Source organism: Manis pentadactyla, chromosome 13, assembly GCF_030020395.1.
Source record: "Manis pentadactyla isolate mManPen7 chromosome 13, mManPen7.hap1, whole genome shotgun sequence".
In the NCBI taxonomy this organism is placed as follows: Eukaryota; Metazoa; Chordata; class Mammalia; order Pholidota; family Manidae; genus Manis; species Manis pentadactyla.
The window spans coordinates 45,354,029-45,426,117 of record NC_080031.1 but is presented as its reverse complement, the minus strand read 5'-3'; the positions used below and the strand labels follow the sequence as shown (position 1 = coordinate 45,426,117).

The window sequence follows — 72,089 nt, the reverse complement described above, 5'->3', positions numbered from 1 at the left end:
CCAGTGTAAGAGCAGGAGCTGCTGCAGGAAAAAGTTTGTAATCTTGAAACATGTTCAGCTTCTTTGTAGGTATGCTCTAGTTTGATGAGCCTGGGACCTACAGTAAATCTATTCTTAGACCTTGGGCACTAGGATTTTAAGTTATCTGTGATGCAGTACAATTTCAGAGAGTGAGGATGCTATGAGGGGAGAAAGCAAATGGTACACAATCAGGGTGATGATCTTTTGCAGACTTTAAGAGCTTATCAGAGTCAGTTTAGCCTTGTTGTGCCCCATCCAGTTGGCAAAAATTTTGAGATGAAAAGGGTGGGTGTATAAATGGATAAAAATGTGAATAGAAAGGTTGGCTAGAGAGATGGGTAGACAAATGAAACTACATGTTGGTAATGTGATTGTTGGTGAATAGGTTTCTATGCTACAAAGAAAATATAAAAAATTGGACCAACAGACATTTCTGAGTGGGATCATGGTGCCAAATCCAGAATTTTAAAGATATATATAGAGTGACCAAAAATGAAAATTGTTAGCCAGAGAGCAATTTTTTGTTGTTTTTAAGGGCCTCATTTCAACAGTTAACCTTAATAGTACTAACTTAAGCCACTGGAAATAATACATCATTTAATGGAGTCTGGGGACTTCTCAGTTACCACCTCTGATTTGCGGGAAGTGAAAATATAATGCTTCCAAGACAACAGAGACAGGAGTCAGAGTGTAGGACACGGAGGCGGCAGTTCTGAAGAGGGAAGCACAACACCACTGGTTTGCAACTATGCTCCAGAGTGTGAAGGAGACAGAGGGCAAACGCCAAGAGAGGTGATGATGGTGGCCATATTGTCTGAAAATCAGAGGTGGAGGCAATACAAATATAGACAATTAAACAGGCCAGGAAATGTCAAGATGAACTTAAGCTTAGGAGCTTCTATTCTGAAAGAATCTCAAAGCAAATGGGAGGAATAGTATGTGTATGGTTGATTTTTACCTCTTCAACTTGGGCAGATGTTTTTTTTTTTTTAAGTTTTTTAAGGTATTATTGATATATACACTTATGAAGCTTTCACAATAAAAAACAATGTGGTAGGCGGAGCCAAGATAGCAGCATGAGTAGAGCAGCAGAAATCTCCTCCCCAAACCACATATATTGCTGAAAATACAACAAATACAACTCTCCCTAAAAGAGAGACCAGAAGACACAGGAGAACAGCCAGACTACATCCACACCTTTGAGAACCCAGTGCCTCGTGAAGGGGGTAAGATACAAGCCATGGCCCAGCGGGACCCAAGCGCCCCTCACCCCAGCTCCTGACAGGAGGAGAGGAGTCAGAGCGGGGAGGGAGAGGGAACCCAGGACTGCTAAACACCCATCCCTAGCCATCTGCACCAGAGCGCAGACACACAGTGCATGCATGGGGTGCTGGAAACTAGGGAAACAGGACAGTAAGACCTGTGAGCAGGTCCTGCAGCTGGTGCCCCTGGGACAAAGAAAAGAGAGTGCTTTTTGAAAGTCTTAAAGGGACAGGGATCCCACAGCTGGACGGAAGTGTCCCGGGACACTTAGCCCAGTAGCTGGGAATCCCAGGGAACTCTGGGCACCCTAACCCCCTGTGCAGCAGGGCGGCTTGGAAGCCCCTCATGGCGATAAACAACCTCCCGGCCGTTTCCCCTCAGATGTGGCTCTGCCATATCGGAGCAGCAGCCTGAGGCAGGCCACGCCCAAAGCAACTGTGGAGCTAAACTCCATATTGACCAGGCAGAAATCAGAGGCCCTGTCTGTGCGCAGCTGCCCTGCACAAGCCGCTAGAGGTCGCTGTTCTCCCAGGAGAGGAAGGCCACAAACCAACAAGAAGGGACGTTCTCCCAGCTATCACTTGCCCCAGCTCCACAAACTATCTCTATCACCATGAAAAGGCAGAATCTAAGACAGACAAAAATCACAGAAACAACACCTGAGAAGGAGATAGACTTAACCAGTCTTCCTGAAAAAGAATTCAAAATAAAAATTATAAACATGCTGACAGAGATGCAGAGAAATATACAAAAGCTAAGGGATGATGTCTGGAGGGAGTTTACAGAAGCGAAACAATCTCTGGAAGCATTTATAAGCAGAATGGATAAGATGCAAGAGGCCATTGATGGAATAGGAACCAGAGAAGAGGAACGCATAGAAGCTGATGCAGAGAGAGATAAAAGGATCTCCAGGAATGAAACAATATTAAGAGAACTGTGTGACCAATCAAAAAGGAACAATATCTGCATTATAGGGGTACCAGAAGAAGAAGAGAGAGAAAAAGGGATAGAAAATATCTTTGAAGAAATAATTGATGAGAACTTCCCCAAACTGGGGGAAGAAATAGTTTCTCAGACTACAGAGGCACACAGAACTCCCGAGAGATGGGACCCAAAGAGGACAACACCAAGACACATAATAATTAAAATGGCAAAGATCAAGGACAAGGACAGAGTATTAAAGGCAGCTAGAGAGAGAAAAAAGGTCAACTACAAAGGAAAACCCATCAGGCTATCATCAGACTTCTCAACAGAAACTTTACAGGCCAGAAGAGAATGGCATGATATATTTAATGCAATGAAACAGAAGGGCCTTGAACCAAGGATACTGTATCCAGCACGATTATCATTTAAATAAGAAGGAGGGATTAAACAATTCCCAGACAAGCAAAAGTTGAGGGAATTTACCTCCCACAAACCACCTCTACAGGGTATCTTAGAGGGACTGCTCTAGATGGGAGCACTCCTATAAAGAGCACAGAACAAAACACCCAACATAGGAAGAATGGAGGAGGAGGAAAAAGAAGGGAAATAAATAATCATCAGACTGTGTTTATAACAGCTCAATAAGCGAGTTAAATCAGACAGTAAGGTAGTAAACAAGCTAACCTTGAACCTTTGTTAACCACCAATATAAAGCCTGCAATGGCATTAAGTACACATCTTTCAATAATCACCCTAAATGTAAATGGACTGAATGCACCAATCAAAAGACACAGAGTAATAGAATGGATAAAAAAGCAAGACCCATCTATATGCTGCTTACAAGAGACTCACCTCAAACCCAAAGACATGCACAGATTAAAAGTCAAGGGATGGAGAAAGATATTTCATGCAAACAACAGAGAGAAAAAAGCAGGTGCTGCAATACTAGTTAGACAAAATAGACTCCAAAATAAAGAAAGTAACAAGAGATAAAGAAGGACATTACATAATGATAAAGGGCTCAGTCCAACAAGAGGATATAACTATTATAATATATGCACCAAATACAGGAGCACCAATATATGTGAAACAAATACTAACAGAATTAAAGGAGGAAATAGGATGCAATGCATTCATTTTGGGAGACTTTAACACACCACTCACTCCAAAGGAAAGATCCACCAGACAGAAAATAAGTAAAGACACAGAGGCACCGAACAACAGACTAGAACAGATGGACCTAATAGACATCTATAGAACTCTACATCCAAAAGCAACAGGATACACATTCTTCTCAAGTGCACATGGAACATTCTCTAGAATAGACTACATACTAGGCCACAAAAAGAGCCTCAGTAAATTCCAAAAGATTGAAATCCTACCAACCAACTATTCAGACCACAAAGGCATAAAACTAGAAATAAATTGTTCAAAGAAAGCACAAAGGCTCACAAACACATGGAGGCTTAACAACATGCTCCTAAATAATCAATGGATCAACGACCAAACTAAAATGGAGATCTAGCAATATATGGAAAGAAATGAGAAAGGAAACAACAACACAAAGCTCCAACTTCTGTGGGACGCAGCAAAAGCAGTCTTAAAAGGAAAGTATATAGTAATCCAGGAATAATATTTAAAGAAGGAAGAACAATCCCAAGTGAATAGTCTAATGACACAGTTATCGAAATTTGAAAAAGAACAAATGAGGCCTAAAGTCAGCAGAAGGATGGACATAATAAAGACAGAGAAGAAATAAATATAATTGAGAAGAATAAAACAACAGAAAAAAATAAATAAAACCAAGAGCTGATTCTTTGAGAAAATAAACAAACTAGATAAACCCCTAGCCAGACTTTTTAAGAGGAAAGAGAATTTACACACACAAACTGAATCAGAAATGAGGAAAGAAAAATCACGACGGACACCACCGAAATACAAAGAATTACTACAGAATACTATGAAAACCTATATGCTAACAAGCTGGAAAACGTAGAAGAAATGGACAACTTCCTAGAAAAAGACAAATTTCCTAGACTGACGAAGGAAGAAACACAAAATTTAAACAAACCAATTACGAGCAAAGAAACTGAAGCGGTAATCAAAAAACTACCCAAGAACAAAACCCCCAGGCCATATGGATTTACCTTGGAATTTTATCAGACTTATAGAGAAGACATAATACCCATTCTCCTTAAAGTGTTCCAAAAAATATAAGAGGACGGAATACTCCCAAACTCATTCTATGAAGCCAACATCATCACCCTTATACCAAAACTAGGCAAAGACCCCACCAAAAAAGAAAATTACAGACCAATATCCCTGATGAATGTACATGCAAAAATACTCAATAAAATATTAGCAAACCAAATTCAAAAATATAACAAAAGGATCATACACCATGACCAAGTGGGATTCATCCCAGGGATGCAAGGATGGTAGAACATTTGAAAATCCATCAACATCATCCACCACATCAACAAAAAGGACAAAAACCACATGATCATCTCCATAGATACTAAAAAAGCATTTGACAAAATTCAACATCCATTCATGATACAAACTCTCAGCAAAATGGGCATAGAGAGCAAGTACCACAACATAGTAAAGGCCACATATGATAAACCCACAGTTAACATCATACTGAACAGCGAGAGGCTGAAAGCTTTTCCTCTGAGATCAGCAACAAGACTGGGATGCCCACTCTCTCCACTATTATTCAACACAGTACAGGAGGTCCAAGCCATGTAAATTAGACAAAACAAAGAAATAACAAGGAATCCAAATTGGTAAAGAAAAAGTTAAACTGTCCCTATTTGCAGATGACATGATATTGTACATGAAAAACCCTAAACACTCTACTCCAAAACTACTAAAACGGGTATCGGAATACAGCAAAGTTGCATGATACAAAATTAACACACAGAAATCTGTGGCTTTCCTATACACTAACAATGAACCAATAGAAAGAGAAATCAGGAAAACAATTCCATTCACAATTGCATCACAAAGAATAAAATAAATAGGAATAAACCTAACCAAAGAAGTGAAAGATCTATACCCTGAAAACTATAAGACATTCTTAAGAGAAATTAAAGGGGACACTAACAAATGGAAACTCATCCCATGATCTTGGCTAGGAAGAATTAATATCATTAAAATGGCCATCTGCCTAAAGCAATCTACAGATTCAGTGCAATCCCAATCAAAATACCTACAGCATTCTTTCTTCAACGAACTGGAACAAATAGTTCTACAATTCATATGGAACCACAAAATACCCCGAATAGCCAAAGCAATCCTGAGATGGAAGAAAAAAGTGGGGGAGGGATCTCGCTCCCCAACTTCAAGCTCTACTACAAAGCCATAGTAATCAAGACAATTTGGTACTGGCACAAGAACAGAGCCACAGAAAAGGGGAACAGAATAGAGACTCCAGACATTAACCCAAACATATATGGTCAATTAATATATAATAAAGGAGCCATGGACATACAATGGGAAAACGACAGTCTCTTCAACAGAAGGTGCTGGCAAAACTGGACAGCTACATATAAGAGAATGAAACTGGATCACTGTCTAACCCCATACACAAAAGTAATTTCAAAATGTATCAGACACCTGAATGTAAGCCATGAAACCATAAACAAATTAGCAAAAAACATAGGGAAAAATATCTTGGATATAAACATGAGCGACTTCTTCATGAACATATCTCCCTGGGCAAGGGAAAGAAAAGCAAAAATGAACAAGTGGGACTACATCAAGAAAAGAACACCATCAATAGAAGAAAAAGGTAGCCTACAGTATTGGAGAATATATTCAACAATGATAGATCCAATAAAGGGTTGACGACCAAAATATATAAAGAGCTCACACACCTCAACAAACATAAAGCAAATAATCCAATTAAAAAATGGGCAGAGGAGCTGAACAATTCTCCAAAGAAGAAATTCAGATGGCCAACAGACACATGAAAAGATGTTCCACATTGCTAGTTATCAGAGAAATGCAAATTAAAACCACAATGAGACATCACCTCACACCAGTAAGGATGGCTGCCATCCAAAAGACAAACAACAAAAAACGTTGGCGAGGTTGTGGAGAAAGGGGAACACTCCTACACTGCTGGTGAGAATGTAAATTAGTTCAACCATTGTGGAAAGCAGTATGGAGGTTCCTCAAAATAGACATACCATTTGACCAAGCAATTTCACTTCTAGGAATTTACCCTAAGAATGCAGCAGCACAGATTGAAAAAGACAGATGCAGTCCTTTCTTTAACACAGCAGTATTTACAATCGCCAAGAAATGTAAGCAACCTAAGTGTCAATCAGGAGATGAATGGATAAAGATGATGTGGTACATATACACAATGGAATATTATTCTGCTATAAGAAGACAACAAATCCTACCATTTACAAAAGGATGGATGGAGAGAGAGGGCATTATACTCAGTGAAATAAGACAGGAGGAGAAAGACAAATATCAAATGATTTCACTCGTCTGTGCAGAAGGAGAACCAAGGGAAATCTGAAGAAGCAAAACAGCACCAGATTCACAGAGCCCAAGAATGGACTAACAGTTACCAAAGGGAAAGGGATTGAGGTGCATAGGTGTGAATGGAGGAATAAGTGGGGGTAGGGAGGAGAATGCGCACAATACGATTAGCATGAACAATGTGGAAGGGGAGAGAAGACAACTAGGGATTCTACAGTATCTTACTATACTCATGGACAGTGACAGCAAAGGGGTATCTGGGGGCATCTTGTTCATGGGGGGACTTTAGTAAACTACATGTTACTCATGTAGTTGCAGACTAATGATAAATAAACAAATAAATAACTAACTAAATACATACATCCACACATACAGAAATAAATGATAGAATACAGCAGTGCAGACTGAAAAAGAGATGTGCACCCCTATGTTTATCACAGCACTCTTCACAATAGCCAAGGAAAGGGTCCATCAGAAGATGAACAGTGAGTGGAATATTATTCAGCCATGTGAAGAAACAAATCCTACCATTTGCAACAACATGGACAGAGGTAGAGGGTATTATGCTCAGTGAAATAAGCCACACAGACAAAGAAAAGTGTCAAATGATTTCACTCACACCTGTGGAGTATCAGAAGAAAAGAAAAAGACTGAAGGAAGAAGACAGTAGCAGCCTCACCGAACCCAAGAATGGACTCACAGTTACCAAAGGGAAGTGACGGAGGAGCATGGGTTGGAAGGCAGGGAAGGGAGGGAAAATGGGGCATTACGACTAGCACACATAACGTGGGTGGGCGGAGGGCATGGTGAAGGCAGTATAACACGGCGAGGATCAGCAGCACTTCTACAGCATATTCCTGTGCTGATGGACAGTGACTTTTTTGGGCAAAGTAGTGGGGCTTGATAATGGGGGTAGTCAAGTAACCATCATGTCGCTCATGTAACTGTCTATTACTGACTCCAAAATAAAAAGAAACACACAGTACACCTTGGTTCTGGATTCCATTTTCCCTGATGTTGTCAACTGGGTCAGTGTCCACCTCACCGGAATGACAGCTGCTCCTCTTGGCATACACACTCTGTCTCTAGGAAAGAGGCACCACTGTGACATCATGGCATCTCCAGGCAACAGTGATGCTCTCGCAAACTCCACCCCCAGATGGCGGGCACTGCACAGCCGTGGGGAGCTGCATCATCTTAGCAAACATTAGTGGTTCTTGCCTACATATATACACATATATATGTATATATATATATATATAATGATTTCACTCATCATTGGAGTATCAGAACAAAGAAAACACTAAAGAAAAAAGAGCAGCAGTCTCACAAAACCTAAGAATGGACTAAAAGTTACCAAAGGGAAAGAGACTGGGGTAGAGGAGTGGGAATGGAGGGATCAGGGCGGGGGGAACAAAGGACACATTAGAATTAGCATACATAATGTGTGAGGGGGGGCACGGGGAGGGCTGTACAACACAGAAAAGACAAATAGTGATTCTACACTATCTTACTACGCTGACGGGCAGTGACGGCAATGGGGCATCTGGGGGGAGCTTGGTGATGGGGGGACTCGAGTAAACATAATGTTAACATGTAATTGTAGATTAGTTATAAATAAATAAATAGATACACACAGACAGATGATAGATAGATAGATATAGATGATGGTTAGATGATCAGACAGATAGATAGATACTAAATGAGTGAATGAATGAATAAGTATATACATCCATCCATACATAAAGAAATAAAGAAAGAATGCAGCAGCCCAGTTTAAAAAAGACACGTGCAACCCTATGGTTATCACAGCACTATTTACATTAGCCAAGCTGAGTGTCCATCAGAAGATGAGCAGTGGAAAATTATTCTGCCAGATGAAGAGACAAATCCTACCATTTACAACAACATGGATGGAGTTAGAAGGTATTATGCTTGGTGAAATAAATCAGGCGGAGAAAGACAAGTATCAAATGATTTCCCTAACCTGCGGAGTTGGACAACCAAGAGAAACTGAATGAGCAAAACAGCACCAGATTCACAGAACCCAAGCATTTACTAACAGTTACCAAAGGGAAAGGGACTGGAGTGGACAGTTGGGAATGGAGGTATCAGGGAAGAGGGAAAGAAAGTGTGCATTACGATTAGCATGTATAATGTGGGAGGGGGGTCACAGGGAGGGTTGCACAACACAGAGAAGACAAGTAGTGATTCTACAGTATCTTACTATGCTCATGGACAGTGACTGCAATGGGGTATCTGGGGGGCATCTTCGTGATGGGAGGAGTCTAGTAAACCTCATGTTACTCATCTAATTGCATGTTAGTGACAGAAAGATAGACAGATACATAGATTAGATAGATAGATAGATAGATATAGATAGATGATAGATGATTAGATAGATTAGATAGATATAGATGATTAGATAGATGATAGATTAGATAGACAGATGATAAGATGATAGATTGATAGATGATAGATAGATTATAGATTAGATAGATGAGATAGATAGATAGATAGATACAGATATAGATATAGATAGATAGATAGCTATAGATAGAGTTATGGACTGTAGTTTTGGGCTCTCACCTCACCTTCTCCTGCTCCTCCTAACCCCCGCCACCACACACACACAAATTCATATTTGAATGGAGTCAGGGTTGAAGCCCCAACCCCCACTGTCACGGTACTGGGAGGTGGGGCCTTCGGGAGGTAATTAGATTTGGAAGAAATCATGAGGGTGTGGGTGGAGCTGCCATTACACAATTCAGTGCCATTAAGAAAAAGAGAGGACAGAGCTTTCTCCCTCGACCCTGTGAGGGCACAGCAGGAATGTGGCCATCTGCAAGCCAGAAGAGGGGACCTCACCAGGAACTGAATCAGCCTTGCTCTTGGACTTCTGCCTCCAGAACAGCGAGAAATCAGTGTCTATGGATTAAGACCCCACTCAATGACACTCTGGTTATCAGTTTGAGTAGACTGACACAGATATGTAGGTAAACAGATACACACTTAGACGATGGACAGAGAAAGCCTACGCATAGATATTTGTGCTTATGTGTCTGCGTAGGTATCTGTGTCCATCCGTCTCTGCACTTTAAAGTCTGCTTCCTATGAGGGGAATGCCAGGAGCCCAAGTTGTGCACGTTTTTTTCTTAAAGTGTGGGCTGCAGTTTCCGATACCTGGGGTATCTGTTAAGTCTCAGCCTTGTTTGGGAAACAGGGCCCACAGGGACACACAGTCACTGACACCCGAGGAAGGAAGGCAACGAGCAGGGCACCCGGAGGGACCTGCACAGTGGGGAAGAGCCTGCCCAGGCAACCTCCTACAGGACCTCTCCCCCAGCCACCTCCTGCTGTTCCATGTCTTTGAACAAACCTCACCCAGGCCCCTTCACAAAGCACATCGGGTGCTCACGGAAGCTGAGGGATGAACTGAGCTTCAGCTGGATGTGTGTCTTTGTGGGGGTGGAGGTGGAGGGAGAGGGGTTTGGAGTGTGTTTGTGTGTGTGTGAGTGTGTACCACTGCCCCTATCGGTCTAAAAGTAACAAAGGGATGTGTGATAGAGCGAACAGGCTGCAAACAGTGACCAGAAAGGGTAAACTTTTCCACTAGCCTCTGGGGATTTCCTTGCCAAGTGTTTCTATGCAATTTTAGAAAGATTTTGCTGGAAATGTCGCTGGGACCACTCTGAACCATCACGTTAGTTAAGGTAATAAGCCAGGACAGGAGAGCAGCAAAGACCACCCACAGTGTGTCTCCTATGTATCAGGCCAAGGGATACTGACTTTACTTCTACCACCTCACTTCATCTCACCAAGACTGACGTGGGATGACCTTACGCACCACCTTCATACATGAGCGAAAAGTTACTTCAGAATCACTTCCCTTAACAGAAAATAAATAAATGCAAGGACATAAACATTCCTAGAATTCCAGCCACCACCACCCAACTCTTTATGCTCAGCAACCTTTTCAAAGCAACAGAAACATAGCTCTAAATGCTATACTATTCTATTTCAGATAGACCTCACTCCCATCTAAATGCCTAAATGCACTGAAACTCCACCTCTACCTTGACAGCAGAGGGGAGCAGTTTCCCCATGAGCTAGCTGGCCTGCCACCTCAGCAAGCCCACGGGCCACTAGCCCACACCAGCCCTGCGTGTCCCCAAAAGGTGGCTCACTTAACCTGTGACTGCACATGCTCTCTTGGAGATGGGCAGCCAAGCAGGGCCATCGAGGTGACATCGGCGCGCAGGCACAAAGACCTACTACTGGGCATGCACCTGCCTCAGCCATAGCAGGTCAGCCGGGGTGCCCCGTGTGGGGCCTCAGATCTGCCCCGCAGCTCATGCAGCCACCCCAGCAGGGCCAGCCCTAGGGCAGAGCAACCGGAGGGTCCCTGCCCACACCGGTTAGAGTCCAGGTGGCCATCTACACCCAGCGGACTCGTGCCACCTACCCAGATGTTCCAACCCACAGCAACTCCTCTCAAGACCCAAAGACACAGCAACTCACAGAAACAAAAACAAGGAATCAAGAATGAGGAGACAGAGGAATCACTGTGCGCCTACTGACAGTACATTGACAAAAATGGGCAAAATAAGTAAATAAGTAGATACATTAGGTAGATGGATAGATTAGATTAGACTGATATATTGATGGAGATGATAGATAAGATAGATACAATAGATACATATAGAGAGATTAGATAGATTAGACAGACAGATTAGATAGATGATAGATTAGGTGGACAGATTAGACAGACACCTATAGATAGATGATAGGTAGACAGATTGATAAGATGATAGACTAGATGATAGATACATTAGATTAGCTAGATGATATAGATTCATATAGATTAGCTAGACACATTGGTATAGATACATATAGATGAATGATAGATAATAGACGGATAGGTGATAGATTAGGTAGTTTGGATAGACACATAGATGACAGTACATAGATGATAGTAGAGAGATTAGATAGATAGATAGATAGATAGGGAAGCATAATACTAAACAAAGCTATAGCTCATAAACAGGAGAGCAACGATGAAAGCACAGAGAAGAACTATAAACAAAAATAACAAATCAAGTTTAAGAAGTGCAATAAGGACACAGCTATCAATTATCACACTAAAGGGAAAGACTTTAAATGCTCCAATCAAAAGACACAGGGTTGAATGAATGGATGAAAACTCAAGACCACCTACATGCTCCCTTACAGGAGGCTCACTTGAGATCCAAGCACACAGACAAACTACAAGTTGAAGGGGTGGGAAAATGTACCCTATAGAAGTGAAACTGAAAAAGAAAAAGAAAAAAACTTTAAAGATGGCTTGGTAGGATTAAAGACGGCAGGCAGCGTGAGAGGGGAGGCAGAAACCTCCTCCGAAAACCACATACATATATACATACATACATTCATACATACAGTATGGGAATATGACTTCACCAGATCCTGGAAGAGAAGCAGGAAAGAAGGCTGCCGTGGCAGGCCGTCACCTCAAGGGTAGAGGGTGATGTACCGAGGCCGTGATCCAGAGGGACCCCGCAAGCACTTCTTCCTGCACCCGAGCTCAGCGGAGGAAGAGAAATGGAGCCAGGAAGGTGGGTGGAGGCCCACGACTGCTGAACACCCAGCCCTGCAGATCTGCTCTGGGAGCACGAACCTACCTTACAGGATGCTCTGGAGGATCAGTGGGGTTGGAAAGCGAAGATGGGCAGAATACTTCGAGAGACTTGAGATTCCTGCCACTTGCGGAACACAGAGATCCACATCCGGCCGCTGTGGGACAAAAGAAAGGCGGGCAGTCTGAGAGGCTTCCTAACAGCAAGAGAGCTGCTAAAGGGGCAAGGGTTGGTCAGAAGAAAGCACAGGTGTGCAAAACTGTCCCAGTGCACTCTGCCCAGCAGGTGGGGGAACTTTTAGGAGCTCCGGGCGCTCCAGCCCCCTGGCTGGCTACGCAGCTCCAAGGCCCCCCCACCATGATGTGACTGATACACAACACGGCCTGCTGCACCTTCCTCCCCAACAGCACCGGCTCGCAAACCAGCTGCCCCCTCCATCATGCCAGGCCAGCGATAGGACGGCCCCACCTATGGCAGCTACAGGTGCAAAGCACAGAGGCTTCTCCCTGCGTGCTCTGCAAACTGGCCCCGGCAGTGGAGACAGGCACTGAGGCCGGGAAGCAGGAAAGACCTCTTTCCTCCTGCGGGCACCAGTGCCACTCCCCTGTGACCCCTGCCTGCCATCACCCCAAGGGCTGAGCAGCTCCAGACAGAAAAGCTTCTGGGCACTAGAGGGCGCCCCCAACAAATAGGAAACGTCAAAGTCAAAGGAACCTGGTAACTGCACTCGATCAATCTTCGTGAAAGGGATCTCAACATAAAAATCAGAAACATGCTCATGGAGCTACAGCATAATTCTCTCTCTCTCTCTCTCTCTCTCTCTCCACCCCGGCCGCTGTCAGAGACCGAACTGCAATGGGGGGATGCCGCACGTGTAACTCCGCAGGAGAGCAGGAGATAACAGTGCCTCATGCTAAGCCTTCCCATGAATGGCTAGTGGCTAGGTGGCTCCACCGATACCAGGTGATGTCCACATCCTGGGCCTTATCTCCGTGGCAACCTTTTCTCCCTATGAACCTTGAAAGCACCACATGGAAAGATACTATCAGTCTCCACCATCTCACTTCTCAGTTTAGGTTCGTTGTTCCTGCATCACATCTTCTCCTCTTCATTCCAGTTTTCTCGACAGGTTGGGGTCCTGAAAAAAAAAATTGACTAAGAATTGGAATGAAATGGGAGGGGGTATAACATTCTGTTTAAAACACCATCAGCAGAACAAAGACATCCTACAGTATGGGAGGATATATTCATAGATGACATATCCGATAAGGGGTTGACATCTAAAATACGTCTTATGTGCTCAGGTGCCTCCACACACAAAAAGCAAATAATCCAATCAAAAATGGGCAGAGGATCTGAGCAGACACTTCTCCAAAGAAGGAATTCAGGTGGCCAACAGGCACATGAAAAGATGTGCCACATCGCTAATCATCAGAGAAATACAAATTAAAACAACCATGAGATATCACCTCACACAAGTCAGGATGGCCACCATCCAGAAGACACTCCACAACAGACATTGGCGAGGATGTGGAGAAAGTGCAACCCTCCAACACTGCTGGTGGGAACGTAAGTCAGTTCGTCCGTTGTGGAAAGCAGTGTGGGGTTCCTCAAAAAGCTCAAAATAGAAATACCATTTGACCCAGAAATTTCACTTCTAGGAATTTACCCTAAGAATGCAGCAACCCGGTTTGAAAAAGACAGATGCACCCCTATGTTAATCGCAGCACTATTTACAATAGACAAGAAATGGAAATGTCCATCAGTAGATGAATGCATAAAGAAGAGGTGGTACATAAACAAAAAGAAGGACAAAAACCACATGATCATCTCCAAAGACGCTGAAAAAGCATCTGACAAAACTCAACATCCACTCATGGTAAAAACTCTCAACAAAATGGGTAAAGAGGGCAAGTACCTCAACATAATAAAGGCCATATATGATAAACCCACAGCCAACATCATACTGAACAGTGAGAAGCTGCAAGCTTTTCCTCTGAGATTGGGAACAAGACAGGGATGCCCACTCTCACCACTGTTCTTCAACATAGTACTGGAGGCCCCAGCCATGGCAAGTAGACAAAACAAAGAAATACAAGGAATCCGGATTGGTAAAGAAGAAGTCAAACTGTCACTATTTGCAGATGACATGATGTTGTACATAAAAAAAAAACCCTAAAGACTCTACTCCAAAACTACTAGAACTGATATCGGAATACAGCAGAGATGCAGGAGACAAAATGAACACACAGAAATCTGTGGCTTTCCTATACACTAACAGTGAACTTAATAGAAAGAGAAATCAGGAAAACCATTCCATTCACAACTGCATCAAAAAGAATAAAATACCTAGGAAGAAACCAAACCAAGGAAGTGAAAGACCTAAACCCTGAAAACTATAAGACACTCTTCACAGAAATTAAAGAGGACACTAACAAATGGAAACTCATCCCATGCTCTTGGCTAGGAACAATTAATATCATCAAAATGGCCATCCTGCCCAAAGCAATATACAGATTTGATGCAATCCTTATCAAATTATCAACTGCATTCTTCAACGAACTGGAACAAGTATTTCAAAAATTCACATGGAAACACCAAAGACCCCAAATGAATAGCCAAAGCAGTCCTGAGAAGTAAGAATAAAACGGGGGGCGGATCTCAGTCCCCACCTTTAACCTCTACTACAAAGCCACAGTAATCAAGACAGTTTGGCACTGGCACAAGAACAGAGCCACAGACCAGTGGAACAGAATAGAGACTCCAGACATTAACCCAAATATGTATGGTCAATTAATACACGATAAAGGAGCCATGGACATACAATGGGGAAATGACCATCTCTTCAACAGATGGTGCTGGCAAAACTGGACAGCTACATGTAAGAGAATGAAACTGGATCACTGTCTAACACCATACACAAAAGCAAGTCCAAAATGGATCAAAGATCTGAATGTCAGTCATGAAACCATAAAATGCTTAGAAGAAAACATAGGCAAAAATCTCTTGGACATAAACATGAGTGACTTCTTCACGAACATATCTCCCCGAGCAAGGGAAACAAAAGCAAAAATGAACAAGGGAAACAAAAGCAAAAAAATCAAGCTGAAAAGCTTCTGTACAGCAAAGAACACCATCAATAGAACAAAGAGTTATCCCTACAGTATGGGAGAATATATTCATAAATGACAGGTCTGATGAAGGGTTGACATCCAAAATACATAAAGAGCTCACACACCTCAACAGACAGAAAGCAAATACTCCAATCAAAAAATGGGCAGAGGAGCTCAACAGACACTTCTCCAAAGAAGAAATTCAAGTGGCCAACAGGCACATTAAAAGATGCTCCGCGTGGCTAGTCATCAGAGAAATGCAAATTAAAACCACAATGATTTATCACCTCATACCAGTAAGGACCGCCACCATCAAAGAAAAAACAAGAACAAATGTTGGCAAGGTTGTGGAGAAAGGGGAACCCTCCCACAAGGCTGGTGGGAATGTACATCAGTTCAACCATTGTGGAAAGCAGTGTGGAGGTTCCTCAAAAAGCTCAAAATAGAAATACCACTGACCCAGAAATTCCACTTCTAGGAATTTACCTTAAGAATGCAGGAGCCCAGTTTGAAAGAGACAGATGCACCCCTATGTTGATTGCAGCACTACTTACAATACCCAAGAAATGGAAGCAACCTAAGTGTCCATCAAGAGATGAATGGATAAAGAAGAGGTGGTACATACACACTATGTTATATAATTTAGCCATAAGAAGGAAACAAATCCTACCACCATTTGCAACAACACGGATGGAGCTAGAGGGTGTTATGCTCAGTGAAATAAGCCAGGTGGATAAAGACAAGTATTGAATGATTTCACTTCTCTGTGGAGTATAAGAACAAAGCAAAAATGGAAGGAACAAAACAGCAGCAGACTCACAGAACCCAAGAATGGACTAACAGTTACCAAAAGGAAAGGGACTGGGGAGAATGGGAGGGAAGGGAGGGATAAGCATGGGTAAAAGAAAGGGGGTATTACAGTTAGCATGTATAATATGGGGGGGCATGGGGAGAGCTGTGCAACAGAGAAGACAAGTAGTGATTCTACAATATCTTACTACGCTGATGGACACTGTAATGGTGGTTTGTGGGGGGGACTTGGTGAAGGGGGGACCCTAGTAAACATAATGTTCATGTAATTGTAGATTAATGATAACAAAATAAAAAATAATAATAATTAATTACTTCTGGCAAGTAAATTGTAAAGACAAAGCAATGTTTAAAAATAAACAACTAATATCAACTGTTCAAAACCTCCTAAATATAAAAAAAGCCTTTTAATTTCAACTGCTTGATGAAAGTAGAAGTTTCTAAGTTGTAATCAGAGACCAAAAATCAAAGCATAATAAGCCTATTTTTTTATTAAGACAAGCTCCTGAAAAATAAGATACTTTGATTTTATGTGGCAATCTTTAAGAAAAAAATCTCAATTACACGACTCAAAAAGTCACACAACGAGAAGCTATACCTGGGATCATTTTTAATTCATACTTCAGAAAAACAAAACTTAAAATATTTACCTGTGAGCAATAAAAATCAAATACTTAATCAGGTTTATATTTACTGTTTGCAAAATAAAATTCTAATGTACTGATACAGAAAAAAAAATGACAATTAAATCAGTAACAACAAAAAGAACACCCAAGTAGGTATGACTGTAGCAGGAGTACAGAATCTCAGAGCAGGTTTCATTACAAACTCTTAACTGTGTGTCATTTGAAAAGAGTATTTATTCAGTCTTGAATAACCTTGATGCAAGTTGCTAATGACCACCTTTACTACGATGATACATTAATAAATTTTCAGAAAACTATGACTAAGTTCCAGCTGAACAAATAAAATGAAATACTTCAAACATCCTATTGTTACCTGGAATGCAAACACAACCCTTATTTCCTTTATAGAAAATTCGATATAATTCTAACTAAATAGGTAGCTTTGATTATGTAATGCATGTAACAAAACAAAATTTTAAATAAGAAAATTATTATTTAAACCATTTCAAAGATCATGACTGTCTCAGTTCAACACAATGGGTCAAATTTAGAGGATATGGAATAGAAATATATGGGTGAAGAAAATAAATTTGAAATTTTGCTTCATTCAGGTAACTTTTATCATTAGTCATCAAATTTTAGTATTAGTTTATAACTCAATCAAAAAGGCAGGGACAAAAACCAAATACTATCACCCTGTGAGTTAGAAAAAGACCCCTTCTGAGCCAACAAATGAGAATAAGTCACCTTTTCCTTCTCTAAGATGTATTTTAGCCCTACTTGTTCTCTCAGTCAGGCACTTTTGTGTAGGGCACACTCAGCCTAACAAACTATACCTGGTAACTCTGTACAAGCAAAAAGCTTCAGAAAGGATTTCCCTGCCCCATTGCAAGTCTGAGAAAGTACAGAAGAGTTCAGTCCTCCATGACTTAAGAAATTCGTGCAAGATGAAGGAGGGAGGATGCCGGGAAGGGAACACAAGGAAGAAGAAAGGCTCCTCCTCTTATTTGCTTGCCTTCTCCTTGCAATAAATAAGCTTCACAATTATTTATATCCCATTTTACTCCAAAATTATTTAATGTGACTTACAGAAATATTAGTAGTAGAATAGAATGCTTTCAAAATACAAATTAGTATGAATAAAGGGAAAATAAGAGGATGCAAGAAAGATGAAACACAAGGTAAAGTTGGAACACAGGAAATACCCAACGCCTTGCACAACTCTAAAATGTGGGTGGTTCAGCTCTTAGCTTCTTAGCAATCAATCCATGAAGTGGGAAACAAGATCTAATTACAAAATTTTCATTCCATATACGAAGTTATTTACAAACAAGCACCTTTTCCTAGTGCTCAGAAGAGAAACAACTTCTTTACTTTTCAATAATGGGACACTGGACAGTACTGTAATTTTCTAAACAGCATCTTTATATAAACTGAGTAATAGGTTTCCTATGAAAGTTTCTTTTAACATTTCCTCAACACAGCTAGGGTCATAAGGAAAGTTATCCATAAAATGAACCATTTTGCTAGTAAACCTTCTACAATTTAATCTGGGGTTATATGTATTCATTTACTGGATTTGAAACATTTTTTATATAGGGTGTTGCTTTTAGTAGTTATACCAGAAGGTATTCATCTGGGACTTTAAACAAATACTAACAATCCTCAGGATATTTCTTAAATTCATAGTCCATTTTCATATTCCAAAGTCCTATTTCATTTTCTAAATTCAGGTTCTTCTGATGGATAAGTAAAATGGTCATGCAAGCGACAATTGTGGCTCCAGTTCAGATGAAGACAACACTAAAACAGGTCCAAACACTTCAAGGAGACCTCTTTTTAAAACTTAGAACAGTCCCTGTCTTACTTTTCCAGGGGGCCTTCTATTATCCTGCTTAATTCAGCAACCTGGGGGCCCAATCTGTGATGATTTTTATTCCTCCTAAATTTTGTATTTCTAACCAAGAAATGGTAAAGAAATCTAACTTAAGAGTTTCTAGATTGATTATCTTCCTATTCAGTTTACACCAATTTAGATTCATTTTAGAGTATGAATCTTTACACACTTTGGCAGGTTTTTTTACATTACTGGTGGGGGAGAAAGGAGTAAAATTCGTATCAAGAGAATTTCCAATCTCCCATTTTATCATACAAGAACAAATAAGGTCCACAATGGAAGCATCTCAATATACCCATATATCTGGACTTTATACTACTAAACTTTAGCAATGCTACAATCTGATATTTAATAAATAGGCAGTAGCAAATTGTATCTTCCATTACAGTTGGGTTTGCTCTTCTCTGTCTCCCAAAGAAGCCAAATTTATATTCTCCTACCGCCCACATTATGGTCATGTTGTATCCTGTTGCTTTCCTACCTCATTATCAGTTTGAATCTCATCACTTTCAGGATGCTCCTCTCTCAAAAGCCTGGCTATTTGGGCCCACATGACCTTCTCATCCTATTTGATTTAGCTCTATATTACTCTCCAATTATTTTAGTATTTCCCTTACTAGATATTGGAATGCCTAGTTCTTACGTTACCCACTATGAATAATGAAATGCAAATGCTCTAAGTATAAATTAACTTAATATGATGCATTAATCAACTACATACTTATAACAGTTTATGGTTGTTCAATGTAACTAAGATATTTATTAGGATTTCATCAAGTAAGCCAGAAGGCCAATTTTTTACCACAAAGGTAATTTCCAAATAGCATACAATCAACCCATATTACATCAAAACTTAGGCTCTTCTTTCAAGCTTGTCAGAAGAATTTTAGTTGTGAGGACTTTTGAGAACACTGCCAAAAAGCCAAACAGATTTTGTAACTTATTGTCAGACCTCAAAATGACTAAGTTAAATGACAGTGGTATCCAATACAGTTTGATCCATACTTGAACTCATATACATAACCCAGAGTCAGGCAACCTCTTCTATTATTAAATGAACTCTTCCAGTGTGTAGCCACTGAAATTTGTTATTTCTGAATTTCCTGTTTTATGAAAATTCAAACCTTAGTGATCTCAACATACAATCTTTAGTATTGCAAAAGGTAGCAGTATTTACATTTGGCATAATATGTACACTTGTTTAACATTTTTCTTGCAATTAAAAAAACACTCCTACATTAAAAAATATATTGGAAAGCATATGCTTAAGAAGCTCAGTATTAATTATAAGCTTAAATCAATCAATATTATATTCTATTAACTTAGAAAGTTATAGGATAATTAGAATGATTTTACATTAACAACTTAAAATTGTTTACTTCAGAGAATAAAAGTAGGAAACATATCTATAATATAAATTGAAAAGCTTTTACCAATTTAACAAGAGAAAGAATGTAATTCAATTTTTCTTTTTCTTAAAAGACAAACTGTAAAGAATAAAACAAAGAAAGCTACAAATATGTAAGTATTCATTTATTGCAACATAGTAGTAGATACACAGAGCCTGTGAGAATACAATATTCATTTTGCTGAAGAACAGATATTGCATAACAATGAGAGTTACTAATGAAATCAACCATCAACCTGGAATACATATGCATTAAACCAAGCCCTCAGTGTCATTTTCTTTTTCTTTTTTCCATTTTTTTTCTTGACCTTGTCAGTATTTTTGTCCTTTAGATTTTGGAACTTTGGTACAAAGTAAAATCAAGGCTATAATGTTGTACTGTAGTGCTTTTTATTCATCACATTTATTTTTAATGTAAATTCCAACTGTTCTGCTTCTATCAGCACTATTAAAGTATCTTTGAGAAAAAAAAATCAATGGATGATACCAGAAGAAACAAAGGAAGTGTATTTCTATTCAGAATTGCAACATCTGACATAAATTGCACATGAAAACTTTTATAGCAATGTTAGTACCTACTTGATAAGGAATAAGAATATATTTTTAAAAGTCACTTTTGTAATAAATGTAATTCCTGCAGCAATTTCTACTACTGACAATTATTAAGTGAAATAATGTAGGGCTGACATAACTATCAGTATGAAAATTATTCTAATGTGTTTGGATAAAAATTATAATTTTCCCCCAAAACTGTTCTGCTGTCCTGTTCTACAAAGTTAATTACTAATTTCCATTTATCATAAGTAATTCTGAGTTTTCTTAAAAAACTATTATTTAAATCTATGATTTAGTTATTATAATTTTCTATAAAAGCCCAAGACTATGAAAATAGTTATTTATATTTTAAATAAAATAATTAATGACCCTCAAAATTGATTCATTTCTTTTTGAGTATAAGCTATTTAGCTAAACAACTGTATGTCTCATTGGTTGTTTACACAAATTAGATTTTCAATTCACATGTGCTACAGATAAAATTAACAGCTTAACCTGCTGTGGCATATAATTGCTGTTAATTCATGATAATAACAATTGCTTTTAAAAAAAAAGTACTTATACCAATACCAACTAAAACAGCCTCAGCCAAACAAAATTAAGCACATGTGTGCAGTGGCCGAGAGGACACCTGGAGCTGTGAGCAGTAACAGTGGTTTCTCCCAACCTGCCCTTTCCCTTGACTTACCTTGGTTTCACTGGAATTTGTTTCTGGAGGGGAACCCCCCACCCCTTACTCCTGGAGCTACAGCCAAAAATTTCTATTAAAATGGAAAAATATAAATCAGACTGTAGAGAAACAGGCAGTTTAAGCAAACGTCTATAGTAATAATGAAAACCTGCTATCTAGGACCAAGACTGCAGTCCTAAAATGTGGTAATAGGCTTTGGAAAGTCGGCTAGCTCCTTGCTACTCAAAATGTGGCCCACAGTCCAGCAACGCTGAAACTGCTTTTTTTTAAGAAAATCAGAATTTCAAGCACCAGCCTACATGTACTGAATCAAAATTTTACACACATTAAAATTTACAAGCCATGATACAGAAAATTCTTCAGCCTACCTAACAATTTATATATCAATTCCAGTAATATCTGATATTCTAACAACTCCTCAAAAATTCAAATTCAGATACAGAATATTCAGAGAACAGCTTACCTGCTATACCCAAAGCCCATTTACATATCATTTGCTTTACTTTTTCAAGTCTCGTCTCATATTCATTATAAACTACTGATCTACAGTTTGTGCTCATAAAGAGGGATTATTATCTTTTTGTAAGATCTTGGAAAATCTTAAATATATGGATAAAGCTGAAGTATTTACACTCAGCGACTATTTTAAACAATTTCATCAGAAGAGTTTTTCCTAAATAAAATCTTGTTTAGGAAGGAGCCCAGTATAGTAAAATATAAATAAAGGACTCTGCTTTGGGGCAGGGAAGGCATCCAGCAGTAGCCAAAGCATCTCAACAGAACCTACTCATTGGATTCCTCAGAGTGCAGTTTGGAAAACTCTGCCTTAAAGGAACTCCTTAGAAGTCTAAAAACAAACTGAGTAACTGTTACACTAATCACAAGTAAAGTTCATTATTGATCAAAGTGAGTCCTAAAGATCTCTTTATAGAAACCTACTATTCAATTTAGTTTAATTTATTCTGTCGTGTTTTAAAGAGCACTAGATATAATTATATAATTAAGCATCTTTCCTAATTCAAATTGATCTCCTCCCAAAATAGTCTAATTGCTGAGGTTGGTTTTAATTAATATATTATTTTCAACTGAATTTTTACTTTAGTTAATAGTATGCCTACCATATATAAGACATTATGTTAAGTTTTACAAAGGCAATATAAATGGACAAAGTAGTCATGGAACATAGTAATTGCCAAAAACTCTATATAAATATAGTAGAGTGGGAGCAAAATTAACTGCAGGTGTTATAAAAGGCTTCATGGAAAGATGCCTCCTGAAGCAGGCCTTGAAAAGTATGTAGGATTTTGAAAGGCAAAGGCTAAGTGGAAGAACGAGGAAAAAGGGCATCACAAGTGGAGGTAAAACTTGTTTGAGGAACAGAAGCTGAAAACATTGGGTTTATTCACAGAAGAGCCTGAAGTCACTTGCAAGCTCCCAATTACAAGAATCTTGAGTTGTTCGCTTTATAGCAATAGTACCTACAAAAATCAAGGGTCAATATGCCTGTAGAGTATAGTACAAGCATTAAACATCAACTATTTGAATGATTTAATAAATGCAGGTAATCTAGTCTGGCTGTGTATAGGGCATATGCAGAAAATAATGGTTGAAAAGGTAGTTTAGGACCTTATAACAGATTCCCTGAATACCACATTAAGTGTTTAAATTTAACACTGCAAACAATGGTAAACTACTTACATGAGAAATACTGATCTAGCAGTTTTAAGCAGGATGGATTGGAGCAGGAAGAGATTTCCAATAGAGATTGCAATATTTAACTTTTTCTTTCCTCAAGTGGTTGTGTTTATATACTAAAGATATATATATCCATGTTAGTATGTGTAGCTCTAGTTCATTCATTTTAACTGGTTTATACTATTTTGTTTTATAAACATAGCACAACCTTTTAATTTATTTTTCCAATATTTCTCTATACAAATAGTGCTGCAATAGTTTAGGCAAGAATTAAGGGTCTCATCTAAGATTGTAGCAGTAGAGTCAAAAATATGGAGATGATTATGAATAAGATAAAATGAATCAAAAATTTTTCTTACTTCATGGCTGGGCAAAGAAGAGCTAGAAATAAAAAAAAATGTAGAAGTAAAATCTACTGGACTTCATACCAAGTTCTATACAGAGGAATTGGGAAGGCAAAAAACAAGGAAATCCCAAAGATTGGCAAAACTGTAGAGCAGGAAATCTCTTATGCACTGGTGGTGCCAACTGGTATAAACACTGTATAAAAATATTAAGCAATACATAGCAAAATCAAAGCTGTATGCCATTTCCATCACAGCAATTCCACTTCCAGATACAGAATCCAGAAAAGTTCTCATCCATGTGCACAAGAGGTCATATACAAAAATGTAAATTTCAGCACTATTTGTATAGTGAAATATTGGAAAAATAAAAGGTTGTGGTATGTTTATAAAACAAAATAGTATAAACCAGTTAAAATGAATGAACTAGAGCTACACATATTAACATGGATATATATCTTTAGTATATAAACACAACCACCTGAGGAAAGAAAAAGTTGTATTTACTTATCAATTTTAAGACAGAGCAATCCTAAATAAATCAGTGAAAAAAGGAAATGGGTATGTCTTATGAATGATCGATGTAACAAAGTCTCTGGAGGACAGAGACTGAAAATCAAAAAGCACGTCTTAGGTTTAGTGGGGGGGATGAAACAGTTTTTTGTTTGTTTTTACAAATATAAGACTTGAAACCATAAAACTCTGGAGAAAGAACAGGTAGTAAGCCTTGGATGTTGGTTTCAGCAAATTTTTTCTGCGTATGTGTCCCCAGGCAAGGGAAACAAAGCAGAAGTAAACAAGTGTGGCAACATCAAACTAAATGGCTTCTGGGCAGGAAATGAAACCCTCTAAAAGACAAAAAGGAAACCTATTTGTTAGGCAGGAAATTAGCTATGAGCGGGGTGGAAAGAGAAAAAGGCCAGAAAATCCACTAAAAAGACCCAAAATTAATCAATTAAAGCTCAAAAAGCCAAGAGCAACTTAATTACTTCTTGGCAAATAGTGAATCTGTGGCATCTTATTACACTGATGGACAGTGACTGCAGTGGGGTATGATGTGGGGGGGGATTCATGCGTGAATGTAGTAACCACATTGTTTTTTCATGCGAAACCTTCATAGGAGTGTATATCAGTAATCCCTTAATAAAAAAATTTAAGAAAGAATCCTATCTATTTAACTTCCAGGGTGTTAAAATGCAATCTTATCTTTAAGATGGGATGTTTCCTGCCTTTTACTATGTTGTCTGCAGCTGGGCTTGCCATATTACTTGCCCAGGTTATGTATCACTTTATTAGGGGCTGGAGGAGGAAAAGCAGCATCTGGACAAACTTAAAGATAAACTGGGGCTTTTATCTGGCTGAACTAAATGTTACAACATCCTCATTTGACACAATGAAGTCATGGGCTACACGGAGGCATTTTCTTATCCTGGGATGTTTACACAAACATTCCAGGCCGGGTTACCCCTGGCTTTTTAGTTTTAACCAATCTTCACTGAAGAATGCTTATACTCCTAATTTGGTATTTGACTCTGACTTTGCTTAATTGTTTAATACGGAGGTTTGGCGGGGGTCTTTTTCCAGAGGCCCTCACCCTACTCTGACTACACCCACGGTCCCTGTCTCAGAATCCCTGTGGCTGGTTCTAACTTACTCAGCTGCAGATTACAAACCGAAATTACAGAAAGATACGAATTTGTAAATACAATAAACTGCACTGTCAGTTCCCAGACCAAAGTAAAGAAACTTCACTCCCAAATAAAAGACACGAGAAGTACCTCGAGAAAAATTTTAATTTTAAAGGCGCTGCCTCTGGGTGGCCTCTCGCCCGCTGCCCCGCCGCGGGTCACACTTGAACGCAGCCCGCCCGGCCCTCGCCCTCGAGGCCTCCGCGGAGAAAATCCATACACGGCAAAACGCCCGCCGGCCTCCCCGTCTGCGCGGCCCAGCCCATCCCCTCCGCCTGCGGCCCCGGCCAGAGCGGCGGGGGCAGGTCGGCGGGGCGGCCCCGGGCCGGGCGGTCGCACGCCGCTGGGCGGAGAGCAGCCGCCCTCATCACCCTGGCCCGGACGGAGGAGCAGCGGCTCCGGCGGGCCCCTCCCCCCACCCCGGCAAACTTCACCGGCCGCTCGGACGCCCGCTCCGTGCGCACCCACTCCGCTCCCTCCCTTCCCGGGCGGCCCCTCCATCGCAGCACCCCAACTCCCGGCCCCCGCGAGCCCACCACCCGCGTCGGCCGCTTCCCGGCCCCGCGGGCCACGCGCTGCCCGCCGAGCCACTCGCAAGGCCGCCCTCTCGTTCGGTTCCCCCGCGCCCTCAGGCGGAGGCAGGGTTCCCCGCGCCCCGTTCGGGTCCCGCCGCGCCCCGCGGCCACGTACCTTCTGGCCCGCAGAGCCGTCGCTGTCGCCTTCACCCTGAAGCAGGGCCCGCTCTGGACCCTCCACCGCAGATCCGCAGGAGCGGGAGCCGCTTCTCCGCCGAGGTCTCTGAAGTCCGGCCCGGCCAGCGGCTCCAAGTCCGGGCCAGTGCCGCACCCGCATGCGCGCCGGAAGGACGGTGCAGCCGAGCACTGCGCGGGTTCCTCAGCATCTGGTCTCCGCCCAGCCCGCTGCGTGGACAGGACTGCGCGGGCAGCTCCTCCCTGCCGGCAGACCGAACACTGAGGGAGCAGCAGCAACGGCTTCTGCGCCGGCGCTCGCGATGCTACTGACTTTGAATATGGCGGCGGCAGCGCCTGCAGCTACTGCGCAGCCGCAAGACTCATGTGCTCGACGCTCTCGCCCAGTAGTTGTCCAAGAAATGGAAGCAACCTAAGTGTCATCAGTAGATGAATGGATAAAGAAGGGGTGGTACATATACACAATGGAATATCATTCAGCCATAAGGAGAAAACAAATCCTACTACCATTTGCAACAACATGGATGGAGCTGGAGGGTGTTATGCTCAGTGAAATAAGCCAGGTGGAGAAAGACAAGTCTCGAATGATTTCACTCCTCTGTGGAGTATAACAAATAAAAAACAGAAAGAACAAAACAGCAGCAGACTCACAGAACCCAAGAATGGACTAACAGTTACCAAAGGGAAAGGGACTGGGGAGGATGGGTGGGAAGGGAGGGAGAAGGGGGAAAAGCGGGCATTACAATTCGCACACATAATGTAGGGGGTGGGGGGCACGGGGAAGGCAGTATACACAGTAGACAAGTAGTGATTCTATAGCATCTTACTACGCTGATGGACAGCAACTGTAATGGGGTATGTGGGGAGGACTTGGTGATGGGGGAGTCTAGTAAACATAATGTTGCTCATGTAATTGTAGATTAATGATACCAAAATAGAAAAAAAGAAAAGAAAGAAAAGTTTCTAACATGGTAATTTGCTAATTTTTCCAAGAAGCAGTAGGTACTCTACCACTACAGCACAGTCATGCAGCACAGCCTGCCTGCTCCCAGTTCAGTAACAGTCAAACCCAAATATGTTGAAGGGTTTAGAAAACACCCATCCTAACCTGCACACCCATTTCCCCTCAGAGAGCTCAACAGGATTGTGGGGGCAGCCTTCTCACACTCATCCCATCCTCCCCAGGGCTTTACTCTGACAAAGAGAAGCTCAGGCCCTCCCCTCCCACTGAGGCAAACACTCTGACTGCCGCAGGACACAAACCAGGCTCAGACACAAACTCACCTGGTCTCCCAGTGGGAAAGTCCAGCCAGCAGCTGCCACTGTGGGCAGAAGGATCTCCCTGCCTCTCCATCTGGCTCACTCTGGTCCTGCGTCTGAGTGACCTGCATAGCAGTCCTGTGACCTGAGTTCACACGAGCCACCCTTGGCCGCACAGCATCAGGCAGGCCTTCCAGGCCATCTTGGCAGCGGTGGCCCCCTGCTGCCCTGACCAGCTCGCTCCTCTGCTGTGCAGGTGGGTGGGTTGATGCCTTAGTGCTGTGAGCTCCCAGAATCCGTAGGCCCAGAGTCGGTTGCCGATATCTGAAGAGCTGTCACCAGGAGCCCACGGAGGTGACTGTGGGGAGCTTCCGTGGGGCAAGGCAGTGGGGTGGGGCCTGGGCGGCCAGCAGGCCCTGCAGCAGTGGCACAGGGCCTTGCAGCTTTAAGAGGCCCTTTCTGTGACCACCCGGGCCCTGGTGCCCCACCTTTGGACTGGAGCCCCCTGAAGCAGGTGCTTGCCCAGGGGGCTGAGAGGGGACACCATAAGCAATCCTGGACTTGCCTCAGTGACCCCAAGGTGCACACTGGACAAACCACTCTGTGTGGGCAGGAGAGTGGGCACCTGGGCCCAGGTGTGCATGTCCCGGACGACAGCTCCACCTACTCTGAACCCATTCAGACACCCAGTGGCCACCCCAGGAAACACCCCTGAAGAAAATCATGAAGAAAACACAAAGCTTTGAGATTCCATTAGTCTGTGGCCCCAGGAATGTGCACCGGCCAGGCCACATGGGGTTCTTCATCAGAAGACTGGAGACCACCACTGCCACAGCCCCAGAGAAGGTGGACCCCTGAGCCAGGGTGCTGAGAGCTCCCCTCCGAACCGAATTCTGTCCTCTCCTGCCAGGACCCGGCCCTGTGAGGGTGACGGGAGGAAGAGAGAGAGCAGGAAGGTGAGAAGGGAGCCCTCCAGCCTTCAGGCCCAGTGCTCAATGGAGATCTAGACACCCAGAGCCATTCCATGTGCTCCTACAAAGCAGAGAATACATAGGCACCCCTCCCAGCCCATCCTGTCCAGTCCAGGCTGAAACAAGTATGCCTTTGCTTTTAAGCAAGGTGTTAATTACTTTCCATGTTTAGAACAGAATCCTTGAAAACTGCTTCTTTTCCATGACCTGAGGTAATGTGGCATACCCGCTCTGATGGTTACATAACCAAGTCTAGTTATTTAAGGAGACCTGATTTTAGAAATTTACAATAGGCAAATAAAGGCCACAATATGAAAATTTTACTTTAAAAATTGCTTTTACAAAAAGACCCTAAGTGTTGAGACTAGAGATATGCACCCATTTACCTATTGCCCAAACAGATGTGTCCATTTTAATGTGTCAAATATTTAAGAAAATGTTATTAATAGTTTGGATAAAATTGGGCAAGAACTCCACCCATGCCTAATGGCAGATAGCAGCATTGCTGGGCATTGCTTGTCCCTGGGCTGCTTGTCCATTTCTCTAGTGAGTGGTGGGCTGGCTGGAGGTGGGTGTCCTCCAGAGCAGGCCTTAATCTGACCTGAGGGGGTTATGTAAGTCTTCTAAAACACTCCTTCAAGTTTTCCTACCTCTGGCAGTTACAATGTGCTTCTTAAAAGGTGGGACTTTTGGGACTTTGGGAGCATCTGCATTGCAGGGAAGGCAACAGGTTTGTGAATTGCCTTCCAGCACACCAAGCTCATTTTGAGGTTTAGGGGCCGCAGAACACAGGGGCGGGGCTGTCCACCTGCTGAGAGCAGCCCTTGGTTGTTTTGTGTCTGGGAGAACACGTGGGGACCTGTCCTGCTTTTGGCCCTGAGGATAGGTCCCCTGTGAAAGGAAGGAGCGACACACAACAGCAATTCACCGGAGAATTCCGCTTTATTAGGGAAAGGTGCTGGGTTGTATAGGAAGGGGCATGAGGTGATTGTGGTGTTACTTCTACGGGGCTGGTGGCTATTGGCTAGGTGCTGGGATTGGGAGTGGGGAGAGAGGTGATTGGGCTTCAGGTGGCGCCGGCGGGAACCGAGGACCCGGAAGAGAAGCAGGAAGTTCACCATCTTATGGGTGGGGGCTCTTCATTCCCCCCTTTCTCCTCTATGGGGTTGTGGACGTTGCTTTCTCTCTGACTGCTTCCTGCTGAACGGGGGCAGAGAAGGGAGTGAGGGCTTGAGGACCGGGAGGAAAGGGTTGATAGGAATCCCCACAGTAAGGACGAGTAGATGTGGACTTCTTCAGGTTGGAAATCAGTGAAGGTTCCCTGTAACCATAGGTCGAGGACTTGTTGATTCCAATGGTGCCAAGAGGATACGGGTGCCAGAAGCCAGGTGTCTGCGGCCATTGTTTCCAGGAACAATTTCCAGCAGAGAGAGGGGTCCATCTCAGCATGTGGTGAGGAGGTCACGTGAGGGTGAGGGATCTTCTGTGGCCAGAAGCTGATAGTTCCTGAGTAAAAGCTGGTTGAAAGTTTGAGTAGAGATTTTTCCGACTTGGGATTTAATGAACTTTATTATACAGGGTAAGAAGAAACAGGCAAGAAGAATTATTATTATAGGGTCTGCAATGGGCCAGAGCAAGGTAAGGAGGGTGTTTGTTAGTATTGAAGAGAATGGGTTGGAATTGGAAGCAGAGTGGAGGCTGGAGGCAAGGTCGGTGAGTTTGGTAATGTCAATTTGTACAATGCCAGATTCATTGATGTAATAGCAGCACTCTTCCTGAAGGAAGACGTAGGTGCCGCCCTTCTCGGCTGTAAGCAGATCTAAGGCCCGCCGGTTTTGAAGGGTGACTTTAGCTAGCAAAGTGACCTGTCTTTGGAGAGAGGCCAGGGAATCGGCAGTGGATGTCAGGGCTCCCACAAGTTTGGCGTTGAGATCTCTTATTGCCCATAGAGAGTGAACCAAGGCTCCCCCTGAAAATTCAGCCCCAATGGCTGAGGTGGCTAGGGAAATACTGACCATAATGGGAAGGAAAGCAGCCCTTCTTGTGCACAAGGGTAGGGGAGGTTGGAGCTCAAGGAATTCTGTCATGCTGTAAGGTGTAAGCTGTGGGATTAGGGTGACGAGAATGCAGGGTGTGCTGGAGTTGGGAGGCAGTGAGTTGAAAAGACTGCCATTACACCAAAAGAAGTGTCCCGGTTGCATAAAAGTCTTAGAGCCGGAGGTACGGGTGTAGATAGAGAGACAGTGAAGTGCGCTGGAGGGGGGAGGAGTTGGGCCTACACAGTGGTGGATGGTGAGATTGTCTGCGTATTCTGGTTCCCATAGGGGTATGTCTGCCAGGGGGCAGAGGGGTTGTCCTTCTGCTTGGAAGGAGTAGTTGGAAATATTAAGGGGCACGGCGGCCAGCTGTAGTGATGTGCACACGAACAATTGGCGGTGTTGAGGGTGTGGTTGAGAAAGATGGTGTCTTGAATGAGCTGCAACCAAGAGTAGGAGAAATTAGAAGAGGGGCGGGGATAGGAAGATGAAGAGACACCGTCAAATGTTTGAATAATGACTTTTTTGGAATGTCCAATATCTGATGCAACTTGAGAGATCTGGGAATGAGAGGGAACATACTCTTGAGAGATATGAAGGGTACCATGGGGGGTCGAGGACCCCCCATAGTAAACTGAGGCTGTGACTCCAGCGGCCCATCGAGAGTCCCAGGGATCTGGGATTGATAAGGAGAATGAGCCGTTGGGATATTTCATGAAATGGTTGGAGGAGTAATACTGTGGGTACTGGGAGTTACCCATGTAGTGAATGGCGCAAGACCGGTAGGGATATCCCCCGTAGGTGTCTGGCCATCGCCTGCAATAGGCTTGTTTTTGGTCATAGAGGAAGCAGAGGTAGGGAGAATAAAGGTAACTGCTAGTGAACACTTCGGTGGAGTGAGAAAAGTGGAGGTATAAAGGCTTGGAGCAGCCTTTCAGAGGGCAGTCTGATGTGGCAATGAGGGCAGTAATTTTTGTTTGATGCTGTGTGTAAGTCTGTCTGACTTTGAATCACCATACAAAGGAGGCTGGGGTGGCGGGGAAGACAATAGGAATGAGGAAAAAAAGCGAGAGAGCAGTAAAGGAGGAAAAAGTCATGATTCAGGTATGGATGGCAAAGGGGGTGAATGGGAGATGCGGAGTTTCAAGGGATCAGAGGGATGAAGCATGGTAGAGTAGACAGCGTCTTGGGCTGTATCCAAAGGACTCTGGGTTGTGACCGATGAGTCCTGGGTGTCCAGAGAAGGTGGGTCCTGGGTGTTTGGTTTCAACCTGGAGATATGAATACAAAGGGTGACAGAGTTATCAGGCAGTGAGAGCTTGGCGGCCGAGGGGGTGCAGAGAATAACTGGTTGTGGACCTTCCCATTTTGGGGTGAGAGAGGGCTGATCCTCTGGCGATTTATAAAACGCTAGTTGGCCGGGCTGTAAGGAGGGTTTTGGGAGGCGGATGGGTCAGGAAGGAGCCAATCCTGATATTTCCACAATTCGGTGCAGAGGAGAGAGAGTAGTGGAAGGGCCATATTGGGAGGAATTGGTCCTTTGTGAGAAGGGAGCCCTGGGGGTAGAATTGGGCGGCCGTACATGATCTCAAAGGGTGACAAGAAGGAAGGTTCTTTTGGGAGGGCCCAAATGCGAAGTAGAGCTAAGGGAAGTAAGCGAACCCAGTCAAGGTGTAGTTCTAGAAATAGTTTGGTCAGGATGTCTTTTAGAGTCCTATTGGCTCTTTCTACTTTTCCCGAAACCTGTGGTCGATAAGGACAGTGTAGATGCCAGGGGAGTGAGAGCGACTTGGAGAGGTTCTGAATGATTTGGGCAGTGAACTCAGGGCCGTTATCTGATTGGAGGGAAGTGGGCATCCCTAACCTAGGAAAGATCTGGGTCAGGAGGATAGAGGCAACTGCGGATGGTCGTTTGTTAGTGGTGGGGAAAGCTTCGACCCATCCTGAAAATGTATCTACTAACACGAGTAGGTATCTGATACACCATACGGGGGCCATGTTAGTGAAGTCTATTTGCCAATCTGTGGCGGGGACATTGCCCCTTGCTTGATGAGCTGGGAAGGGTCAGGCCTTGAGGGGGGTATTAGGGTTAGTGCGTTGGCAGATGGTGCACGTGCGGGTGATTTGGTTAAGTAGGGTTTTGTCTTCAGGAGAGAGAGAAAAAAAGGATTGTAAAAAATGGATTAAGGATTGGGGGCTAGGATGGAACAGATCGTGTAAGAAGCGGAAGAGGGACTCTTTCTCCTGGGAACAGAGTGTGTCTTGTGATAAGGCTAAAACCGCAAGGGCAAACGGATCGTTGTCTGGTGCTTCTTCTGATAGGGCAATCAACCGGGCTACTCTGTCAGCTTTGTTGTTACCTCTTGTAATGGGGGAGTCATCCTTCTGATGTGATTTGCAGTGGACTATGCCCAGTCGGTGTGGGAGTTGTGAAGCCTCTAGAAGTTTAGTAATTAAGGTTGAATTAGTGATGGAATTTCCTTTTGTGGTGAGGAGGCCTCGTTCTTTCCATACTGCTGCGTGAGACAAGAGAATGTGGAATATGTATTTGGAGTCAGTGTACAGTGTGAGAGACGTGTCCTGGGCCAGAGTGCAAGCTCTGGTGGCCGCAATGAGTTTGGCCTGTTGATTGGTTGTACCAGGGGGTAGGGCTCGTGCCTCAATGATGTCTTTGAGGGAGACTACTGTGTATCCTGCAAAATGGGTGCCCTCATGTTTAAAGGAGGACCCATCAGTAAACCAGATGAGGTCGGTGTGTGAGAGGGCTCCTTCGGAGATCATGGTGTGGCACGGAAGGAAGTTGTGAAGGGGTTCCAGGCAATCATGCGAGGGAGTATGAGGAGAGTAGGGTAGAGGAAGAAGAGTGGCCGGATTCAGGGGCGGGCAGGGGAGGAAAGAAATGTCTGGATTTTGGAGGAAAGAGGACAGTAAGGTCAGGAGTCTGGAGGGAGGGAGAGTCTGTAAACTTTTGTAGGTTAAGAGATCCTTTAGGTGATGTGGGGACAGAATGGTAAGGGTCGCCCCGAATGTCAGTTTATGAGCTTCCTTCTGCAAAAGCTGTCCAGCGGCTAATGCCCGTAGGCAGGGGGCCCATCCCTGAACTGTGGGGTCTAATTGCTTGGAAAGATAAGCTACTGGGGCAAAGGATGGGCCATAATATTGGCCTAGGACTCCTAGAGCTTGACTGGACCTCTCATGAATGTATAATGAGAAGGGCTTCGACAAATCAGGAAGATGGAGAGCTGGGACTTCCATAAGAGCTTGATGGAGCTTCATGAAGGAGTGTCAGGGTTTGGAGGATAATGGTTCTTCAGGGGGGCCCTTGCTGAGGTCGTATAGGGGTCTTCCCAACAGGGAGAAGTTAGGGATCCACGCTCTAAAATACCCCGCCAGGCCTAGAAAGGAAAGGATTTCTGTCTTGATTTTGGGAACGGGCAGGTCAGAGAGGAACGTTTTCTCTCTAAGGTAATGGACTTTCTTTGTTGAGATAGAAGGAATCCGAGGTAAGTGACAGAAGGGGAAGATATTTGAGATTTGACGGGGGATACCCGGTAACCTCTGGAAGCTAGAAGGTTAAGTAGGGAGGCAGTGTCAAGTTGAGACTGTTCCCACGAGGGACTGCAGAGTAGAAGATCGTCCACGTATTGTAATAAGGTGGACTCGGAGTGATCATGATGAAACTCTTTGAGGTCCTGAGTTAGGACCTGTCCAAAAATATGGGGACTATCTCGGAAGCCTTGTGGCAAAACTGTCCAAGTGAGTTGTTCAGAATGTCTTGTGTATGGGTCCGTCCAGGTGAAGGCGAAAAAATCTTGGGAGGAGGGGTCCAGAGGGATAGAAAAAAATGCATCCTTGAGATCTAGGACTGAGAAGTGGGAGGCTGAGGCAGGGATCTGCAATAAAAGGGTGTATGGATTTGGGACTAAGGGGTGGATAGGGACGATGGCCATGTTGATGAGGCGAAGGTCTTGGACGAGGCAGAAAGATCATTTGGCTTTTTTAACAGGTAATATGGGGGTATTAAACGGGGAGTGAGTGGGTCTGAGGTAATTTTTGTTTAAAAGATCTTGAATGATGGGTTGAAGGCCTATGAGGGCTGAAGTGTTTAGGGGGTATTGGGCCTGACAGATATACTGAGAGGGGTCATGTAATTTGACAGAGGCAGGAGGACATAGAGCCATGGAGGGGCTTGTAATGCCCCAAACTTTGGGATTTACAGCGTGTATGAGGGCGGAACTGGAGCTTTCATTGGGTAGAGGGGGGTCTTTCTTCAGCTATGAGGGCCATTAGAAAGGGAGTACTGGGGGCTGTGGGAGTGGATATAGTTATGGAAACATGGAGGAGAGAAAGGATGTCCCGTCCTAATAAGGGGATGGGACACTGGGGCATAACCAGGAAGGAGTGGGAGAAAGGTATGGGATTGTCCTGGATTGTGCATAAAAGGGTGGGGTTTAATGGGAAAATCTGTTTACCTCCTACCCCGACTATAGGAGTAATGGCAGGCATGGTAGGGCCCCGGTATTCCCACAAGACTGAGAAGGTGGCTCTTGTATCTAGGAGGTAGGAGATGGGGCGACCGTCACTATTAAAGTAACCCTGGGCTCCTGTTTGGTGATGGAAATGGTCGGGCGAAAAGCCCCCAGGCCGCATCAATCTTCTTCTGCCAGCCCCACTACGGCAGGCTTAGGATGGGGGTTGTTCGTCCAGCCTCCCCTTCGGGTGGCTGGGCAATCAGACCCCCAGTGGCCCTTTCTGTAGCATCTGGGGCATGGGGTGGTAGGATATCTGGGGGAGGGGCATGCCCTTGACCAATGTCCTTCTTTTCCGCACTTGAAACAAGCTCCTGGGGGGGCTTGTTTGTAGAGGGGCGCCCAGGTTGTGGTTTTATCAGCTGGGCCAACATTTGGAGATTGGCCTGATCAGCCTTTTGTTTATGGCGTTCTTTCTCCTCCTCCCGGTTACGGAAGACTTTAAAGGCCACTGTTAGGATCTCAGTCTGTGGGGTAGTGGGGCCCTGTTCTAACTTTTTGAGTTTAGCTTTAATGTCGGGGTAGCTTTGAGCTAGGAAGTATGTCATAAGGACATGTCTTCCATCCGGCATTTCTGGGTCCAGGCTGGTATACTGTAATAGGGCTTGAGTGAGTCTGTCTAAGAACAAGGAGGGAGTTTCCTCCCTCCTTTAAATTATGTCTTGGAGCTTCTGAAAATTGACTACTTTACAAGCTGCCTTTTTCAGAGCTGCTATTAAGCAGCAGGCGAAGATATCTCCAGAGCAGAGACCCACAGCGGTGTTATAATCCCAGCGTGGGTCTTGTTCGGGGACAGCGGTGCGGCCAGGGGGATAGGTGGGCTCAGTCCTGTGGGTTTCAGTAGCGTGCATTTGGGTGAAGTACCAAACTCGTCTGCGCTCTTCAGGAAGGAGGGTATTGGCCAGGAGCATGAAAATGTCATGATGTGTGAGGCTGTATGACTGGAGGATCCATTGAAACTCCCTGATATATGTCATGGGATCGGTGGAAAAGGAGCCTAGGTGTTTCTCAAGTTGGGCTAAATCTCCTAAGGAGAAAGGGAAGTAAACGCGCACGATGCCTTCGGATCCTGCTACCTCTCAGAGGGGGGCGATAATTTTGGGAGGCCCTTGGGACCGAGTCTGAGGGGGACTGAAGGGTTCTGGCTCAGTCTGTGGGGGAGAAACAGGTGATGGGGGCAAAGATGCGATAATTTTGGGAGGCCCTCGGGACTTAGAGGGGGGCTGAAAGGCTCAGGCTCGATCTGCAGCATGGGTAGGTGAGGGGGATGAAGGCGGAGGGGTTGAGGTGGGGGAGGAGATGGTGGTGGAGGAAGGGAGAGGGGCTGTTGTAGGAGAGGAGGGGGAAGGGAGTGGGCGGGAGGCTTCTGCGGGGGGGGAGGTGGAGACGGCAGCGACTGCAGAAGAGGGCGGAGGGTTTGTAGTAGGGGGAGGGGCTGAAGGGGGAAGCCTGTATGGCAGAGATTCGTTGGCTGGGTCAAAGGTAATCGAAGAGGGACTGGGAGTATGCTGAGGGGAGGGAGATGGTTTGCTGGCTAGGAGAACTTGGGGCTTGGAACAGGTGGTGCAGAGGCTGGGATTTTGAGCTAGGAGGCGAAAAGCTTTGATATAGGGAATCTCCTTCCATTTTTTCAAGTGCTGGCAGTAGTTAAAAAGATTGTGAGTGATGTTAGGATCAAGAGTTCCCCCTGTGGGCCATTGGTTGTTATTGTCTAGGTGGTATGTCAGCCAATCTTGGGAGCAGTATTTACAGAGAAGTTTTAGTTTTATATCAGGTGTCAGGGAGAGGGCAGTTAGATGCTTGAGCAGGCATTTAAGAGGTGAACTTTCAGGGAGGGATGAGGAGGCCCCCATGGCTAAAGGACAGAGAAGGAGACAAACAGGGGAAGATGAAAGGAGATCCTCGGACTGGAAGCAGACCGCAAGGAGACAAAGGGCGTCCCCAGTGATCCTTAGTGGTCTGCGGAAACTCATATATGAGTCGGAATTTCTTAGGAAGTGTGGGTCGTCACCCAGACTTCTCTAAGAAGGCAGAGTGCCAGAGTCACGAGGAACCTAGTACTAGGAATTTTCGAAGGAAGGAACAGAAGGAGGAAGGGGGGAAAAAGGGAGTGTTCTCATCTGCAAAGGAGTCACCTCGTTTATGGCTGTTGGAGGCGGGGCCTGAGGGTCCGCCACAACCATGAAGGCCTAAGGCGGGGAGAGTTCCCTCCTCGTCCCTGAGCGTCAGAGCCTTGCCGGACGATCATTGTCAATGGCACTGCCATAGCTCGGGGAAGAGTGGCCCACCCCGGGGAAATTTTGCCTAAAAAGTTTTGGCACTAATGGAAGGAGCGGTGAGTGCATTTATGACTGTTGGAGGAGGGGCCTGAGGGTCCGCCGCAGCCGTGAAGGCCTGAGGCGGGGAGAGTTCCCTCCTTGTCCCCGAGCGTCAGGGCCTTGCTGGACGATCATGGTCAATGGCACTGCCATAGCTCGGGGAAGAGTGGCCCGCTCCAGGGGAAAACTTACCCAAAGGCCAGAGAGGAGTGGTGAGTGTGATGAGCCAGCGCAGGAAGAAGAGGACGAGGGCAAGCTGCTGCTGGTGTCTGGGGGAAGATGGGGCCCAGTTGGGGTGTCCCGTCTCCCGGGTTTCGGCACCAATGAAAGGAAGGAGCGACACACAGCAGCAATTCACCAGAGAATCCCGCTTTATTAGGGAAAGGTGCTGGGTTATATAGGAAGGGGCATGAGATGATTGTGGTGTTACTTCTACAGGGCTGGTGGCTATTGGCTAGGTGCTGGGATTGGGAGGGGGGAGAGAGGTGATTGGGCTTCAGGTGATGCCAGCAGGAACCGAGGACCCGGAAGAGAAGCAGGAAGCTCACCATCTTATGGGTGGGGGCCCTTCACCCTGCCTGCTGCATCCAGGCCACAGACCCACCAAGCCCAGGTCTGGAGTGGGGCCCTCCTCAGAGACCAGGACAGTGGAGACAGTCCTGCTGCCTGTCTGGGGGTGTTCCTGTCACTTGGCCAGCAGGCATCTCCCAGGAAATCCTGAGCCATCATGTCCACAAGTCAATTTCCATTTGGTCCAAATACCCAGACCACTAGTTTTATTTTGTTCCAGAGTATTTAAGGATGCTTATTTTCAGTGACTGTTGACAGGAGGTGACTCCATGGCCCATGCTTGCTGTAACAGTGGCCCTCTGGTTTGCTGGGGGCTCCTCCAGGCCTGCAGCAGGTACTGACCCACCAGAAGGTGCCATTTTTGCAAAAACAATAGCATTTGTAAAATTTGTTGTGCAGGTGTGGCAAAGCACACATTCTCCAAGCCAGCTGCAGTGGGTGCACTCAGGACCTCTTCAGACCACCACTGTATTTCCCGTCACTAGCTGCTATTAATTTTTCCACTTGAAAAAACCAAATATATGCAAAAAATTTGCCACCCCCATTAGCTTCATTGGGATTGAGTACTTTAAGAAAGTTGCTGGTAGGATACTATCAAATAGAGAAGAAAGCAATGTGCCTTGCTGTTGTCAGGGTGGGGCCCCAGTTCACCAGCAGACTCTGCTCAGGGCCTGGGTGAAGTGCAGCCGATTGGTACCATGTGCATCCTTGAGACATGTACAGTGCTTGGACACCAGCAGGAACCAGGGAGGAGAAGAGGTCTGCCCCCTGCTCACATCCCTCCCTGGCCTCAGGGTCAGATGTCACTATATAAAGCTGATTTTGCAGAAATACCTTCTAGTGGGTTAGCAGCAGGTATGTATCAGAAACCTATGTCCCCAAAAATCTCCACAGCCTTCTTTGCAGAGGCTCCCTGCTGGGAGTGTTTGGATGTCCTGCCAGAGCAACCCCTGAAGAGGGGCTGGAATCATACCCTCTGGAAACAAGAGGCCTCATGACTTGGGCTTAAGTCAGGAGCCTGTGAATCTCACCTTTTCAGTTTCCAAAAGGATCTCTCATTTGTAAAGGCCATGATCAATAATGGGGAAGTTCTTTTTTGTGCTAATATGCATCCCTCCCTGCTTTTATCTTTCCTATTTATATTGCACTACAGGTAACAGTGAGAGAATGACTCAGGGCTGGGAACACTCCTGTGAGTGGTCATTGCTGGATTGGAAGTGCTTGCTTGCTGGGAGCCTCCTGTCTGCATGCCGCCACTGTCCTACTGGATTTCCATTGCTTCTGTCTCTGTAGGAGGCGGAAACATTGACGCCGTGTTGCAGGGGCCTTTGCCTGCAGCCTGACTGTCCCACCGGCTCTCTGTCTTCCAGCTGCTGACCACAACACATAATGTGTGAGATGATTTCCACAGAGGGGGAGTATGTCACGTCCTTAGGATATGTCATCGACAACTATTTTCCAGAAATGGAAAGAGCAGACCTGCCCCGGGACCTCCGTGGGAAGCGCCATGTCATCTTTGGGAACGGGGCAGAGCTCCATGACTTCAAGGGCCAGCACTTCCTCAGGGAGCTGGAGTGCTGTGGGCTCTGTCCACTGGCCATGGGCCAGGGCTTCCTCAGACATGTGAGTCCCTCTGGGCTGCAGGGAACCCAGGGCCAGGAGAGTCGGAGCACTGCTGTCGGGGTTTGGCATGGGTCCCTAGGCACAGTAAGACTTGTGGCCCAGCCAGTGGCCCACAACAGGCAGGCAGCTGTGGGTCTGACAGCACTGGCCACATCCCATACACATCGCCTGATGGCAGCCTTGTGGAGAGCCACACACGCTGGGGCCTCGCCCACATCCTCACGTTTGAGATCTGTACCCACCCTGTGCCCTCATGCCCAGGGCTACTCGGCCAAAGCAAGTCCCAATCAGCTTGCTTCCCACACCCAGGAAGCCCACTGGTCCCCTTCAGAACCCTTCCCAAAGTTCCCTGGGGCAAGGCCTGCCTAGTTCTGAGAATCTGGTGGGGACTCTTGACAGAAGCACATGGAATGTACACATTAACTGAGGGGGCTGCTTGCTTTCTCTTCAGCCACGAGAATGGACCATCTCCCCATTAGGGTCTTTCACAAAATTCTTAATTCACTTTGGAAAGAAAATCCTTTCAGTAAATGCTTACCAGGCACTATTCTAGGCACAGGGACCCAGGGGGTCTGCACTGTGGGCAGATGAAACATTTGCTTCAGCACTTTTAAATAGAGATTCCACAAGGAAAACACAACAGATGAATGAAATCTCACAGGTTATGTCTTTTCAGCTAGTTTTTGAAAGACACTTGCAGTCATAAGGTGCAATTTCTGTATTTTTGGCAATAATTTCAAGAATTTTAAATGTTTGGACAACTTTGGCTCTTGAATCTTAGTAACATTTCAAAGCCCCCCATTCTGAACCCACAGACTTGCCCTCTTGCCCCTTCCCCCAAACTCCACTTTAAGACAATTCCAGGACTTGGCATCAGGCCTGGGGCACTCCCACACCTTTGGGAGCTGAGTAGTCTTGATGCAGGTCCAAGGCTCCAGCCTCCTGCCTCCTGCCTCCAGGCTCCAGCCTCCTGCCTCCAGGCTCCAGTCTCCTGCCTCCAGCCTCCTGCCTCCAGCCTCCTGCCTGCAGGCTCCAGCCTCCTGCCTACAGCCTCCTTCCTCTAGCCTCCTCCCTCCATCCTGTGGGAGAACTTGCATGGATGGCAGGGACAGCAGCGATTCCAACCCCACCAGGCTCAGGTGCCCTGTGTTCTCTTCTGCAGAAGGAACAGCTTGGCTTGTACGTGCTCTACAGCAAGAACAAGCCCTAGGCAGATGCCCTGCTCCACGGCCATGGCAACACCTTCTTCAAGGTCATCACCCCTCCCCATGAACCGTGTCGCCCCCAGCCTGGTCGCACCTGACCCCCTCTTCTGCCCATGCAGGACAAGCAGCGGGAGCTGGGTGACAAGATGGACCTGGACTCCTACCTGCTGAAGCCCGTGCAGTGCATGGGTAAGTATGCACTCCTGCTCTAGGACCCAGTCAAGGAGGCTGGCCTCTGCCCGGCCCAACAGCAGGAGCTGGGGAAACTTGGAGCCACTGAGGACGTGGTCCACTTCCAGCTGCGCCACGGCAACGATCTGTTCACCGTGGATGCCATCTGCGACTGCGACATAAGTGTCCAAGGCCATGACGGGCTTTCATGCACTCAGGACTCTGGGCTGGTGCAGGGGAAAAACATGATCAGGGCCAAGAACACATGAACTTTCCTTCAGGAAAGTCCCCGAAACAGACACCTCCCAGAGGCCCCCCTAGAGACTCTACCAGAGGGGCAGGAGGGTGAGAGGAAGGACCCCAACGTCTGGGCCACTGGGGCAGTAGCAGGCTGAAAAGCAGGCTGGCTGCAGAACAGACTTATTGGAGCTGTTTTAAATCAACTGGATGCATCGACATTTCAGCTGTACTATGGGGCTTTGGGAGTGCTAAGGCCGATGCTCACACAACCCCATGGTGGCATGGCAGGACCAGCACACGAGGAAGAGGAGACTGCCCTCTCAGATGGGACCCCTTGTCTCTGGAGGTCAGAAGGCACGGCTACAGAATTCCCCACACAGAATGAGAACACTATGCCTCACTGAAACAGAGCTGACCTCAGGATGGAAGGCTGTGGGAGAGACCTGCTGTTGTTTGGGACCCATCTCACAAGGGAGCAATTGCCTGGCAAGGGCGCAGAGACTGCAGCCCCCCACACGGCATCAGCCCAGATGCTGCTCAGATGGGATTCTGGGGGTGAGGGAACTGCACTGACATGCGCGAAAGGGCTTTCGCAGACCCTCTGTGAACCGGCAAGCACAGGAACCTGCCGAGGTTTCGGCACCCGGTTCCAGACCTAGTGTATAGGTTTTCCCCTCACATCCAGGCATATCTTGAACCCCAGCTGGATGTCCTATAATTCAATCCAGTTCTGACACCATCTCCCTGAGTCAGTGTCAGACTCCACAGGTTAAGGGCTCTGTCCCATGAGATTGCCCCCTACCCCACCCAGTCACAGGCTGGAGGTTCCAAAAACCCCTTCCTTGGGTTTGAGTAATTTGCTAGAGTGGCTCAGAGAACCTAGGGAAGCATTTTACTCCCTAGATTTCCAGCTTATTGTAAGGGATGTAACTCAGGGGCCAGAGGGAAGAGCCACACAGAGCTGGGCATGTGGGGAGGGCCATGAGTCTCCGCTGCCCTGGGTGCACCGCTCTGCACACTGCAAGCCCGGCCTTTGGGGTTTGGGGGAGGCTTCATTCCCAGGCAGGACTGATTGAGTCAGTGGCCATTGGGGATTGAACTCAAGTCTCAAGCCCCCTTCCCAGAGGCCAGGGTGGATGTATAAGCTGGAATCTAATTGTCCCTGAGGGAGACTTGCTCTGTCTGCAGGTGAATTTGAAGGAATAGGGGCCACTGAGATGCCAGGATGCATTCATCATTTGCTGTGGAAGGAGAAAGTTTTTGAGGCAAGTGTTCCTCTTTGAAGACCCCATCCTGTTCGGCAAGACCATAAAGGTGGGTGGGGACTACAACACCTATACATACAAGCAGTCCTTCAAGGGGTCCCTCCTCCTGTGTGCCCAGTGCCACTGGGGGTTGGGCCTGGTCCACTGGAGACAAAGCAGGGAGCACGTGGTGTCTGTTACTTGCTGTGGTGCTCTGGCTGAGTTTTTGAAAACCTCAGACCTCCCAAAGCTGCAGGGACATTCGCCCTTTCCAGTCCTGTGTGCTGGCTCAGGCTGGAAAACAAACATCCCCTCAGTCCGTGATTCCAGCCTGGATATTGGTCATGGTGAATGAAGGTGGCCTTCCCTCACCTGCCCCTTGATGATGGAGGCTAAGGGTGAGGTCTCCTGCTCCCAGGCTCCTCCCAGGGAAGACCACCCCTGCGAGTCCTTACCTGCCAGCACTGAGGGACATCACAGGGGTCCTGTGGCCCTGGGTGAGAGCCAGAGGGCTCCATAGAGCCTTCCCATTCCACCATCATTTCTCCAGTGGGGAAATGGAGGCTCCGAGAGGGAGCCAGTGCAGATGGGGGCACTCCATCCATCCCATCCATGGGAGCCCCTGGCCCAGCCTTGTCCACCCCACCTGGTGTCTGCAAATCTCCAGCACTTAGGCGCTGGGGTCAAACAGTCAGCCAGAATGTGGTCAGCTGCTCAAGGGAGGGCCTTGGGGTTCCTGACAGTGCTGCCCCTCGTGGTTTGTGATGCAGACAGCAGAGATCAGGATGACGGAGAATGTGGGCGACAGCGGTTTGAGGTTCAAGATCCGGTTCTGCAGGTGGAAATTCCAGGACACGTACATTCTCCAGGCCAGCTCTGTGGAGGCCAAGACCACCTGGACCAATGTGATCAGGAAGATCCTGTGGTGGCAGGCGCTGAGGAACAGAGGTGGTGGGATGTCAGGGGGCTGGGCTTGGGGCAGGTTTAGACTAGGTTTTGGGGTGAGTGGGGGCAGGGTTTAGGCTGGACTTTGGTCTGGGCTTGGATCAGTGCTTGAGGCGGCTTTGCTCAGTAAGCCCAATGGCCCCTAAACCCCTTCCAGTGGGTCAGTACTTTGCAGGAGCTGGAAGCTGTGGTGCCTGGCGGGGTCTCCCTCCCCAGCCTCCCCCACCCTTGCCCATCCCCCTGCCCCACCTGGCTCTGATCATTGCCTTCCTTCCTCTGCTTGGGTCTCCAGGGGCCACCTTGTCACATGGTCACCTGGGCTCACACCCCTCCCAGGACTCAGCACACAGCATGTGTGCCTGGCCTGGGGGCCTCTGTCCCCAACTGTTCCCCTCTGTCTCCTGCTGTCCTCATTGTCCCCCACTGTCCTCTCTACCCCCCTTTGTCCCCTAGTGCCCCCACCATTCCCTGCTGTCCCCAAGTCCCTCTCTCTTCTGCTGTCCCTTGCTGTCCCCATTGACGCCCACCATCCCGTCTGTCCCCACTGCAGGCTGCACCTGCTGCCCAGCTCACCGCTCTTCACCAGCAGACAGGGTATCTCCCCTTCTCTCCCGCTGGACACCCAGTCTCCAAGGCCCCTCGCCTTTCTCTTGGTCCCTGAAAAGGGCCACTGTGAGGCCAGGTCAGAGGCACCGCCACCTCTAGGCCCCAAGAACACTCAGGGAGCAGGGCCGGCCAGCCTGACATGCTCCTGGCCTAACGGTTCTGGGTGTAGAGCATCATAGGCGGCATCGTACTCAATGAACTGCTTGGGGAATGGGCCGCATTGTTTCATCTTAGAACTCAGAATGCAGGAGTTGGTGTGTATGGGGATCGGCAACAAGCTGTTCATGGACATCAAGCCCAACGATGCGGCCAGAAGTGGCCAGGCTGCGGACCTCATCATGAAGTAGACAGGTGAGGCGCCTCGGCCCTCACTCTCACCCTGCCTGCCCACTCAGACCCAGGCCCCATGTGTGCAGTGGGCCCTGTGGGCCAGCAGGAGGGTGGACATGTAAGGCCCACACCATGCCTGGGTGACCACAGGGAGAGGAACTGGGCCGGTGCTCTGGATGGGCCTATTGTTCTTGAATCTGTCTGCGATTCTGGAGCAGAGGCCAGATTCATGTGTTTTCTGTCCTCTCCAGAGTCACAGACCCAAATGTCCATAGCTGTGCCTCCTCCCGGTGGCCAGGCTGCCCCCTTCAAGAGGCCACATTCCACCATCTCAGAGAGCAGCACATCCTCCTCCAGCAGCCAGCCCTCCACCCATGGGCCATGGCGCCTGCACGGATCTGGCTGCCCAGCCCACGTGGGACCACTGAGTCCCACCCACTGCCCCTGGCCATGTGACATTCCCACCTGCATCGAGGAAGATGAGCAGGAGCAGGGGGCAGGGCGTCAGCCTTCCACATGTGAGTGCATTTGCACGTGGGAGCCATGCACACTCAGCCTCCCGCAGCTGGTTTGGGTGGGGGTGCCCACACGTTCATTTATTTCTTTTGGTGTTATGTACTTCCAAAAGTTTTCAAACAATTTAGAAATTTTCTTTTTTTTTTTGAGACGGCATATCTTATATTTATTGATCAAATGGTTGTTAACAACAATAAAATTCTGTATAGGGGACTCAATGCACAATCATTAATCAACCACAAGCCTAATTCTCAACAGTCTCCAATCTTCTAAAGTATAATGAACAAGTTCTTACATGGTGAACAAATTCTTACATAGTGAATAAGTTCTTACATGGAGAACAGTGCAAGGGCAGTCATCACAGAAACTTTTGGTTTTGATCACGCATTATGAACCATGAACATTCAGGTCAAATATGAATATTTGTTTGATTTTTATACTTGATTTATATGTGGATCCCACATTTCTCCCTTTATTATTATTACTATTATTATTATTATTATTATTTTTTTAATAATTATTTTTTATTGAAGGGTAGTTGACACACAGTATTACATTACATGAGTTTCAAGTGTACAACACAGTGGTAGAACATTTATATACATAATTCTAGTTGCAGCTATCACCCTACCAAGCTGTTACAATATCTTGACTATATTCCTTATGCTATACATTACATCCCGGTTACTAATTTATTTTACCATTGGAAGTCTGTCCTTTTTTTTTTTTTTTTTTTGTGAGGGCATCTCTCATATTTATTGATCAAATGGTTGTTAACGACAATAAAATTCTGTATAGGGGAGTCAATGCTCAATGCACAATCATTAATCCACCCCAAGCCTAATTTTTGTCAGTCTCCAATCTTCTGAGGCATAACAAACAAGTTTTTACATGTAGAACAAATTCTTACATAATGAATAAGTTACATAGTGAACAGTACAAGGGCAGTCATCACAGAAACTTTCGGTTTTGCTCATGCATTATGAACTCTAAACAGTCAGTTCAAATATGAATACTCATTTGGTTTTTATACTTGATTTATATGTGGATACCACATTTCTCTCTTTATTATTATTATTTTTAATAAAATGCTGAAGTGGTAGGTAGATACAAGATAAAGGTAGAAAACATAGTTTAGTGTTGTAAGAGAGCACATGTAGATGATCAGGTGTGTGCCTGTAGACTATGTGTTAATCCAAGCTAGACAAGGGCAATAAAACATCCACGTATGCAGAAGATTTCTCTCAGAACGGGGGGGTGAGGTTCTAAGCCTCACCTCTGTTGATCCCCAATTTCTCACCTGATGGCCCCCCTGCGACTGTGCCTGTCTTAGGTTGTTCCTCCCTTGAGGAATCTTACCCGTCTCTGGCTAACCAGTCATCTTCCGGGGCCATACAGGGAAATGTGAAGTTGGTAAGTGAGAGAGAAGCCTTATTGTTTGAAAAAGTTAGCTTTTTACTTCTTTGCATATTTATGCCCTGTGGCTTCTATGCCCAGCATTTGTCTTGAGGTATCTTTACCACTTGGAAGAATTATGATACTCGGTAAATTTGATATGAGGCACGAATTCTATTTAAGGGTTATAATTAGGAAGGAAGAAGAAAAGCTATAGAAGTAGCAGGCGGAAGAAAACATGGGAAGATTGATTATTTCTTTGATATATCTTCTTGTAGAGTAACTTCAGCATGTACAGGTTTTAAGCTACTACTTAGATTGCACACACACATTAACATAATAGGAGTATAGTTACATAACCAAAGCATATCTGTAATTACCAGCCATCTGCAGTGAAACCAAGAAAACCAGTTAGGCACCTTAGGCATTTGTGAAAACTTATCTATGATATGGTGGATATTGTCCAACTGAACTTGAACAGTCTGAGAGAAATCAGACAAATTAAAACAACCCATTCCTGGGGACTGTTCACATGCCATATGTTCTTTTAACAGTAAATAGTTTGTAGTTGTAAGACTTTGGAGCGCTACAATTTGCACTTCTCCAAATTCTTGGTTGAGTTCCAACAGTATAGATCCAGTCAAATTTGTTGTTTTACTGTATGCACAGGCCAGCTTAGATATCTCCTTCCTCATTCCCATGGCAAGTCCAGGAACTGGTAGGATGAGTGCATCTACAGCTGTAGCAGTGCGTGGATCTTTGTTGGGGTTTTTTGATGATCATCTTCTGGCATGAGTCTTCCAGAGAGTGCAGATGTTGGAAGTTCTTTTTCATATCGTATCTTAGTTCATTTTCGGGGTAGCCCAATTAGGCTTTGATCCTCTGTATAAACACAAACAGACCCTTTGCCTACACTTTTATATGCCCTTTATACCCTTGTGTAGAACTCGTTGGAGGTTACCACACAGAAACTGCCCTTTTTTTTTCTATCACTAATCTACACTTACATGACGAATATTATGTTTACTAGGCTCTCCCCTATAAACCCCTTTACAGTCACTGTCCATCAGCATAGCAAAATGTTGTAGAATCACTACTTGCCTTCTCTGTGTTGTACAGCCCTCCCTTTTCTCCTACCCCCCCATGCATGTTAATCTTAATACCCCCCTACTTCTCCCCCCTTATACCTCCCTACCCACCCATCCTCCCCAGTCCCTTTCCCTTTGGTACCTGTTAGTCCATTCTTGAGTTCTGTGATTCTGCTGCTGTTTTGTTCCTTCAGTTTTTCCTTTGTTCTTATATTCCACAGATAAGTGAAATCATTTGGTATTTCTCTTTCTCCGCTTGGCTTGTTTCACTGAGCATAATACCCTCCAGCTCCATCCATGTTGCTGCAAATGATTGGATTTGCCCTTTTCTTATGGCTGAGTAGTATTCCATTGTGTATATGTACCACATCTTCTTTATCCATTCATCTATTGATGGACATTTAGGTTGCTTCCAATTCTTGGCTATTGTAAATAGTGCTGCAATAAACATAGGGGTGCATCTGTCTTTCTCAAATTTGATTGCTGCATTCTTAGGGTAAATTCCTAGGAGTGGAATTCCTGGGTCAAATGGTAAGTCTGTTTTGAACATTTTGATGTACCTCCATACTGCTTTCCACAATGGTTGAACTAACTTACATTCCCACCAGCAGTGTAGGAGGGTTCCCCTTTCTCCACAGCCTCGCCAACATTTGTTGTTGTTTGTCTTTTGGATGGCAGCCATCCTTACTGGTGTGAGGTGATACCTCATTGTAGCTTTAATTTGCATTTCTCTGATAATTAGCGATGTGGAGCATCTTTTCATGTGTCTGTTGGCCATCTGTATTTCTTTTTTGGAGAACTGTCTCTCCAGTTCCTCTGCCCATTTTTTAATTGGGTTATTTGTTTTTTGTTTGTTGAGGCGTGAGAGCTCCTTTTATATTCTGGACGTCAAGCCTTTATCGGATGTGTCATTTTCAAATATATTCTCCCATACTGTAGGGATCCTTCTTGTTCTATTGATGGTGTCTTTTGCTGTACAGAAGCTTTTCAGCTTAATATAGTCCCACTTACTCATTTTTGCTGTTGTTTTCCTTGCCCGGGGAGATATGTTCAAGAAGAGGTCACTCATGTTTATGTCTAAGAGGTTTGTGCCTATGTTTTCTTCCAAGAGTTTAATGGTTTCATGGCTTACATTCAGGTCTTTGATCCATTTTGAGTTTACTTTTGTATATGGGGTTAGACAATGATCCAGTTTCATTCTCCTACATGTAGCTGTCCAGTTTTGCCAGCACCACCTGTTGAAGAGACTGTCATTTTGCCATTGTATGTCCATGGCTCCTTTATCAAATATTAATTGACCATATATGTCTGGGTTAATGTCTGGATTCTCTAGTCTCTTCCATTGGTCTGTGGCTCTGCTCTTGTGCCAGTACCAAATTGTCTTGATTACTATGGCTTTATAGTAGAGCTTGAAGTTGGGGAGTGAGATCACCCCTACTTTATTCTTCTTTCTCAGGATTGCTTTGGCTATTCAGGGTCTTTGGTGTTTCCATATGAATTTTTGAATTATTTGTTCCAGTTCATTGAAGAATGTTGCTGGTAGTTTCATAGGGATTGCATCAAATCTGTATATTGCTTTGGGCAGGATGGCCATTTTAACGATATTAATTCTTCCTAGCCACGAGCATGGGATGAGTTTCCATCTGTTAGTGTCCCCTTTAATTTCTCTTAAGAGTGACTTGTAGTTTTCAGAGTATAAGTCTTTCACTTCTTTGGTTAGGTTTATTCCTAGGTATTTTATTTTTTTGGATGCAATTGTGAATGGAGTTGTTTTCCTGATTTCTCTTTCTGTTGGTTCATTGTTAGTATATAGGAAAGCCACAGATTTCTGTGTGTTGATTTTGTATCCTGCAACTTTGCTGTATTCCGATATCAGTTCTAGTAGTTTTGGGGTGGAGTCTTTAGGGTTTTTTATGTACAGTATCATGTCATCTGCAAATAGTGACAGTTTAACTTCTTCTTTACCAATCTGGATTCCTTGTATTTCTTTATTTTGTCTGATTGCCGTAGCTAGGACCTCCAGTACTATGTTAAATAACAGTGGAGAGAGCGGGCATCCCTGTCTAGTTCACGATCTCAGCGGAAATGCTTTCAGCTTCTCGCTGTTCAATATAATGTTGGCTGTGGGTTTATCATAGATGGCCTTTATTATGTTGAGGTACTTGCCCTCTATTCCCATTTTGCTGAGAGTTTTTAACATGAATGGATGTTGAACTTTGTCAAATGCTTTTTCAGCATCTATGGAGATGATCATGTGGTTTTTGTCTTTCTTTTTGTTGATGTGGTGGATGATGTTGATGGACTTTCGAATGTTGTACCATCCTTGCATCCCTGGGATGAATCCCACTTGGTCATGGTGTATGATCCTTTTGATGTATTTTTGAATTCGGTTTGCTAAAATTTTGTTGAGTATTTTTGCATCTACGTTCATCAGGGATATTGGTCTGTAGTTTTCTTTTTTGGTGGGGTCTTTGCCTGGTTTTGGTATTAGGGTGATGTTAGCTTCATAGAATGAGTTTGGGAGTATCCCCTCCTCCTCTATTTTTTGGAAAACTTTAAGGAGAATGGGTATTATGTCTTCCCTGTATGTCTGATAAAATTCCGAGGTAAATCCATCTGGCCCGGGGGTTTTGTTCTTTGGTAGTTTTTTGATTACCTCTTCAATTTCGTTGCTGGTAATTGGTCTGTTTAGATTTTCTGTTTCTTCCTGGGTCAGTCTTGGAAGGTTATATTTTTCTAGGAAGTTGTCCATTTCTCCTAGGTTTCCCAGCTTGTTAGCATATAGGTTTTCATAGTATTCTCCAATAATTCTTTGCATTTCCGTGGGGTCCGTCGTGCTTTTTCCTTTCTCGTTTCTGATACTGTCGATTTGTGTTGACTCTCTTTTCTTCTTAATAAGTCTGGCTAGAGGCTTACCTATTTTGTTTATTTTCTCGAAGAACCAACTCTTGGTTTCATTGATTTTTGCTATTGTTTTATTCTTCTCAATTTTATTTATTTCTTCTCTGATCTTTATTATGTCCCTCCTTCTGCTGACCTTAGGCCTCATCTGTTCTTCTTTTTCCAATTTCGATAATTGTGACATTAGACCATTCATTTGGGTTTGCTCTTCCTTTTTTAAATATGCTTGGATTGCTATATACTTTCCTCTTAAGACTGCTTTTGCTGTGTCCCACAGAAGTTGGGGCTTAGTGTTGTTGTTGTCATTTGTTTCCATATATTGCTGGATCTCAATTTTGATTTGGTCATTGATCCATTGATTATTTAGGAGCGTGTTGTTAAGCCTCCATGTGTTTGTGAGCCTCTTTGCTTTCTTTGTACAGTTTATTTCTAGTTTTATGCCTTTGTGGTCTGAAAAGTTGGTTGGTAGGATTTCAATTTTTTGGAATTTTCTGAGGCTCTTTTTGTGTCCTAGTATGTGGTCTATTCTGGAGAATGTTCCATGTGCACTTGAGAAGAATGTATATCCCGCTGCTTTTGGTTGTAGAGTTCTATAGATGTCTATTAGGTCCATCTGCTCTACTGTGTTGTTCAGTGCTTCCGTGTCCTTACTTATTTTCTGCCCAGTGGATCTATCCTTTGGGGTGAGTGGTGTGTTGAAGTCTCCTAGAATGAATGCATTGCAGTCTATATCCCCCTTTAGCTCTGTTAGTATTTGTTTCACATATGCTGGTCCTCCTGTGTTGGGTGCATATATATTTAGAATGGTTATATCCTCTTGTTTGACTGAGCCCTTTATCATTATGTAGTGTCCTTCTTTATCTCTTGTTACTTTCTTTGTTTTGAAGTCTATTTTGTCTGATATTAGTACTGCAACCCCTGCTTTCTTCTCACTGTTGTTTGCTTGAAATATATTTTTCCATCCCTTGACTTTTAGTCTGTACATGTCTTTGGGTTTGAGGTGAGTTTCTTGTAAGCAGCATATAGATGGGTCTTGCTTTTTTATCCATTCTGTTACTCTGTGTCTTTTGATTGGTGCATTCAACCCATTAACATTTAGGGTGACTATTGAAAGATATGTACTTATTGCCATTGCAAGCTTTAAATTCGTGGTTACCAAAGGTTCAAGGTTAGCCTCTTTAGTATCTTACTGCCTAACTTAGCTCGCTTATTGAGCTGTTATATACACTGTCTGGAGATTCTTTTCTTCTCTCCCTTCTTGTTCCTCCTCCTCGATTCTTCATATGTTGGGTGTTTTGTGCTGTGCTCCTTCTAGGAGTGCTCCCATCTAGAGCAGTCCCTGTAAGATGTTCTGTAGAGGTGGTTTGTGGAAAGCAAATTCCCTCAGCTTTTGTTTGTCTGGGAATTGTTTAATCCCACCGTCATATTTGAATGATAGTCGTGCTGGATACAGTATCCTTGGTTCAAGGCCCTTCTGTTTCATTGTATTAAATATATCATGCCATTCTCTTCTGGCCTGTAGGGTTTCTGTTGAGAAATCTGACGTTAGCCTGATGGATTTCCCTTTATAGGTGACCTTTTTCTCTCTAGCTGCCTTTAACACTCTTTCCTTGTCCTTGATCTTTGCCATTTTAATTATTATGTGTCTTGGTGTTGCCCTTCTTGGATCCTTTCTGTTGGGGGTTCTGTGTATTTCCGTGGTCTGTTTGATTACTTCCTCCCCCAGTGTGGGGAAGTTTTCAGCAATTATTTATTCTAAGATACTTTCCATCTCTTTTCCTCTCTCTTCTTCTTCTGGAACCCCTATAATACGGATATTGTTCCTTTTGGATTGGTCACACAGTTCTCTTAATATTGTTTCATTCCTGGAGATCCTTTTGTCTCTCTCTCTGTCAGCTTCTATGCGTTCCTGTTCTCTGGTTTCAATTCCATCAATGGCCTCTTGCATCCTATCCATTCTGCTTATAAACCCTTCCTGAGTTTGTTTCATTTCTGTGAGCTCCTTTCTGGCATCTGTGATCTCCCTCCAGACTTCATCCCATTTCTCTTGCGTATTTCTCTGCATCTCTGTCAGCATGTTTATGATTCTTATTTTGAATTCTTTGTCAGGAAGACTGGTTAGGTCTGTCTCCTTCTCTGGTGTTGTCTCTGTGATCTTTGTCGGCCTGTAGCTTTGCCTTTTCATGGTGATAGGAATTGTCTGCAGAACTGGGACGAGTGACGGCTGGAAGGACTTCCTTTCTTGTTGGTTTGTGGCCCTCCTCTCCTGGGAGAACAGCGACCTCTAGTGGCTTGTGCTGCGCAGTTGCGCACAGACAGGGTTTCTGCTTCCTGCCCGGCTGCTATGGAGTTAATCTCCGCTGTTGCTGTGGGCGTGGCCTGGCTCGGGCAGCTACTCCAAAATGGTGGAGTCGCGTTGGAGCAGGAGCTGCTGGGAGGCTATTTATCTCCGTAAGGGGCCTCCCTGCTCCCTGCAGCCCAGGGGTTAGAGTGCCCAGAGATCCCGGATTCCCTACCTCTGGATTAAGTGACCCGCCCTGCCCTTTTAAGACTTCCTAAAAGCACCCGCCAAAACAAAACAACGACCACAAAAAAAACAAGAAAAAAAATTTTTTTAATTAAAAAAAAAAAAAATTTTTAATTAAAAAAAAAAAGGTGGTCGTTCGTTTTTCTTTATTCTCCGGTGCCAGCCTCAGGCCTCTGCTCACCGGTCTTTCTGCCCTGTTTCCCTAGTATTGGGGTCCCTGTCCCTTTAAGACTTCCAAAAGGCGCTCGCCAAAACAAAACAGCAAAAAAGCAAAAAAAAAAAAAATGGTCATGCGCTTTTCTTATGTCCTCTGTCGCCCAGCCTCCAGTGCCTGCTCACTGTTCTTGCTGCCCTGTTTCCCTAGTATTGGGGTCCCTGTCCCTTTAAGACTTCCAAAAAGCACTCGCCAAAACAAAGCAGCAAAAAAGCAAAAAAAAAAAAAAAAATGGTCGCGCACTTTTCTTATGTCCTCTGTCGCCCAGCCTCCAGTGCCTGCTCACTGTTCTTGCTGCCCTGTTTTCCCAGTATCGAGGGCCCTGCACTCTGGCCCGGATGGCTGGGGCTGGGTGTTCGGCAGCCCTGGGCTCCGTCTCCCTCCCGCTCTGCCTGCTCTTCTCCCGCCGGGAGCTGGGGGGAGGGGCGCTCGGCTCCCGCGGGGCCGGGGCTTGTATCTTACCCCCTTCGCGAGGCGCTGGGTTCTCTCAGGTGTGGATGTGGTCTGGATATTGTCCTGTGTCCTCTGGTCTTTATTCTGGGAAGGGTTGTCTTTGTTATATTTTCATAGATATATGTTGTTTTGGGAGGAGATTTCCGCTGCTCTACTCACGCCGCCATCTTCCGCCCCTCCTCTACTCTTATTATTTTTAATAAAATGATGAAGTGGTAGGTAGATGTAAGATAAAGGTAGAAAACTTAGTTTAGTGTTGTAAGAGAGCAAATGTAGATGATCAGGTGTGTGCCTGCAGACTATGTTAATCCAAGCTAGACAAGGGCAATAAAACATCCATGGATGCAGAAGATTTCTCTCAAAACAGAGGGGGAGAGGTGCTAAGCCTCACCTCTGTTGATCCCCAATTTATCACCTGATGGCCCCCCTGCGACTGTGCCTGTCTTAGGTTGTTCCTCCCTTGAGGAATCTTACCCGTCTCTAGCTAACCAGTCATCTTCCGGGGCCATACAGGGAGATGTAAAGTTGGAAAGTGAGAGAGAAGACATATTGTTTGAAAAAGGTTAGCTTTTTACTTCTATGCAGATTTATGCCCTATGGATTATGTGCCCAGCATTTGTCTTGAGGTATCTTTAGCACTTGGAGGAATTATGATACTCGGTAAATTCGATATGAGGCACGAATTCTATTTAGGTTTTAATTGTAAAAAAAGGGTTGTAATTAGGAAGGAAGATGAAAAGCTATAGAGGTAGCAGATGGAAGAAAACATGGGGAGATTGATTATTTCTTTGACATATCTTCTTGTAGAGTAATTTAAGCATGTATAGGTTTTAAACTACTAATTAAATTGCACACACACATTAACATAATAGGAATACAGTTACATAACCAAAGCAGATCTATAATTACCAGCCATCTCCAGTGAGGCCAAAAAAACCAGTTAGGCACCCTAGGCATTTGTGAAAATTTGTCTATGATATGATGGATATTGTCCAACTGTACTTGAACAGTCTGAGAGAAATCAGACAAATTAAGACAGCCCATTCCTGGGAACTGTTCACATCCCATATGTTCTTTTAACAGTAGATAGTCTGTAGTTGTGAGATTTTGGAGTGCTACAACTTGCACTTCTCCGAATTCTTGGTTGAGATCCAACAGTGTAGATCCAGTCAAATTTGTTGTTTTACTGTAAGCACAGGCCAGCTTAGATATCTCCTTCTTCATTCCCATGGCAAGTCCAGGAACCGGTGGGATGAATGCAGCTACAACTGCAGCATTGCCTGGATCTTTGTTGAGGATTTTGATGATCACCTTCTGATATGACACTTCCAGAGAGTGCTGATGTTGGACGTTCTTCTTCATATCGTATCTTAGTTCAATTTCTGGGTAGCCAAATTAGGCTTTGATCCTCTGTATAAATAAAAACAGACCCTTGGCCCACACTTTGATCTACCCTTTATACCATTGTGTAGAATTCATTGGAGGTCACCACACAGGAACTGCTTTTTTTTTTTAAGAGAGAAGAATATTATCAGAAAAGTGTACTTCCATAGCTGATCATCCGACACCCTTTAAGTAATCAAAGTTAAGGATATTCAAAGCATGCATTAATCGTTGATTTACAGTTAGTTTTATCCTATCATGGAGTAATCCCACTTTTCTTTCTTTTTCTTTTATCTTTAATCTACACTTACCTGAAGAATATTATGTTTACTGGGCTCTCCCCTATACCAGGTCCCTGCTATAAACCCCTTTACAGTCACTGTCCATCAGCATAGCTGAATGTTGAAGAAACACTAATTGTCTTCTCTGTGTTGTACAGCCCTACCCTTTCTCCCACCCCACCTATGCATGCTGATCTTAATACCCCACTTCTTCCCCCCCCCCCTTATTCCTCCCTACCCACCCATCCTCCCCAGTCCCTTTCCCTTTGGTACTTGTTAGTCCATTCTTGGTTCTGTGATTCCGCTGCTCTTTTGTTCCTTCAGTTTTTCCTTTGTTCTTATATTCCACAGATGAGTGAAATCATTTGGTATTTCTCTTTCTCCGCTTGGCTAGTTTCACTGAGCATAATACCCTCCAGCTCCATCCATGTTGCTGCAAATGGTAGGATTTGCCCTCTTCTTATGGCTGAGTAGTATTCCATTGTGTATATGTACCACATCTTCTTTATCCATTCATCTACTGATGGACATTTAGGTTGTTTCCAATTCTTGGCTATTGTAAATAGTGCTGCGATAAACATAGGGGTGCATTGGTCTTTCTCAAACTTGATTGCTGCGTCCTTAGGGAAAATTCCTAGGAGTGGAATTCCTGGGTCAAATGGTAAGTCTGTTTTGAGCATTTTGATGAACCTCCATACTGCTTTCCACAATGGTTGAACTAGTTTACATTCTCACCAGCAGTGTAGGAGGGTTCCCCTTTCTCCACAGCCTCGCCAACATTTGTTGTTGTTTGTCTTTTGGATGGCAGCCATCCTTACTGGTGTGAGGTGATACCTCATTGTAGTTTTAATTTGCATTTCTCTGATAATTAGTGATGTGGAGCATCTTTTCATGTGTCTGTTGGCCATCTGTATTTCTTTTTTGGAGAACTGTCTGTTCAGTTCCTCTGTCCATTTTAAATTGGATTATTTGTTTTTTGTTTGTTGAGGTAGGTGAGCTCTTTATATATTATGGACGTCAAGCCTTTATCGGATCTGTCATTTACAAATATATTCTCCCATACTGTAGGGTTCCTTTTTGTTCTATTGATGGTGTCTTTTGCTGTACTGAAGCTTTTCAGCTTAATATAGTCCCACTTGTTCATTTTTGCTGTTGTTTTCCTTGCCTGGGGAGATATGTTCAAGAAGAGGTCACTCACGTTTATGTCTAAGAGGTTTTTGCCTATGTTTTTTTCCACAAGTTTAATGGTTTCATGGCTTACATTCATGTCTTTGATCCATTTTGAATTTACTTTTGTATATGGGGTTAGACAATGGTCCAGTTTCATTCTCCTACATGTAGCTGTCCAGTTTTGCCAGACTGTCATTTCGCCATTGTATGTCCATGGCTCTTTTATCAAATATTAATTGACCATATATGTTTGGGTTAATGTATGGAGTCTCTAGTCTGTTCCACTGATCTGTGGCTCTGTTCTTGCGCCAGTACCAAATTATCTTGATTACTAAGGCTTTAGAGTAGAGCTTGAAATTGGGGAGTGAGATCCCCCCTACTTTATTCTTCTTTCTCAGGATTGCTTTGGCTATTCGGGGTCTTTGGTGTTTGCATATGAATTTTTGAATTATTTGTTCCAGTTCGTTTAAGAATTTTGCTGGTAATTTGATAGGGATTGCATCAAATCTGTATATTGCTTTGGGCAGGATGGCCATTTTGACGATATTAATTTTTCCTAGCCACGAGCATGGGATGAGTTTCCATTTGTTAGTGTCCCCTTTAATTTCTCTTAAGAGTGACTTGTAGTTTTCAGAGTATGGGTCATTCACTTCTTTGGTTAGATTTATTCCTAGGTATTTTATTCTTTTTGATGCAATTGTGAATGGAATTGTTTTCCTGATTTCTCTTTCTATTAGTTCATTGTTAGTGTATAGGAAAGTTACAGATTTCTGTCTGTTAATTTTGTATCCTGCAACTTTGCTGTATTCCTATGTCAGTTCTAGTAGTTTTGGGGTGGAGTCTTTAGGGTTTTTTATGTACAGTATCATGTCATCTGCAAATAGTGACAGTTTAACTTCTTCTTTACCAATCTGGATTCCTTGTATTTCTTTGTTTTGTCTGATTGCTGTGGCTAAGACCTCCAGTACTATGTTGAATAGCAGTGGGGAGAGTGGGCATCCCTGTCTAGTTCCCGATCTCAGAGGAAAAGCTTTCAGCTTCTCGTTCTTCAGTATAAAGTTGGCAGTGGGTTTATGATATATGGCCTTTATTATGTTGAGGTACTTGCCCTCTATTCCCATTTTGCTGAGAGTTTTTGTCATGAATGGATGCTAAATTTTGTCAAATGCTTTTTCAGCATCTATGGAGATGATCATGTGGTTTTTGTCTTTCTTTTTGTTGATGTGGTGGATGATGTTGATGGACTTTCGAATGTTGTACCATCCTTGCATCCCTGGGATGAATCCCACTTGGTCATGGTGTATGATCCTTTTGATATACTTTTGTATTCGGTTTGCTAATATTTTATTGAGTATTTTTGCATGTACATTCATCAGGGATATTGGTCTGTAATTTTCTTTTTTGGCTGGGTCTTTGCCTGGTTTTGGTATTAGGATGATGTTGGCTTCATCGAATGAGTTTGGGTGTATTCCCTCCTCTTCTATTTTTTGGAAAACTTTAAGGAGAATGGGTATTATGTCTTCTCTGTGTGTCTGATAAAATTCCGAGGTAAATCTGTCCAGCCCGGGTGTTTTGTTTTTGGGTAGTTTTTTGATTACCGTTTCAATTTCTTTGCTCTTAATTGGTTTGTTTAACTTTTGTGTTTCTTCCTTGGTCAGTCTTGGAAGGTTATATTTTTCTAGGAAGTTGTCCATTTCTTCTAGGTTTTCCAGCTTGTTGGCATATAGGTTTTCATAGTAGTCTTTAATAATTCTTTGTATTTCTGTAGAGTCTGTCGTGATTTTTCCGTTCTCATTTGTGATTCTGTTGATTCTCTTTTTCTCTTAATAAGTTTAGCTAGAGGCTTATCTATTTTGTTTATTTTCTCAAAGAACCAGCTCTTGGTTTCATTGATTTTTGCTATTGTTTTATTCTTCTCAATTTTATTTCTTCCCTGATCTTTATTATGTCCCTCCTTCTGCTGACTTTAGGCCTCATTTGTTCTTCTTTTTCCAGTTTTGATAATTGTGATGTTAGACTATTCATTTGGGATTGTTCTTGCTTCTTCAAGTGTGCCTGGATCGCTATATTCTTTCCTCTTAAGACTCTTTTGCTGCGTCCCTCAGAAGTTGGGGCTTTGTGTTTTTGTTGTCATTGGTTTCCATATATTCCTTGATCTCTATTTTAATTTGTTCGTTGATCCATTGATTATTTAGGAACATGTTGTTAAGCCTCCATGTGTTTGTGAGCCTTTTTGTTTTCTTTGTAGAATCTATTTCTACTTTTCTACCTTTGTGGTCTGAAAAGTTTGTTGGAAGAATTTTAATATTTTGGATTTTGCTGAGGCTCTTTTTGTGGGCTAGTATGTGGTCTATTCTGGAGAATGTTCCATGTGCACTTGAGAAGAATGTATATCCTGTTGCTTGTGGATGTAGAGTTCTATAGATGTCTATTAGGTCCATCTGCTCTAATGTGTTGTTCAGTGCTTCCGTGTCCTTACTTATTTTCTGCCCGGTGGATCTATCCTTTGGGGTGAGTGGTGTGTTGAAGTCTCCTAGAATGAATGCATTGCAGTCTATTTCCCCCTTTAGTTCTGTTAGTATTTGTTTCACATATGCTGGGGCTCCTGTGTTGGGTGCATATATATTTAGAATGGTTATATCCTCTTGTTGGACTGGGCCCTTTATCATTATGTAGTGTCCTTCTTTATCTCTTGTTGCTTTCTTTGTTTTGAAGTCTATTTTGTCTGATATTAGTACTGCAACCCCTGCTTTCTTCTCGCTGTTGTTGGCCTGAAATATGTTTTTCCTTCCCTTGACTTTCAGTGGTACATGTCTTTTGGTTTGAGGTGAGTTTCTTGTAAGCAGCATATAGATGGGTCTTGCTTTTTTATCCATTCTATTACTCTGTGTCTTTTGATTGGTGCATTCAGTCCATTAACACTTAGGGTGACTATTGAAAGATATGTACTTATTGCCATTGCAGGCTTTAAATTCATGGCTACCAAAGGTTCAAGGTTAGCCTCTTTAGTATCTTACTGCCTAACTTAGCTCGCTTATTGAGCTGTTATATATATACACTGTCTAGAGATTCTTTTCTTCTCTCCCTTCTTATTCCTCCTCCTCCATTCTTCATATGTTGGGTGTTTTGTTCTGTGCTCTTTCTAGGAGTGCCCCCATCTAGAGCAGTCCCTGTAAGATGTCCTGTAGAGGTGGTTTGTGGGAAGCAAATTTTCTCAGCTTTTGTTTGTCTAGGAATTGTTTAATCCCACCATCATATTTAAGTGATAGTCTTGCTGGATACAATTTCCTTGGTTCAAGGCTCTTCTGTTTCATTGCATTAAATATATCATGCCATTCTCTTCTGGCCTATAGGGTTTCTGTCGAGAAGTCTTATGTTAGCCTGATGGGTTTCCTTTATTGGTGACCTTTTTCTCTCTAGCTGCCTTTAAAACTCTTTCCTTGTCCTTGATCTTTGACATTTTAATTATTATGTGTCTTAGTGCTGTCCTCCTTGGGTCCTTTCTGTTGGGAGTTTTGTGTATTTCTGTGGTCTGTTCGATTATTTCCTCCCCCAGTTTGGGGAGTTTTCAGCAATTGTTTCTTGTAAGATACTTTCCATCTCTTTTCCTCTCTCTTCTTCTTCTGGAAACCCTATAATACGGATATTGTTCCTTTTGGATTGGTCACACAGTTCTCTTAATATTGTTTCATTCCTGGAGATCCTTTTGTCTCTCTCTCTGTCAGCTTCTATGCGTTCCTGTTCTCTGGTTTCAATTCCATCAATGGCCTCTTGAATCCTATCCATTCTGCTTATAAACCCTTCCAGAGTTCGTTTCATTTCTGTGAGCTCCTTTCTGGCATCTGTGATCTCCCTCTGGACTTCATCCCATTTCTCTTGCATATTTCTCTGCATCTCTGTCAGCATGTTTATGATTCTTATTTTGAATTCTTTTTCAGGAAGACTGGTTAGGTCTGTCTCCTTCTCTGGTGTTGTCTCTGTGATCTTTGTCTGCCTGTAGCTTTGCCTTTTCATGGTGATAGGAATAGTTTGCAGAGCTGGGACGAGTGACGGCTAGAACTTCCTTTCTTGTTGGTTTGTGGCTCTCCTCTCCTGGGAGAACAGCGACCTCTAGTGGCTTGTGCTGTGCAGCTGTGCGCAGACAGGGTTTCTGCTTCCTGCCCGGCTGCTATGGAGTTTATCTCCGCTGCTGCTGTGGGCGTGGCCTGGCTTGGGCAGCTACTCCAAAGTGGTAGAGTCGCGTTGGAGCGGGAGCGGCTGGGAGGCTATTTATCTCTGTAAGGGGCCTCCCTGCTCCCTGCAGCCCAGGGGTTAGGGTGCCCAGAGATCCCTGGATTCCCTACCTCTGGATTAAGTGTCCCGCCCTGCCCCTTTAAGACTTCCTAAAAGCACCCGCCAAAACAAAACAACAACCACCAAAAAAAAAAAAAAAATTTTTTTTTAATTAAAAAAAAAAAAAAAAAAGGTGGCCGCTCCTTTTTCTTTATTCTCCAGCGCCAGCCTCAGGCCTCTGCTCACCGGTCTTGCTGCCCTGTTTCCCTAGTATTGGGGTCCCTATCTCTTTAAGACTTCCAAAAAGCGCTCACCAAAACAAAGCAGGAAAAAAAAAAATTGGTCGCGCGCTTTTCTTATGTCCTCCGGCGCCCGGCCTCCGGTGCCCGCTCACTGTTCTTGCTGCCCTGTTTTCCTAGTATCCAGGGCCCCCTGGGCATGTACTGTGTCTGGGCCCGGATGGCTGGGGCTGGGTGTTCGGCAGCCCTGGGCTCCGTCTCCCTCCCGCTCTGCCAATTCTTCTCCCGCCGGGAGTTGGGGGGATGGGCGCTCGGCTCCCGCCGGGCCGGGGCTTGTATCTTACCCCCTTCGCGAAGCGCTGGGTTCTCTCAGGTGCGGATGTGGTCTGGATATTGTCCTGTGTCCTCTGGTCTTTATTCTAGGATGGGTTGTCTTTGTTATATTTTCATAGATATATGTTGTTTTGGGAGGAGATTTCTGCTGCTCTACTCACACCGCCATCTTCCGCCCCTCTAAAGCATTATTGGTAGGGCCCTGGCATGCTTGGTTTATTTCCTTTTGCTCCTGCACAAGTTTCTGGCTGAGGTACAGGAACTCATAACTGTGTTCCTCAGGTTTCTTGTTCCTTAGCCGGATATCTCCATATTGGTCTTCCTTATTCCACAGGGCCAAGTAAACCACTATTGGCATTTTAATAGAGATTTCATTGACTCTATAGATCACTTTGGGTAGTATTGACATATTAGCCCTCACTATTAAGATTTCCAATCCATGAACACAAAATGTCTTTATATATATATATTTTTTAATTGCTTTAATTTTTTTTTCCATTGTACCACTCTTTCACCTCCTTAGGATTGTTCCTAAATATTTTAGTCTTTTCAATACTGTGGCAAACGGAGTTGTTTCTAATTTCCCCTTCAGTTTGTTCATTGTTAGGGTATAGAAATGCAATTGATTTTTGTGTGTTGATTTTACATTCTGAAACTTTACTGAGTTTATTAGTTCTAACTTTTCTTTTGGATCTTTAGGGATTTCTACATTATAAGATCATGTCACTGAAAACAGAGATCATTCTAATTCTTCCTTTCTAATTTGGATGCCTTTTATTTATTATTCTTGCCTAATTGCTCTGACTAGTAATTCTAGTGCTATGTTGAGTAGAATGGCTAGAGAGGGAGGGCATCCTGGTTTGATCTGTTCTTAGAGAAAAAGTTTTCAGTCTTTCACTATTTCATGTGATGTTAGTAATTTTTTTTCACATATAGACTTTATTATTTGAGGTGGTTTTCTTCTATTCCTAGTGTATCAAGTTTTTATCATGAAAGAGGGCTGGATCTTATTAAATGTTTTTTCTGTACCAATTGATATGAACAAACATTTTTGTATTTTGGTTCATGTGTCCTGTTATGTTAGTTGATTTTTTACATGTTAAACTATATTTGCATTCCAGAAGTAAATCCCACTCTGGTGGTGTAGAATCCTTTTACTGTGCTGTCGAATTTGCATTGTTAGTATTTTCTTGAGGATTTTTGCATCTATGTCATCAGTGGTATTAATCTTTAGTTTTCTTCTAGTGTTTTTGTCTGGCTCTGATACCTATTTTTCAGCTACAGAATTTGTTTGGTTCTTCTTCATAGTTTTTCTGTCTCCGTTAAGTAATCATTTTGTTCATTGCATTTCCTGATTTTTAAAGTTGTTTGTGTTCTCTTTTTGCTCATTAAATATCTTCTAAGAAAATGTTTGGAATTATTCATCAAGAAATTCAGCAATCTGTCTGTCATTAGTATCTATTCCTGGAGTTTTTTGTTTTTGTTTTGGCATTGGGCCATATTTCTGATTTCCTTATGTGCTTTGTGAAATCTGTTGTTGAGATTGGGCCATTTGAAAAAACAGTCTTCTTTCCCAGTCTTTATAGACTGGCTCTGTTTGGGGGAATACCTTCAGCGGTCAGCTGATCTAGAAGTTTGAGACCTCTCCAGCATTTTCTGGTGGTGCCTTCTCTGGACTTGTGTGTGCATTTTTAGTTGCCTCAGTGTCCATAAATTGCTTGCCCCTATTTCTTATCAGGAACTTGTAATTTTTTTACATTTGTGTATATTGTACTGAAGTAGGTTCCAGTCTCTGTCATCATTCTCATCAGTGCTCTAAGTCTAGTGAGATGGAAATCTCTTCCTCAGGCAGCCCTCAGACAAGCCTAAATGTTAGGCACATGGTCCACTCTTGTTTCCATCCCAAGGGAAGAGCCCCTCCCTGTATGGGAGGTTTACCCCAGTGTCTCACTGTGCCAGATAGGAAGAGACATGTGTGCATAAAATGCCATGAACTTTCCTACCCTTTGCAATAGAATCCCTTCTTGGTTTTCCATTCGCCTGGGTACTACACAATCTCAAGTGGCTTCTCGAGTTTCTCACAGGGTTATTCTGGGTCCTATATTGTTGCTAATTTGTGTTTCTTAATCCTCTGCTGATACCACCTCCCCCATATCTGCATTTTGATAGTTTAATCTATTCACATTTAAAATATTTACTGATATGAAGATGCTTACATTTTGTCATTTCACTTTCTGTTTTCTCTATGTCTTCCAGCTGTTTGGGTCTCTTTTCCCCCATTACAGCCTACTTTGTGTTTAGCTGACTTTTGTAGTGACATGTTTTGATTTCCTTCTCATTTTCTTTCATGTATATTCTTTAGATATTTTTTCTGGTTACCTTGAGATTGTATAGAATACCTTAGTTTTGTAACGATCTAATTCATTTAACACCGACTTTACTTCAGAAGTGTATGTAAGTACTTCTCTTACTAAGTTTTGCCTCCCCTTATATTACTGATGTCACAAGTTCATCTTTAATTTATGGTTTTTATGCTTTTATCTTTTAAATGCTTTAGAAAGCAAAGAATGGAGTTACAAACCAAAGTGACAATGCTGTTGTTTTTTATATTAGTTGATACATTTACTGTTGAATTTTATGTTGTCTTCAGTGTGGCTTTAAGTTACTTTCTAGCATCCTTTCACTTACACTTGAAAGACTATTTAGCATTTCTGGTATCACTGGTCCACTGGTAATAAATTTCCTCAACTTTTGTCTGTCTGCATTTCTCCCTTATTTTTTAAAGGACATTATTACAAGATATAGAAATCTTGGTTGGCATTTTTTTCTTTCAGCACTTTAAATGTAGCATCTCACTGACTTCTATCCCACAAGGTTTCTGTTGAGGAACTGCCAGATGATCTTATTGCAGACCCCTTGTACACATGAGTCACTTCTCTTGTCCTGTTTTCAAGATTCTTTGGCATTGGCTTTTCACAATTTGTTTAGTGTGTCTTGGAGTGGGTATCCTTGAGTTTCTCCTGCTTCAAATTTGTTGAGTTTCTTGGATTTGTAGATACATATTTTTCCCAAATTTGCAAAATTTTTGGCTATTTTTTTCAAATAATCTCTGTGCTCTTTTCTCTGTTTTTTCCTCCTGAGAACCCCAGAATGTTTATGTTGGTGTACTTGATGGTGTCCCAGGAGGCTTTTAGGGTTTGTTCACTTTTCTTCATATATTTTTCTTTCTGTTTTGTAAGAGTTGATAATTTTAATAGTTACATGTTCAATACCTCATTTAATAGTTACCTGTTCAACTCTGCTGTTGAACTCCTATAGTGAATTTTACATTCAATCATGTTTATATACTGTTTTCCTTTAATTCTTTATCCATGTTTTCCATGAACTATCTGAGCATATTTAAGGCAGTTCTTTTAAAGTCATTGCCTACTTAGTCTGATATGTAGGCTTCCTCAGAATTGGTTCTGTCAACTTATTTTGGTTTTTTGAGCCATACTTTCTTGATTCCTTTTATGCCTTGTGATTGTATGTTGAAAATCGAACATTTTTCTATTATAATGTAATTTTGGAAATTAGATTCTTCCTTTCCCCAGATTTCACTTCAAAAAATTAAAAAAAAAATTAAGGCTGTAGTACTCCATTTGTTTTGAGACTTTTCCTAATGATTTTGAAAAAACGATTTCATCATGTGTGATCACTGAAGTCTCTGTTCATATAGCTTGTGTTCAGCTAATGGTTTGGCAGTGATTTGCTTGAATGCCAGGAGCTTAAACAAAAAATATTGTCTCCCAGTGTTTGCATGTTCTGTCTTTGCTGGGGAACTCCTTCATCACTTAGCTAGGACAGTGTTAATCTTGGGAGAATCCAAGGTGAAAGCTAAGGGTTTTCTCAGGGCTTTTCTGAGCACATGGCCATCTAACCCTATGTACATGGCTGCTACTAATGTGCTGTGTTCCCTGATAGCCTCACTGGCTTCTCCTTTGGGCCTTAGATGGTGTTATATGTCTCGACCCATAATCCCTTGCTTCACGCATCTGTGGATTTCTTCTACCTCATATCTGTTACTAGTGGTGTTTGCCACCTTTCCCGTGGGCAATCGTAATTATGCGAAACAGGGAGGAGTGACTTTATCAGTCCTTTAGCTATTCCAAGGCAGGTTAGAACAGAAATACACAGCAATTGCATATAAGGTCTGCTCTGTTCACTCTGGTTTGAAGGGAAGACTGTGAACTGAGCTTTTTCTTGCTCAAGACTAACATCACTGCATCTCTGGGGCTGGGTAGGTCCAAGATTGAGTAAGAAGTCTGCAGAACTTTCCTCTTGTTTTAAAGATGGCTTGTTATTTACTATTATTTTTTCCATGTAAGTCTCAAATGTTCCACATGACTTGACATACATGTGTTTATGTGTTTTGAATTGATAATCTGTAGTAAATTTAGTTAACATGTATATCCTCATATAGTTACAAATAAAATATTTTTTCTTTGTAATGAGAATGTTTAGGATTTACTGTCTCAGCAGCTTTCAAATACACCATATAGTAGTGTTAACTGTAGCAATCATATATATACTTTCCCAGTACTTACTTTTCTTATGACTGGAACTTTGTACCTTTTAATCACCTTCATCCAATTCTCCCTCCTTTTACCCTCCTCCCCAGTCTGGTCTTTTTTCTATGAGTTTGGTTTTTAATTTGTTTTAAGTTGTTTACAAAAGTGATATCATACAGTATTTGTCTTTCTCTGTCAGAGTTATTTCACTTAGCATAACATCCTCAGGGTCCATTCATGTTGTCACAGGTGGCAGGATTTCCTTCTGTTTTATGGTTTAATAATATCCCACTGTATATATACCACACTTTATACATTCATCTGCCAGTGGAGTCTGTTGTTGAAACTCCCTGCTGAATTCTTTGTTCAGTTATTGTGTTCTTTCATTCTCATTGTATTATGGTACAATACTACTACTGTATTCTTCAGCTGTAGGTTTTCTATTTTTTTAATGGTTTCTTTGTTGAACTTCTCGTTTTGTTCATGCGTTGTTTTCCTAATTTTCCTTAGCTGTCCATCTGTGTGTTCTTGTTTCATTAAACTTCTTTAAGAGGTCTATTCTGAAGTTTTGGTTGGATAATTCATAGATCTCCATTTCTTAGGGTGAGTTATTGTGGCTTTATTAGTTTCCTTTGATGGTGCCACATTTCCCTGATTCCTCACTGTCCTTGTTGGTTTATGTTGGTGTCTGCATGCCTGAGTGAGTGGTTTCCTCCCCAGGCTTCAAAGGGGCGCTTTGCGGAGACAGTCGCTCTGCGGGCATACTCAGCTCCCGCGGGGCTTGCTGCCACCGTCTGTTTCGGATGAGGCCGCCACTGGGGCTCTGAGTTCAGGGGACGGGGTGCTGCTGGCGGGGAACAGTTGGGTGGTCTCTGGAGTGACCCCTGTTCAGGCGAGGCTGCAGGACAGGCCCTGTCGTCGTCTGGGCTCTGGTCAGGTCCTGTGGGTGGCCGGGACTGGGGGCTTCGCCGGGCGAGCAGGGCTCCGAGTCAGCTTCCTGCCAGAGCGAGGCTGCAGATGGGGCCTCGTGACCAGCACGGCTTGCGGTGTAGGGACCCGAGGCAGGTAGGGTTGAACCTCGGAACGCTCAGCCGGTGGGGCCGCCGGGCTTGCTGTGTGCACAGAGCTGAGCCGTCTGTTCAGGGCCGCGCAGCCTGCATGCAGTCCGGTTGGGGGTCCTGGTCGGGCGGGCTCCAGGTGTGTTCAGTAGTGCGTGGGCTTGACTTAGTTTCCCTGCCTTGTTGAGGTCAGGTCGGCTTTTTATTAATTCTTTGCTCAGTTGCTATAAATCTTTGGCTGTTTTCAGAGCCCCCATGAGGCTGGTTCAGACAGGTTCTTGTTGTTTTTTCAATGTTTCTGTGGAAATGAGAGCTTGGAGTTCCCTAGTGCTCTGTTTTACTGATGTCACTATTATTTTTGACTTTTCAATTTGTTATATATTTTAAAGTTTCTATTTGGTTCTTTTCAGTTTTTTCCTTTTTTATTTTTTTATTTGACATCAGTTATGTGGTGTTTTGCTATTTTTGCTTATTTAGTATTTTTTATTTCTTTTTGGTTCTCTTTGGAGTATCTAATTTTCATTTTTGAAAATTTGCTCCTTGCTTTTTTTTCTCTGTTTTGTTTAAACTCTAGGTGACCTATTTATTTCTATTCATATTTCTTGTTTCTTGTTCATACTGTTTCATGTAATTTGTTAAACATACACATTTTATATTATTTTTTTCTGCTGTTCATCCTACCTAGAGTATGCGAGTCGGATTCCACTGTCTCTTGTTTCTGATGGCTCCCGTTCATGGTGCTTTGTTATCTTGTTTATTTGGTACCTTAGCTTGCTTTCTTTTCCTTTTTGCTCCAGGCTGCCACTTCGTGTGCTTTGGAACTAGTATCAGTGGAGTTCTTTGGAGTCTTACTTGGGGCATATTCCTCCTGAGAGGTTTTGTCTGTCTCCACTGTTCCCCTGGGGGGCACGACCAGTGAAGGTCACTTTCTGTTAAAATTGTCCCTTGAGGTCACTGGGATCACTAAGAAGTATAAATTGACCTCATAAACCATGATTACAAATTCTTAAGGGATTTCTTCTCCAACACATCAGCAAGGTTAAGTCAGCATGTTTACTTTATGTCCATTTTTGACAGTGGGAGGACTTACCACTCATCCTGTATCCTGAGTGCAGCACTCGGCAGGCTCTTCATGCAGTCTCGCTGTATGAGCCCTTCCTGTAGGTCTGTTTCTAGTCTGGCTTCCATGTGATCCTCAGAAGTTTAGTATCACCAGGGTTCAGCGAGCTCCTCAGGGTAAAAGCTGGTTAATGAACTAACTTGCCTATCAGAGTTGTTTCATCTTTTTTCCATTGTTCTATAGGAATATTTTTTTTTAATTTTTAATTAAGGTATGATTGAGATACACTCTTATGAAGGTTTCACATGAAAAAACAATGTGGTTACTACATTTACCCATATTATCAAGTCCCCACCCATACCCCAATGCAGTCACTGTCCATCAGTGTAGCAGCTTGCCAGAGATCCACTATGTCCCTTCTCTGTGATACACTGTTCTCTCCATGATCCCCCACACCATGTGTACTAAACATAATATCCCTCCCTCCTCTTCTCCCTCCCTCCCCACCAGCCCTCCCACACCCCTCCCCTTTGGTAACCACTAGTTCATTCTTGGAGTTTGTGAGTCTGCTGCCATTTTGTTCCTTCAGTTTTGCTTCATTGTTATACTCCACAAATGAGGGAAATTATTTGGCATTTGTCTTTCTCCGCCTGGCTAATTTCACTGAGCATAATGTCCTCCAGCTCCATCCATGTTGTTGCAAATGGTAGGATTTGTTTCTTTCTTATGGCTGAATAGTATTCCATTGTATATATGTACCACATCTTCTTTATCCATTCATCTACAGATGGACACCTAGGTTGCTTCCATATCTTGGCTATTGTAAAAAGTGCTGCAATAAACATAGGGGTGCATATGTCTTTTTGAATCTGAGAACTTGTATTCTTTGGGTATATTCCAAGGAGTGGGATTCCTGGGTCAAATGGTATTTCTATTTTTAATTTTTTGAGGAACCTCCATATGGCTTTTCACAATGGTTGAACTAGCTTACATTCCCACCAGCAGTGTAGGAGGGTTCCCCTTTCTCTGCATCCTTGCCAGCATTTGTTGTTCTTAGTCTTTTCGATGCTGGCTATCTTTACCGGTGTGAGGTGATATCTCATTGTGGTTTTAATTTGCATTTCCCTGATGATTAGTGATGTGGAGCATCTTCTCATGTGTCTGTTGGCCATCTAAATTTCTTCTTTGGAGAACTGTCTCTTCATATCCTCTGCCCATTTGTTAATCGGGTTATTTGCTTTTTGGGTGTTGAGGTGTGCAAGTTCTTTATATATTTTGGATGTTAACCGCTTGTCGGATATATCATTTACAAATATATTCTCCCATACTGTAGGATGCCTTTTTTTCTGTTGATGGTGTCCTTTGCTGTACAGAAACTTTTTAGTTTGATGTAGTCCCATGAGTTCATTTTTGCTTTTGTTTCCCTTGCCCGAGGAGATGTGTTCAGGAAGACTTTGCTCATGCTTATATTCAGGAGATGTTTGCCTATCTTCCAAGAGTTTTATGGTTTCATGACTTACATTCAAGTCTTTAATCCATTTCGAGTTTACTTTTGTCTTTGAGGATAAACGATAACCCAGTTTCATTCTCTTGCATGTAGCTGTCCAGTTTTGCCAACACCAGCTGTTGAAGTGGCTGTCATTTCCCCATTGTATGTCCATGGCTCCTTTATCATATATTAATTGACCATATATGGTTGGGTTTATATCAGGGCTCCCTAGTCTGTTCCATTGGTCTATGGGTCTGTTCTTGTGCCAGTACAAAATTGTCTTGATTACTGTGGCTTTGTAGTAGAGCTTTAAGTTGGGGAGCGTAATTCTCCCTGCTTTATTATTCCTTCTCAGGATTGCTTTGGCTATTCGAGGTCTTTTGTAGTTCCATAAGAATTTTAGGATGATTTCTTCAGTTTGTTGAAGAATGCTGTTGGTATTTTGATAGGAATTGCATTGAATCTATAGATTGCTTTAGGCAGGATGGCCATTTTGACAATATTAATTCTTCCTATCTGTGAGCATGGGATGTTTTTCCATTTATTGGTATCTTCTTTAATTTCTCTCAAGAGTGTCTTGTAGTTTTCAGAGTGTAGGTCTTTTGCTTCCTTGGTTAGGTTTATTCCTAGGTATTTTATTGTTTTTGATGCAATTGTGAATGGAATAGTTTTCCTGATTTCTCTCTCTGCTAGTTCATTGTTAGTGTATAGGAATGCCACAGATTTCTGTATATTAATTTTGTATCCTGCAAATTTGCTGAATTCAGATATTAGATCTAGTAGTTTTGGAGTGGAGTCTTTAGGGTTTTTTATGTACAATATCATGTCATCTGCAAACAGGGACAGTTTAACTTTTTACTTGCCAATCTGGATGCCTTTCGTTTCTTTGTGTTGTCTGGTTGCTGTAGCTAGGACCTCCAATACTACGTTGAAGAAAAGTGGGGAGAGTGGGCATCTCTGTCTTGTTCCCGATCTTAAAGGAAAAGCTTTCAGCTTCTCGCTGTTAAGTATAATTTTGGCTGTGGGTTTGTCATATATGGCCTTTATTATGTTGAGGTACTTGCCCTTTATACCCATTTTATTGAGAGTTTTTATCATGAATGGATGTTGAATTTTGTTGAATGCTTTTTCAGCATCTGTGGAGATGATCATGTGGTTTTTGTCCTTTTTGTTTATGTGGTGGATGATGTTTATGGATTTTCTAATGTTGTACCATCCTTGCATCCCTGGGATAAATCCCACTTGGTCATGGTGTATGATCTTTGTGATGCATTTTTGAATTTGGTTTGCTAATATTTTGTTGAGTATTTTTGCATCTATGTTATTCAGAGGTATTGGTCTGTAATTTTCTTTTTTTGTGGTGTCTTTGCCTGGTTTTGCTATTAGAGTGATGCTAGCCTTATAGAATGAGTTTGGAAGTATTCCCTCCTCTTCTATTTTTTGAAAAACTTTAAGGAGAATGGGTATTAGGTCTTCACTAAATGTTTAATAAAATTCAGCAGTGAAGCCATCTGGACCAGGGGTTTTGTTCTTAGGTAGATTTTGATTACAAGTTCAATTTCGTTGCTGGTAATTGGTCTATTCATATATTGTGTTTTCTCCTTGGTCAGGCTTGGAAGGTTGTATTTTTCTAGAAAGTTGTCCATTTCTTCTAGGTTATCCAGTTTGTTAGCATATAATTTTTCATAGTATTCTCTAATAATTCTTTGTATTTCTATAGTGTCTGTAGTGATTTTTCCTTTCTCATTTCTGATTCTGTTTATGTGTGTAGACTCTCTTTTTTTCTTGATAAGTCTGGCTAGGGGGTTATCTATTTTTATTTTCTTGAAGAACCAGCTCTTTCATTGATTCTATTGTTTATTCTTCTCAATTTTACTTATTTCTGCTCTAATCATTATTATGTCCCTCCATCAACTGACTTTGGGCCTCATTTATTGTCCTTTTTCTAGTTTCTTCAATCGTGAGTTTTGACTGCTTATATGGGATTGTTCTTTCCTGAGGTAGGCCTGTATTTCAATGTTCTTTCCTCTTAGTGAGGCCTTAGCTGTGTCCCACAGATTTTGTGGTGTTGAATTATTGTTGTCATTTGTCTCCATATATTGCTTGATCTCTGTTTTTATTTGGTCATTGATCCATTGGTTATTTAGGAGCATGTTCTGAAGCCTCCATGTGTTTGTGGGATTTTTCATTTTATTTGTGTAATTTATTTCTAGTTTCATACCTTTGTGATCTGAGAAACTAGATGGCACAATTTCAATCTTTTTGATTTTACTGAGGCTCTTTTTGTGGCCTAGTATATGATCTATTCTTGAAAATGTTCCATGTGCACCTGAGAAGAATGTGTATTCTGTTTCTTTTGGGTGTAGAGTTCTGTAGATGTCTGTTAGGTCCATCTGTTTTATTGTGTTGTTCACTGCCTCTGTCTCCTTACTTATCTTGTCTGGTTGATCTGTCCTTCAGAGTGAGTGGAATGTTGAAGTTTCCTAGAATGAATGCATTGCATTCTATTTCCCCTTTTAATTCTGTTAGTATTTGTTTCACCTATGTGGGTGCTCCTGTGTTGGGAGCATAGGTATTTATAATGGTTTTATCTTCTTGTTGGATTGACCCCTTTATCATTATGTAATGTCCTTCTTTGTCTCTTGTTGCCTTCTTTGTTTTGAAGTCTATTTTGTCTGATACAAGTACTGCAACCCCTGCTTTTTTCTCTCTGTTAGTTGCATGAAATATCTTTTTCCATCCCTTCACTTTTAGTCTGTGTATGTCTTTGTGTGTAAAGTGAGTCTTTTGTAGGCAGCATATAGATGGGTCTTGTTTTTTTATCCATAAAGTGAGTCTATGTCTTTTGATTGGTGCATTCAGTCCATTTACATTTAGGGTGACTATTGATAGGTATGTACTTATTGCCATTGCAGGCTTTAGATTCGTGGTTACCAAAGGTTCAAGGTTAATTTCTTTACTATCTATGGGTATAACTTAACTCAGTTAATATGCAATTACAAACACAGTCTCCTCCTTTTTCTTCCTCCTCCTTTCTTTATATATTAGGTATCATATTCTGTATTCTTTGTCTATCCCTTAATTGACTTTGGGTATAGTTAATTTAATTATGCATTTGTTTAGTAATTAGCTATTCTACTTTCTTTACTGTGGCTTCATTTCCTCTGGTGACAGCTATTCAACCTTAGGAAAACTTCCATCTATAGCAGTCCCTCCAAAATAGAGTGTAGA

At 43.3% G+C, this 72,089-nt stretch overlaps 1 protein-coding gene across 1 annotated transcript; it reads left to right on the top strand.

Annotated features, from left to right (window-relative positions):
- The first annotated feature begins 27,409 nt into the window (after positions 1 to 27,409).
- LOC118921862 (pleckstrin homology domain-containing family G member 4B) lies at positions 27,410 to 66,320 on the top strand. The gene is given in 12 exon segments (XM_057490440.1): positions 27,410 to 27,417; positions 27,712 to 27,851; positions 27,854 to 27,988; positions 27,991 to 28,097; positions 28,185 to 28,191; positions 38,947 to 39,188; positions 40,351 to 40,440; positions 40,513 to 40,749; positions 41,993 to 42,161; positions 42,817 to 42,996; positions 43,834 to 43,942; positions 65,972 to 66,320. Coding segments are annotated over 12 exon segments (1,773 nt in total).
- The last annotated feature ends 5,769 nt before the right edge of the window (positions 66,321 to 72,089 follow it).